Source organism: Salmo trutta, chromosome 6 (assembly GCF_901001165.1).
Source record: "Salmo trutta chromosome 6, fSalTru1.1, whole genome shotgun sequence".
NCBI lineage: Eukaryota > Metazoa > Chordata > Actinopteri > Salmoniformes > Salmonidae > Salmo > Salmo trutta.
Window position 1 is genome coordinate 14,252,011 of NC_042962.1, and position 71,265 is coordinate 14,323,275.

At 44.6% G+C, this 71,265-nt stretch overlaps 4 protein-coding genes and 1 long non-coding RNA gene across 8 annotated transcripts in view; all 5 read right to left on the bottom strand.

Annotated features, from left to right (window-relative positions):
- Positions 1–12,474: 12,474 nt before the first annotated feature.
- Positions 12,475–47,277, bottom strand: LOC115195493 (spermatogenesis-associated protein 13). 2 transcript variants are annotated; one of them, XM_029755387.1, is made up of 14 exons: positions 46,800–47,277; positions 26,453–28,048; positions 25,285–25,326; positions 24,407–24,880; positions 24,114–24,258; positions 21,365–21,495; positions 16,330–16,509; positions 15,508–15,699; positions 14,635–14,814; positions 14,118–14,350; positions 13,899–14,028; positions 13,394–13,772; positions 13,189–13,263; positions 12,475–13,076 (listed from the first exon to the last, which is right to left on the bottom strand). In XM_029755387.1, the coding sequence occupies exons 1-14, from the start codon at positions 46,806–46,808 to the stop codon at positions 12,898–12,900; spliced, it is 3,945 nt and encodes a 1,314-aa protein (XP_029611247.1). In that variant the 5' UTR covers positions 46,809–47,277; the 3' UTR covers positions 12,475–12,897. The 2 variants fall into 2 exon arrangements, with proteins under 2 accessions (XP_029611247.1, XP_029611248.1); XM_029755388.1 differs by lacking the exons at positions 21,365–21,495; positions 24,407–24,880; positions 25,285–25,326; positions 26,453–28,048; positions 46,800–47,277 and having other exon boundaries at positions 24,114–24,254.
- LOC115195494 (uncharacterized) lies at positions 22,150–22,576 on the bottom strand. Its single transcript, XR_003878704.1, has 2 exons — positions 22,499–22,576; positions 22,150–22,463 (listed from the first exon to the last, which is right to left on the bottom strand). It is a non-coding gene; the product is annotated as an uncharacterized LOC115195494 (long non-coding RNA).
- A 679-nt stretch (positions 47,278–47,956) lies between the features above and the next one.
- On the bottom strand, positions 47,957–53,916 carry c1qtnf9 (C1q and TNF related 9). 2 transcript variants are annotated; one of them, XM_029755390.1, is made up of 4 exons: positions 53,830–53,916; positions 49,541–49,666; positions 49,376–49,438; positions 47,957–49,273 (listed from the first exon to the last, which is right to left on the bottom strand). In XM_029755390.1, the coding sequence occupies exons 2-4, from the start codon at positions 49,590–49,592 to the stop codon at positions 48,501–48,503; spliced, it is 888 nt and encodes a 295-aa protein (XP_029611250.1). In that variant the 5' UTR covers positions 49,593–49,666; positions 53,830–53,916; the 3' UTR covers positions 47,957–48,500. The 2 variants fall into 2 exon arrangements, with proteins under 2 accessions (XP_029611250.1, XP_029611249.1); XM_029755389.1 differs by lacking the exon at positions 53,830–53,916 and having other exon boundaries at positions 49,541–49,920.
- Positions 52,403–56,939, bottom strand: LOC115195497 (transgelin-3-like). 2 transcript variants are annotated; one of them, XM_029755391.1, is made up of 5 exons: positions 56,727–56,939; positions 55,738–56,053; positions 55,314–55,488; positions 53,830–53,932; positions 52,403–53,753 (listed from the first exon to the last, which is right to left on the bottom strand). In XM_029755391.1, exons 2-5 carry the CDS (start codon positions 55,915–55,917, stop codon positions 53,612–53,614), a joined length of 600 nt encoding a protein of 199 aa, XP_029611251.1. In that variant the 5' UTR covers positions 55,918–56,053; positions 56,727–56,939; the 3' UTR covers positions 52,403–53,611. The 2 variants fall into 2 exon arrangements, with proteins under 2 accessions (XP_029611251.1, XP_029611252.1); XM_029755392.1 differs by lacking the exon at positions 56,727–56,939 and adding an exon at positions 56,234–56,705.
- A 9,666-nt stretch (positions 56,940–66,605) lies between these two features.
- Positions 66,606–71,265, bottom strand: part of LOC115195498 (mycophenolic acid acyl-glucuronide esterase, mitochondrial) — an 11,120-nt gene continuing 6,460 nt past the window's right edge. The window contains exons 2-5 of the mRNA XM_029755393.1: positions 70,381–70,564; positions 69,130–69,241; positions 67,684–67,821; positions 66,606–67,531 (exon numbers count right to left, since the gene is read on the bottom strand). Coding sequence (XP_029611253.1) covers positions 67,190–67,531; positions 67,684–67,821; positions 69,130–69,241; positions 70,381–70,564 — 776 coding nt within the window. The 3' untranslated portion in view covers positions 66,606–67,189. The remainder of the gene's footprint in view (positions 67,532–67,683; positions 67,822–69,129; positions 69,242–70,380; positions 70,565–71,265) is intronic.

The following is a 71,265-nucleotide window of genomic DNA, read 5'->3' on the forward strand; positions in this document are numbered from 1 at the left end:
TGAGATCTTGCATGGAGCCCCAGGCCGACAGTTAATAATGATATCAGTGACGGGGGACTGGTATGATGGGGTAACAGTTAATAATGATAGTTAATAATAATGATATGATATAATAATGATATCAGTGACGGGGTACTGGTATGATGGGGTAACAGTTAATAATAATATCAGTGACGGGGGACTGGTATGATGGGGTAACAATTAATAATGATATCAGTGACGGGGGACTGGTATGATGGGGGGGGGGGGTAACAGTTAATAACGATATCAGTGACGATGTCACGCCCTGACTTGACAGATCCGTTTCTCTCTGTTTGGTTAAGTCGGGGTGTGATGTGGGGTGGGCATTCTATGCTATCTATTTCTTTGTTTTGGCTGAGTATGGTTTCCAATCAGAGGCAGCTGTCTATCGTTGTCTCTGATTGGGAATCATACTTAGGCAGCCTTTTTCCCACCTGTGTTTGTGGGTAGTTGTCTTCTGTTCTGTATAGTGTACCTGACAGAACTGTTTGGCGTTTCATTTTGTTATTTTTTGTTTGAGTGTTTTTTGATAAATAAAATCATGAACATGTACCACGCTGCACTTTGGTCCCCTTCTTCCGAAGAAAGCCGTTACAGAACTACCCACCACCAACGGACCAAGCAGCGTGGTCAGGAGGACTTTGTCTGGGAGGAAATCCTGGATGGAGCAGGACCCTGGACAATGCCCGGGGAGTAACGCTGTTCGAAGGAGGAGTTGGAGGCAGCAAGAGCAGAGCGGCGATATTACGAGGCATTATACCAACCACGAGGCAAGCACGAGAGGCAGCCCCAAAAACATTTGGGGGGGAGGGCACACGGGTAGATTGGCGGAGTCAAGGTTGAGACCTGAGCCAACTCCCCGTGCTTACCGTAGGGAGCATGTGACCAGTCAGGCACCGAGTTATGCGGTGATGCGCACAATATCTCCAGTGCGCATTCATAGCCCGGTGCGCTCTGTGCCTGCGCCCCACATTTGCCATGCTAGAGTGGGCATTCAGCCAGGACGGATTGTGCCGGCTCAGTGCTCCTGGTCTCCAGTGCGTCTCCTCGGCCCAGGATACCCTGCGCCAGCTCTATGCACTGTGTCGCCAGTGCACCTTCACAGCCCAGTTCGTCCTGCACTTGCCGGGCTAAAATGGGCATCCAGCCAGGGCGGGTTGTGCCAGTCCTACGCTCCAGACCTCCAGTGCGTCTCCCCAGTCTGGTGAGACCTGTTCCGGCTCCACGTAAGAAGCCTCCAGTGACGATCCGCGGCCCGAAGCCTCCAGGGACGATCCGCGGCGCGGAGCCTCCAGCCTCTCTCTCAGTCTCTGTCTCTCTCTTTCTCTGCCTGTCTCTCTCTCTCGGTCTCTGTCTCTCTCTGTCTCAAGCAGTGAGACACAGAGCAGCTAATTGTGTGAAGGCCACACAGACAATGTTTCTTTCTCTCATTCCAGCTGCCTAGGCCCTACTGTACTCGCATACGCTGGGCTTCCTCCTCATCGCTGAAAAGGGGCCTAGGACCAACACACACAGACCTGTGATCCTGTTACACACCCGGGATCCTGTTCCACACCCGCTTTACATTCAACACAGACACAGAGAAGGAAGAAGTGGTTGTGGGGAGAGAAAGATGGGAGCGGAGAAGGGAAAGAGAAACCAGCAGCCTTCCTGAGTGGAATCAGTACCACTGCCAACAAAATTCTTTAAAATGCCAAATAGATGCATAGCATTCAGTATGCTCTAAAATGTTGTAATCTAGACTGACATTCTGAGCGAGTGAGAGAGGGAAGCATCCTCTGAGAGCATCACAGGATAGGACAGGACAAAGACAGGACAGAATAGGATAATGACAGGTTAGGATAGGACATGATGGGACAAGAAAGGATAGGACAGGGCAGGATAGGGCAGGACAAGGACAGGTTTTGGATTTATTGAACGTATGTGTCAAACTGTATGCGTAGACGGCTTGACATAAATGGTAGCAGAAGGTGAGTGTTGAACTTTTGTTGCACACATATCCAGATGATGCTACAAACTATTTTGCGCAATGATGTTGTCGGTTTGATCGAAGCGACAGGATAGGACAAGGTCAGGATAGGACAAGTACCTGCCAAGGCAAGGACAGGACAAACCAAAGGACAGGTTAGGAGAGGATAGGATAGGACAACGACAGGATAGGACAGGAGAGGACAAATCTAAGGACAGGTCGGTAGAGGATAGGACAAGGGCAGGATAGGACAAGGAAAGACAAGTACAGGACAAGGAAAGGACAGGACAAACCAAAGGACAGGACAAGGACAGGCTAGGACAAGGACAGGTTAGGATAGGACATGAATATGATAGGACAAGGGGAAAAGGACAGGTTAGGACAGGTTAGGAGAGGATAGGACACGGTCAGGATAGGATAGGACAAACCCAAGGACTAGTTAGGAGAGGATAGGATAGGACAAGGACAGGACAGGACAAGGTCAGGGAAAGGCTGGGACAGGACTAACCAAAGGACAGGATGGGATAGGACAAGGTCAGGATAGAACAGGATGGGACAGGACTAACCAAAAGGTCAGGATGGGATAGGACAAGGACAAGACGGGATAGGACAAGGACAGGATGGGACAGGTCAGGATAGGACAAGTTGAAGAACATATCAAGACTGCTTCAAGGACAGCTTTTTTCCATCTACGTAACATTGCAAAAATCAGAAACTTTCTGTCCAAAAATGACGCAGAAAAATTAATCCATGCTTTTGTTACTTCTAGGCTCGACTACTGCAATGCTCTACTTTCCGGCTACCCGGATAAAGCACTAAACAAACTTCAGTTAGTGCTAAATACGGCTGCTAGAATCCTGACTAGAACCAAAAAATTTGATCATATTACTCCAGTGCTAGCTTCCCTACACTGGCTTCCTGTTAAGGCAAGGGCTGATTTCAAGGTTTTACTGCTAACCTACAAAGCATTACATGGGCTTGCTCCTACCTATCTTTCCGATTTGGTCCTGCCGTACATACCTACACGTACGCTACGGTCACAAGACGCAGGCCTCCTAATTGTCCCTAGAATTTCTAAGCAAACGGCTGGAGGTAGGGCTTTCTCCTATAGAGCTCCATTTTTATGGAATGGTCTGCCTACCCATGTGAGAGACGCAGACTCAGTCTCAACCTTTAAGTCTTTACTGAAGACTTATCTCTTCAGTAGGTCCTATGATTAAGTATAGTCTGGCCCAGGAGTGTGAAGGTGAACGGAAAGGCTGGAGCAACGAACCGCCCTTGCTGTCTCTGCCTTGTCGGTTCCCCTCTTCCCACTGGGATTCTCTGCCTCTAACCCTTTTACAGGGGCTGAGTCACTGACTTACTGGTGTTCTTCCATGCCGTCCATGGGAGGGGTGCGTCACTTGAGTAGGTTGAGCCACTGACGTGGTCTTCCTGTCTGGGTTGGCGCCCCCCCTTGGGTTGTGCCGTGGCGGACATCTTTGTGGGCTATACTCGGCCTTGTCTTCGGACGGTAAGTTGGTGGTTGTAGATATCCCTCTAGTGGTGTGGGGGCTGTGCTTTGGCAAAGTGGGTGGGGTTATATCCTGCCTGTTTGGCCCTGTCCGGGGGTATCATCGGATGGGGCCACAGTGTCTTCTGATCCCTCCTGTCTCAGCCTCCAGTATTTATGCTGCAGTAGTTTATGTGTCGGGGGGCTAGGGTCAGTCTGTTACATCTGGAGTATTCTCTTGTCTTATCCGGTGTCCTGTGTGAATGTAAATATGCTCTCTCTAATTCTCTCTTTCTTTCTTTCTTTCTTTCTCTCGGAGGACCTGAGCCCTAGGACTACCTGGCATGATGACTCCTTGCTGTCCCCAGTCCACCTGGCCATGCTGCTGCTCCAGTTTCAACTGTTCTGCCTGCGGCTACGGAACCCTGACCTGTTCACCGGACGTGCTTGTTGCACCCTCGACAATTACTATGATTATTATTATTTGACCATGCTGGTCATTTACGAACATTTTAACATCTTGACCATGTTCTGTTATAATATCCACCCGGCACAGCCAGAAGAGGACTGGCCACCCCTCATAGCCTGGTTCCTCTCTAGGTTTCTTCCTAGGTTTTTGGCCTTTCTCAGGAGTTTTTCCTAGGGAGTTTTTCCCAGCCACCGTGCTTCTTTCACATGCATTGCTTGCTGTTTGGGGTTTTAGGCTGGGTTTCTGTACAGCACTTTGAGATTTCAGCTGATGTACGAAGGGCTATATAAATAAATTTGATTTGATTTGATTTGATAACATTAACATAATGGCTTAGAGCCTGAGCCTGGAGGCGGTACTATGGAGAGGCGGGGTTAGTCAGGTCCAATGAGAAGCTCATGTTGGCAAATCCCACGCTGCCACCAAGGTAGAACACTGAAGAGGTGGAGCTTGGAGCCAAACACATTATTGTTACCCTGTTTAAAATAAAAACATTAATTGAAGCATCGCTTATAAGACGATTTATAAAAAGGGAGGGTTTGAGCCACAGCCAAGGGACTGCACACACACACACACACACTTCCAAACAGGTGGCACTGCCTACTTACATATAAAGAAGAAATGGAGACTCTGTAATGGTGGCAGTGAAGGGCAAGATGGGTAGGACCTCCAGAGCCCACCTCCTCCATCTCCCACAGACACTCCTCTGGCTCCCCTGGCCTCCCTGGTATTCTGATCACTGAGAGCATTGGACTGGGGCGGGGCTGAGTGACTTGGTGGCCTCTGGAATAACCCCCTCTATCAGAGACAAACCTTGTTCACTTACTCACATCCAGGCAGGTCACCCGTGATACAAGTCAGTATTCGACGTCCATCCATGTCTGCGGATGTTGGAACATGACGTAGAAACCAGCCACTAGGGGCAACAGTGAGCGCTGTTACCTCAAGTAGCCTTTGGTTTTGCTAGGGCTGTCCCGCCTGCTCCTGCTCTTCCCCCCTGGTGCTGGAGGGCGCCAGGCTCCCCAGCATTACGCACTCCTGCCACCATCATTACACACACCTGCCTTCCCCCGTCACACGCATCATTTATTACTGGTCCTGTGTGGCTCAGTTGGTAGAGCATGGTGTTTGCAACGCCAGGGTTGTGGGTTCGATTCCCACGGGGGACCAGTACGGAAAAAATGTATGAAATGTATGCATTCACTACTGTAAGTCACTCTGGATAAGAGCATCTACTAAATGACTAAAATGTAAAATGACTCACCTGGACTCTATCACCTCTGTCATTACCTTCCCTACATGTCTAGTTCCCCGCTCTGTTCCCTGCTTCAGCATTGATTGTCGTATGTCCTTGTTTACCCGTGTGCCGACGCGGTGCCTGTCTGTTCACGACTAAATGTTGACTTCCTGTACCTGCTTCTCATCTCCGGCGTCGGTCCCTACAAGGGCGTTGTGACTGGGATGCAGGATGGGTGTAAGCATCTGCCTCTGGTATTTTTGTTTTAAGCCTATCCCAAACCTTAACCCTTACCTTAACTGTTCTGACATAATGCCTAACCTTTAGAATTCAGAGTTAATGCCTAAACTTAACCTTGGAACGATACAGAGAAGTAACCAAACACTTCGAAATTTGATATTTGGAACAACTTCGAAATGTGATGCTTGAGAAACATGGATAAACATATTCTGATGTGAGACTGTGAGAGCTTGTTGCAGCACATCACAACACACAATCCCCCTCTCTCTATGTCTGTATGGTGTCTCTCGTTATCTCTCTGTCTCTCTCTCAATCTCCCAGGGAGGAGATGAAAGGTTTAACCAGGCACCTAACAGTAGCTTACATTTTTCAAGTCATTTTTTTCAAGTTCAAATTCAAAAAGGTACTTTATCCTAAATGTAGACAACCCAGTACCCACCTTTCCATTCCACCATGTACTGTTTACTAAGTGCAGTAGGGTAAACAGACAACTAAATCACGTTACAGAGAGTGACAACAGTAGTGAACCGTCCTTTGTTACTGAAGAAATTGAAGTACCGGTAAAACATTTGGCGTCTTGGCAGGATTCCCCGAGGGAGCGCACAAAGTGTGGCTCGAGGGGTCTGCTTTCCCACGGCCTCGTGCAGCAGTGTCAGCACTCAATCAAGCGGCGCACTCTGAACAGACATTCATGAGGGCAAGAACCCGATACCCCTAGAGACCGATTTTACTATTAAGATAAACCACAAGTTCTAAGTGGGGAAACTTGGTCACCGACTCATATCCATTACCGGTGAACCAGCACATCCACTTATATAAGGAGAAAGGAGTTCTAACAGTTTAAAGCCTAACATGATGAAAAGTAAATTGATAAATCTATACCTACAAAGACCATTGCTTTGATTGTGCAGCCTGAACAGCATCCCGTTGTCTCCCCTTTCTGCTCGGGCAGGTTGAAAAGTGCAGTGAGTGCTGAAGCCATCTCTCTCACCTGTGCAGGTGAACCGACAGCAGAACAATGTCCGAGACGCTGTAAACCTCAAGTTCTGCTTTTAGGGAGAACCCTCATGGCACTGGCCCGTTTGTCTCCATGAAGGAGATATGTAACAATACCCTCATCATAGAAATGATGGCGCGAGGAGACCCTTTTTGCGAGCCTAAAGCTCCTTAGAAAAGGCACAGAAACCTGACCTGAGTGGGTTCATGTGCGGACGGATCATTTACTCTGCAAAACTGTGCAGGCAGGTGTCACATGGAGCCCCGGAATGCAGTGCGGCACAATGGCACCACTATGAACGGGTACAATCCACATAACCATCCGTGCAACAGAAATTGTGGCAAACTTGCTCCCCTGTGCACAGCTTGGCCAAATGTTTGAGGGCGGGAACCGAGATTTCCCGGGATTTAACGCACAAAAACCACTCCCTTTTCCTGGGATGAATAACTGCGAGAAAACTGTAAATTCTAATGAAGTATTTCTATGAACAGCATGGCTATTAAATGATAAATCTAAATCTGTCTTCTCTACAGCCTCTGCATGATGAATCAACGCTCAGGGTTGGGACAGACAGACCATCTCCGTATGGAGCGCAGTTCACAATGCATGTAGACCTATCATCTCATCATGGTAACTTTTTTCCTTGTGACAGATATACTGCAGCAAATGTAGGCCTAGTCTATGCTACAGTAATATAAAGACCGAATGCGCGTCTAATTTACACTTCTCCATCTGGCTTTCGGGGGTCACCTTGTTTTTTAATTGTAAAGATGATTATTTTTAAAATTGCAGTTGCAGTTTTAAAACAGCCTATCACTCGAATATTGCTTTAAATCAGTGCACGCACTAGCACTCTCACAGTCTTTCTCTCTCATCAACTCCAGTTAAATGGCATCCAAAATAGATCATCCTGTTATAGTTAAGCAATAAGGCCCGAGGAGGTGTGGTATATGGCCAATATACCACGGCTAAGGACTGTTCTTACACACGACGCTACGTAGAGTGCCTGGACACAGACCTTAGCCGTGGTATATTGACCATATATCACAAACCCCAGAGGTGCCTTATTGCTATTATAAACTGGAAATTAGAGCAATAAAAAGAAATATGTCAGCCAATCAGATTTCAGGGCTCGAACCACCAAGTTTATATATATATATATATATATATATATATATATATATATATATACACTGCTCAAAAAATAAAGGGAACACTTAAACAACACAATGTAACTCCAAGTCAATCACACTTCTGTGAAATCAAACTGTCCACTTAGGAAGCAACACTGATTGACAATACATTTCACATGCTGTTGTGCAAATGGAATAGACAATAGGTGGAAATTATAGGCAATTAGCAAGACACCCCCAATAAAGGAGTGGTTCTGCAGGTGGTGACCACAGACCACTTCTCAGTTCCTATGCTTCCTGGCTGATGGTTTGGTCACTTTTGAATGCTGGCGGTGCTTTCACTCTAGTGGTAGCATGAGACGGAGTCTACAACCCACACAAGTGGCTCAGGTAGTGCAGCTCATCCAGGATGGCACATCAATGCGAGCTGTGGCAAGAAGGTTTGCTGTGTCTGTCAGCGTAGTGTCCAGAGCATGGAGGCACTACCAGGAGACAGGCCAGTACATCAGGAGACGTGGAGGAGGCCGTAGGAGGGCAACAACCCAGCAGCAGGACCGCTACCTCCGCCTTTGTGCAAGGAGGAGCAGGAGGAGCACTGCCAGAGCCCTGCAAAATGACCCCCAGCAGGCCACAAATGTGCATGTGTCTGCTCAAACAGTCAGAAACAGACTCCATGAGGGTGGTATGAGGGCCCGATGTCCACAGGTGGGGGTTGTGCTTACAGCCCAACACCGTGCAGGACGTTTGGCATTTGCCAGAGAACACCAAGATTGGCAAATTCGCCACTGGCGCCCTGTGCTCTTCACAGATGAAAGCAGGTTCACACTGAGCACATGTGACAGACGTGACAGAGTCTGGAGACGCCGTGGAGAACGTTCTGCTGCCTGCAACATCCTCCAGCATGACCGGTTTGGCGGTGGGTCAGTCATGGTGTGGGGTGGCATTTCTTTGGGGGGCCGCACAGCCCTCCATGTGCTCGCCAGAGGTAGCCTGACTGCCATTAGGTACCGAGATGAGATCCTCAGACCCCTTGTGAGACCATATGCTCGTGCGGTTGGCCCTGGGTTCCTCCTAATGCAAGACAATGCTAGACCTCATGTGGCTGGAGTGTGTCAGCAGTTCCTGCAAGAGGAAAGCATTGATGCTATGGACTGGCCCGCCCGTTCCCCAGACCTGAATCCAATTGAGCACATCTGGGACATCATGTCTCGCTCCATCCACCAACGCCACGTTGCACCACAGATTGTCCAGGAGTTTGGCGGATGCTTTAGTCCAGGTCTGGGAGGAGATCCCTCAGGAGACCATCCGCCACCTCATCAGGAGCATGCCCAGGCGTTGTAGGGAGGTCATACAGGCACGTGGAGGCCACACACACTACTGAGCCTCATTTTGACTTGTTTTAAGGACATTACATCAAAGTTGGATCAGCCTGTAGTGTGGTTTTCCACTTTAATTTTGAGTGTGACTCCAAATCCAGACCTCCATGGGTTGATAAATTGGATTTCCATTGATTATCTTTGTGTGATTTTGTTGTCAGCACATTCAACTATGTGAAGAAAAAAGTATTTAATAAGATTATTTCATTCATTCAGATCTAGGATGTGTTATTTTAGTGTTCCCTTTATTTTTTTGAGCAGTGTGTATATATATATATATATATATATATATATATATATATAAAAGCACTTTTGTCCATTAAAATAACATCAAATTGATCAGAAATACAGTGCAGACATTGTAAATGACTATTGCAGCTGGAAATGGCAGATTTTTAATGGAATATCTACATAGGCGTACAGAGGCCCATTATCAGCAACCATCACTCCTGTGTTCCAATGGCCCGTTGTGTTAGCTAATTCAAGATTACCATTTTAAACGGCTAATTGATCATTAGAAAACCCTTTTGCAATTATGTTAGCACAACTGAAAATTGTTGTGCTAATTAAAGAAGCAATAAAACTGTCCTTCTTTAGACTAGTTGAGTATCTGCAGAATCAGCATTTGTGGGTTCAATTACAGGCTCAAAATGGCCAGAAACAAAGACCTTTCTTCTGAAACTGTCTATTCTTGTTCTGAGAAATGAAGGCTATTCCATGTGAGAAATTGCCAAGAAACTGAAGATCTTGTACAACGCTGTGTACTACTCCCTTCACAGAGTAGGGCAAACTGGCACTAACCAGAATAGAAAGAGTGGGAGGCCCCGGTGCACAACTGAGCAAGAGGATAAGTACATTAGTGTCTAGTTTGAGAAACAGATGCCTTACAAGTCCTCAACTGGCAGCTTCATTAAATAGTACCTGCAAAACACCAGTCTCAACGTCAACAGTGAAGAGGCGACTCCGGGATGCTGGCCTTCTAGGCAGAGTTCCTCTGTCCGGTGTCTGTGTTCTTTTCCCATCTTAATCTTTTAGTTTCATTGGCCAGTCTGAGATGGCTTTTTCTTTGCAATTCTGTCTCTGAGGACAGCTCCCACACACTCACCATTAATGAGTCTTTAGGCTGATGAGGACTAAGTCTCTGAGGACAGCTCCCACACACTCACCATTAATGAGTCTTTAGGCTGATGAGGACTAAGTCTCTGAGGACAGCTCCCACACACTCACCATTAATGAGTCTTTAGGCTGATGAGGACTAAGTCTCTGAGGATAACTCCCACACACACTCAACATTAATGAGTGTGGAGTCTTCAGGCTGGTGAGGACTATGTCTCTGAGGATATCTCCCACACACTCACCATTAATATGAAGTCTTCAGGCTTGTGAGTACTGAGTCTCTGAGGCCAGCTCCCACACACTCACCATTAGTATGGAGTCTTCAGTCGAATATTTAAAGCAGTAGGCTGGATCATATGGGGAAACTGTACAGGTTGCATCACGAGGTATGTGGTCAGTTCTCATGTCTCAAAGTAAAGCCATCGCTTGTAATCTCAAACCGCGCACAACACTTAACCTATCGTGTTAACGAGGGTACCGATTCTCTCCATGGCAATGAAAATGACTCCTTTATAGGAGTTAGTCACACACTGTAAATGCATGTATTCTTAGTGAATGGCCTAAAGCCTGTTTTCGATGTAAGTAGGCTACTTAAAGAACATTTTATGGAGACCACTCGGTTGATATGGCAGCACAATGACTTCTACTAGTCACTGAGGCCTAACCTAACTTGGTTAAATATTCAATTTATTCCCATTCATCTACACTAGGTAACGTTCCAAGAATATGCTATACTTACACTAGCACTGTCCCCTTGAGACGCATTGCCATAGCTGTAATCTCCATCTGTCTGCCCGCCATCCTCGCGCTCTTTCCCACGACACCGGCACAGCGACATTAATTACCTCGCGCCTCTCATATCGCGGGATCGTTTGCTTCAGAGTGCCATCTGTCATTTATACTCTTCCATTCTCTTAAAAGGTCAAATCTAGATTTTGAGAAGGCAGGCCTGTGTAGGCTACTGGCTAAACCGTGCTGCCGTGGGGGCCTCGCTATCTACCCTGAGCCGCCAGATGAACGTAACCAGATCCGACCGCACAGATGAGCCGCTGTGGGAACCAGTGACCACACAGAATGCAATGTGACCTGCGCCAGATACTGTTAGCTGGGGCTCATTCAGTGGGATCATCTGTGATATAATTCATCTGATTATAGCAGATATGTGCATGGTACATTTCCCCAGTAACCTAAGGGGTATACAACAAAGCAGGATCACACTTTTTCAGTCAGCATTGTGGAACAGCTCTTCCGCGCTCTACCGGCACAAGCACTGTTCATAACACTAACCGTTCACACCCTTTTTTGGCAGAGAAAATGTTGCAGGTTTTAAAGCTTATTTCCCACAATTCTACACATTTTGTCATGAGGTGCAGGTACATTTTTGCCGTTTTAAAGCTACTTTTATTGCAATGCTATACATTTTGCATTCATGTGATATTCGATTGACAAACAAAATCTATGGGCTGAAAAACGTAGCTAAATAACATTAGCTGACTCGGGCTAGTTGATATGGACAATTCTGATAAGCTATAAATTGCTCTAAGGTCTACAATGACTGATATGACAAGAGGATTCTACTTGTGCATTCCACTATTACAACTTCTAGATTACGTTGAAAGCAGGGCACGTGCGCACGATCTTGAAAATAAAGTCTGATTATTTGTCTGGCGGGATCAGTTATAATTCTATTCCACTTAGAGATCATTTTCACAACCAACATCACTTGCATTTGGTACTTTTTGTACAAGAGTTTATTTACAACAGTGATAACAGGGTTAGTGCGTGTGTAAACCTGTGTGTGTGTGTACACTGTCCTGTGGGTGGGTGTGTGCGGGTACACTGTCCTGTGGGTGGGTGTGTGCGGGTACACTGTCCTGTGGGTGGGTGCGGGTACACTGTCCTGTGGGTGGGTGCGGGTACACTGTCCTGTGGGTGGGTGCGGGTACACTGTCCTGTGTGTACACTGTCCTGTGGGTGGGTGCGGGTACACTGTCCTGTGGGTGGGTGCGGGTACACTGTCCTGTGGGTGGGTGCGGGTACACTGTCCTGTGGGTGGGTGGGTGCGTGTACACTGTCCTGTGGGTGGGTGGGTGCGTGTACACTGTCCTGTGGGTGTGTGTGTACACTGTCCTGTGGGTGTGTGTGTACACTGTCCTGTGGGTGGGTGTGTGTGTGTGGGTACACTGTCCTGTGGGTGGGGGTGTGTGGGTACACTGTCCTGTGGGTGTGTGTGTGGGTACACTGTCCTGTGGGTGGGGGTGTGGGTACACTGTCCTGTGGGTACACTGTCCTGTGGGTACACTGTCCTGTGGGTACACTGTCCTGTGGGTACACTGTCCTGTGGGTGTGTTGTGGTTTCACTCGCAGTCCAACTCCAACAGGGTCCAGCCTCAGAGAAATAAACTAAAACCAAGGTAGCAGGTAAATATTCGACAGGTAATTTAAAAGCTGAACGTGTAGTACATCATTGCCATAATTACTATAATACAGGTTTCTGCTAGGCGGTTGGGTGTAAAGGAATCTCAGACTACAAAAGCAGCATCTTCACCACACCAGCAACATGGAGGGGTGTCCGTTTGTATGTATATTAACAAGTCCAGGCACTGATTTAACTAGACAAATAAAAACAGACATAAAATAATGCACAAACAATACAGAAACAAAACACACAGATATATTGACACTAAGAGGCAACACAAACACAGTGATAAAACACCCATTACACAAAGGAGTACGCCCACAGATACTGCCCTGTGGGTCCATAACTGTACGTTTTTCTTTGAGTTATCAGGACGATTCTAGGCGTGGTCAGACCATTTAGAGTCAAGACCAGGCGAGGGGGGATCCTCACTTCCTGAAGAAGGTGTGTCGGGTGAAGGTGTACCACAGGTGGGCGGGCTTTCGCTTGGGCTCGGCCAATGTGAACACCTGCTGCTGAGGCACGCTGGTTGGCACGGTAACGTGGCGCTGGTGAATTGGATGCAGGGGCTGGTGGTGGGGCGGGACAGTGCCAGAGTAGCCAATGGCTGTGGAGGAAATAGAAAACATTTTTTAAAACATTATTTGCAATAGTGATGAATCCAAAACCACATGCACAGCAATCGTAAGAACACAAAAGCATGATTTATTAACGCTTACTCTTCATTTTCCCTTGTCGGGATTTCCTCGCATTGAAGATTGCTTGTTTTCGCTGCGTTTCACTGATCTTCATTCCTGTCATGAAAGAATAAAAAAATACCAGACAATCAAATGTCATTGAACACGCACAGACACATTCTCCTCTTCCCAACAACCCCTCCTCTCCTCCCCTTTCCTTTCCCTCCTCCATCCCAGCCCTCCTCACCCATCTCTTGGTCCTCCTGTACCCTCCGTCTCTCCCTGGCGAAGGCCTGCAGCCAGCGCTGTCTGTCCTGGGGCTTTCTGCAGCAGAGGTAACACAGGGTCTCCAGGGTTGAGCTGTTCCGGAGCCGCAGGGCGTTCTTCAGCGACATGCCCAGCTCAGGGTCCCTGCCGTCGGGCATCTCCAGCAGCTCCGTGTGGTCCATGTCCAGGCGGCCGCGGTAGTACAGCAGGTCGCGGCGCAGCACGTCCTTCTTACAGAACACCAGCTGGTGGTCGAACAGGAAGAAGCTGCGCTGCTGTGTCTTGTTGCCCTGGCAGACGATCCGGGTCAGCTCTCCAGAGTGGATCAGCTCCGAGCTGCGCTCCAACACGTCTGCTCCCTGAAAGGAACAGTGACAGAGAGACAGACATTCATTAGGTTGAGTTACATTCGTTGTTAGATCACACAGTGACGACAGGGATAACATCTGCCTGCTACAGTAATAATACACCTGGAAGATTCTCACCTCCCAGCGTAGGATGGCCACTTGCCAGTGAGCGATGGCGTCAACACTCTCCAGCCGCCTCTTCCCCTCATTGATGAGGCTCGCCACGTTCTTCATCGCCTCGTACGCGTCACTCACTCCACCGTAGTCACTACAGCACACAACAACAGCATTGGAGAGTGTGAAAAGGTTTGTGTGTGGGTGTTGTGAAGTTTGTAAAGTGTGTGTGTTGTGGCTTACCTGTGGTCTTTGGGGGTGTATTTGAGCAGCTCTCCCAGCTGCAGGGGGTACTTGCAGATCTTCTGGACGGGCGTGAGCAGGAAGCCAGCGATGGAGATGTCAATCATCTGCTGCAGCAGCCGACAGGCCTCAAAGAAGTGCTTGTACCTGCCCAGCTTCATGAGGCGCTGCAGCTCTCCACACGCTGCAGGGTGGGTGTTACAGTACTCAGAGTAGATGGAAAAACCCTCCCCCTGAGAGGGGGACAAAGGGGAGGGAGAGAGGAAAGAGAGAGAGGGAAGAGGAAAGAGGGGAGGGAGAGAGGAGAAAGAGAGAGGGAAGAGGAAAGAGGGGAGGGAGAGAGGAGAAAGAGAAGAGAAAGAGAGGGGAGCGAGTTAAATAAAACCTTACCAAATAGGGATGTGACTGCTTTGAAATGTATACAGTGAAATGTTTTTGAAAAATGCTGTATTTAGTAATACAATCTGTGTATGTGTGTGACTGTGTGTAGAAAGGTAGAACCAACGGTAGAACGGACCTGTAAGAGGAAACAGGCTCCTATCTCACTGAGGTGAGGCTGGTCTGTGTTGTACTTCCTCTCCAGGTCTTTGAGGAACTGTCTCTGGAACTTGTAGATGTCCTCGATGTTACTGAAGATGGTCTTCAGCTGCAGCTCAGTGAACATGCCTGGGTTTTTACCACATTGACGGATATAACCCTGGGAAAAGCATTAGATATTGTCAGATGTTTTAGTTGTAACAAGGAATAACCGTTACTATGGAGCTGCGGTCAACGCAAGGTTTGTCCAGCAGGGGGAGGGCCAATGAAGCTGGTGAAAATCCAGAGCCTTAGGGAGATTGTCATTTAGGTAAGTCAGTCCTCTTCTCTCCTTGACTCCTCTGTCCTCCTCTCCTCCGTGACCCGGAAACTGGTAAGTGGTCGAGAAGAGTGTAAAATCGAACACAATGGACTCTACTCCCCTCCATTTCCTACTTCGACAGATGATGCACAAGCGTGTCCTTGCGGCACATAGCAGGGAAGTGCTATGCCCCCTTTGAATCAGGTGTTCTCAAAGGAGTAAAGCATACATACATATAGGAATATGTTACTTCTCCTTTATCTATAAAATGTGCTGCACAACTAGCTAGATTTGTTTTATCACTTTACATTTATTCTGGAATTCCACCATGACGCGGGAGTGGAAAAGGAGTTTCATTTCATACAAATGCATTCGTTTCCACATTTCCTCTCCTCAATTACCTTTGACCATTTTTCCAAAAAGAGGCAAGGAGAAGAGATGAGAACAGGAGAGAAAAACGAATGTAAATTCTACCCTAGCGGTAATGTCAGTGACGATGGAGGAGAGACATGGGTTAGGGTTGGTTAGTGTTTCTGGTCGAGCGTCACCCACCTCACAGATGTCCCGGAGGTGTTTGATGTAGATACGTTCTGTGTTCATGATCTCTTTTACCACGTTGGTCCTCATCTGGTGGCGGTGCTCAGCGCTGTGTGTGTCCCGGGGGGCAGTGTGTGGGTTCTCCTGGTCCAGAGCACAACGCTCTACACTCTCCGCTCCAGAGTCCTCCTCCTGGTTCACACGCACCTGTCAAATCACACACACGTTACCAGGCGAACCAGAGTCACGCATCTGTAAATTAAACCCTGTTAACACAACCTATATCCCTATGGTAATATTACAAACACCATGTATGGTTAACAAGCCCCTGTGTCGCCAACAATCCCCAACAGGGGCAATTACCAAGCGGTCACCCCCCCGTCAATTAACTGGCCTCACCATGGTTACCATAGCTTGCCTAATTAAGATGCAACTGTAAATCAATACAAGTCACCAGGGAAACCCCCGAAACCTCTGAACCCACACTACCCTTTTCCCGTGAACACACACTAGTAAGGGGCTGGGTTGCAGCCAAGACAGCTGGCAGGGTCTAGCGTAAACATCAATTACACAGAGGGCAGAATGTCTACTTAAGACAAAACATGGACACTTCTTGTATTTTCTTGCTTTCTGATCCAAGCCGATCATGTCAATGGCTTGTTCAGAAAGTTGTTTTGTTTTTGACCTCTTTTTGCTTCATGCCCTGACCTGTTTGTATCTTGTTGTTGTGAAAAAAGATCAATAAAAACAAAGAACTGTTAAATAATTGACTGACAGATTTTTCTTTTCAATGCAACAGGGCTAGTGCACAAATGTGTTGACTCCGTGTTGTCTTACCCTGACGAAGCTGGAGGGGAACCAGGCCTCCCTGTCTGGCCCCATGCCCCACCACCAGTCCTTGTGAGGGGCCTCCAGCACCCGGATCACATCCCCCGCCTTGAACGCCAGCTCCTGCTCCTCCATCGTCACATGGTCCCACAGGGCCTCTGCATACACAGCTTGACCCTGGCTGATCCACTGAGAGAGAAAGGGGGAAGAGAGGTGGAGGGTTACCGAGTCAGGGTTACCGAGCTTATGTAATGACAGACACGCACAAATAAATACAGAATTACATGCACAGCATACTCATGTCTGACACACAGATTACGCTTGGACTTGGGACATCAGAGCTGCGTCCAAACTCAGACCAAAACAGATCACACACACACATCAGGGATTGCAGAAAGGGCATATTGTCTTGGAGAGACATTTATCCAATGTTCCCACTAAGCATGCGCAGTAGCCCCCAGACCGCCGCGCAGAAATATCAGCCCACAGAGATAAGTACGAGATTGAACTTCATTCAACGACTGGTTGATCTCCAAGGCATTCCTAGTCGATCCCCAAAAATGTCTGTAAAAAAAAAATCAACAATTTGTATTTATTATGGAGTGGAGGTTAACACTATCAAGGTTTCTCTTTACTGTGGCAATCGTGATCGAATCAACCCAATATTATCCACGTTCAACGCAACATACTGAAACAAAAACAAACTATGCAACAGCTTTTGTTGTAGGCAGAACGCATCGGAGTAGGATTCTATTGCATTGACAGCACTACTCAGCCTGTACTCTACACAGACCGGTGCAGCGTAAACAAATCAGAGCTGCAGTAGGACTACATGCAAATAGACCATTGCCATATATGGATCTGTACCATTTACTTTGAACTGGACTGTGTTTACAGCATGAACGGTCGTGAGTAGGGCTGTGGCGGTCACAAAATGTTGGTCAGCCGGTGATTGCCAAGCGAATAACGGTAATTGACCGTGAGACTGACATTAAGCATCTCCTGGTTTCCACATTTTAAAAAGTGTAATAAATCATATAATATAGCCTACACCTTCACAATAAATCCATTATTTATTTTAGACAGGTATAAAGCAGCATGATATGAAGAAAATGTAGTCTATTTCAGAAGAACAGAATAGCATACTCTGAGTTGTCCTTATGTTAGGTCCTAATCTGGCTATGCCATATGGCTGTGGGCTACACTGGTTCATTTAGCAGACACGATTTGCTTAGAATTCTGTGGCATTACTTTATAGTATGATGAATACAACTGAATAAAGCTGAATAAAATAGATTTTCTCCAAATGATGGAGCGAGCACATTTGGCTATTCCGTGTTAAGCAGTTAAAGAAACAGGTATTCATATAAGCTTAATTTAAAGTTATTAAATGTAACTTTAGTTGTTCTAGAAACGTTGGACTATAAGTTTTGATTTTTAATATATTGTAAGGCTGCATGATGAGACTAATGATAATTTGAAAAAAATAGCTTGAAAGGCATGAGATCTGTATTGTTTATGGCGCAGGCTGTACACTTCAATAGTCAATCAATCACAATTTGACAAGCACTTGATAATGCCTCGAATTTCACGGCGGAATCCCCTTTGTGGCAGTAATGCACCCTAAAAAATCAATTCCTTTTGCGGCCCGAAGTGCTGTGTTGTGCTCTTCTCTTTGAGTGTGCCGTGCAAGAAGTCTCTCACTCACACAACTCTCCATCAGTTGATCGGGTCTTTCTCACAGGATACAAATTAAGACAGACACGTCGGGGACGCAACTTCGCATGTCCTTATCCAACTCCGATGTCCATATCGAAGATATTGGAAGAACTGTTTAAATTTACTTTGAACAGCAAAAGCACGAGACTATGTTAATCTACTATCCCCCATAGTACAAAAGTATACCCATTCTATAAGGTGGGATAAATAAAGGTTAAAAAAATGTTTTGTCTGGGACAGTTGCGATAGAGCCCAAATTAATACAACCACTAGCATCAAAAAACCTTTAGATCAGAACGTTTAGCTTAAAATGTTGTTAATAAACCATTAGCCTATTTCTTCATATTATAAGCGCAGCAATGCGCACACGGTAGTAGGCAATACGCGTGAATGTTCCATTAGCGGAAAACACCATTATCAAAAGTGACCACTAATACAATTATGCATGTAATGCTTTTACTATAAAAGGCGCATTTGTAATGGTGGAAATTATCTTCCGCAAACTCACATATGCCAGTTAGGCTCTACACCCTTTGTAAAGCAGATTAATGTGCATCATTTTAAGAAGTTATTTGGCCACTTCAATTGTGATACAAACCTTATTAAAACATATTGGCCTATGGGCTAGGCTACATAGTTGCACACCTATGAAAAAGTCACAAAAAAATGCATGGTTTGTTGTGCCTAGCATCATTCACAAGTTATAATATATTCGCTCCCATTGAAAAGTTTGGGGTCACTTAGAAAATATCCTAGTTTTTGAAAGAAAAGCACATTTTTTGTCCATTAAAATAACATCAAATTGATCAGAAATACAGTGCAGACATTGTTAAATGTTGTAAATGACTATTGTAGCTGGAAACGGCTGATTTTTAATGGAATATCTACATAGGCAAACAGAGGCCCATTATCAGCAACCATCACTCCTGTGTTCCAATGGCACACAGGCAGAGTTGCAAAGAAAAATCCATATCTCAGACTGGCCAATAAAAAGATGGGCAAAAAGAACAGAGACAACGGACATAGGAACTCTGCCTAGAAGGCCAGCATCCCGGACTCGCCTCTTCACTGTTGACATTGAGACTGGTGTTTTGTGGGTACTATTTAATAAGGCTGCCAGTTGAGGACGTGAGGCGTCTGTTTCTCAAACTAGACACTATTGTAGTTGTCCTCTTGCTCAGTTGTGCACCGGGGCCTCCCACTCCCTTTTCTATTCTGGTTTTTGACAGTTTGCGCTCTTCTGTGAAGGGAGTAGTACACAGCGTTGTACGAGATCTTCAGTTTCTTGGAAATTTCTCACATGGAATAGCCTTAATTTCTCAGAATAAGAATAGACTGACGAGTTTCAGAAGAAAGGTCTTTGTTTCTGGCCATTTTGAGCATGTAATCGAACCAACAAATGCTAATGCTCCAGATACCCAGTTGTATTGCTTCTTTAAACCAGGACAAGTTTTCAGCTGTGCTAACATAATTGCAAAAGGGTTTTCTAATGATCAATTAGCCTTTAGAAATGATAAACTTGGATTAGCTAACACAACGTGTCATTGGAACACACGTGTGATGGTTGCTGATAATGGGCCTCTGTACACCCATGTACATATTCCATTAAAAATCAACAATGTCTACACTGTATTTCTGATCAATTTGATGTTATTTTAATGGACAATTTTCTTTTGATTTTCTTTCAAAAACAAGGTGACCCCAAACTTTTGAACGGTAGTGTAATTCACAAGTGATAGGCAAAAATTGTCACCCATCAGATTATTCTTGATTTAATCTTGTCTTCACATATACTAATTAATGTGTGTGTGAGACATTAGTTTTGATTTAGAATGGACCATTATCATTCACCTGTATCGAAACAGGGTCAGCGGGAAAACAATACATTATCTATGCACTTAAATAGTGAATGAAGGACACTTTACCTGTAGTTCATTTTCATGCCAGCCAGGTAGGCTATACTCCTGTTGTAAATATAAGCAATGTGCTTAATATTAGGAAAGTTTAGAAATAAATATCGTAGGCCTAGCCTACAGAAAGCTGATGGGATCCTCCTCTTTTTAATAGAGGCCATCACTCTGTTCTCTTATGCAATTGCATTGCCTATTGAAATATTGCGTAACATGAGCTCTCATGAAGTGTTTGATTAGATTTTCGAATATATTTGCATTGATGTCAAAGTGGTTAGAGGGACAATAGAGTGCTGAGTACCAGGCAGTTAGCAAGTTCAGTAGGCTACTAATGACCAGCAGCATCAGAGCTTGGAGAAGCCTAAACACCGTGACTAAACGGTCAGGTGGAATTTGACTGCCTTCATGACTCGTGACCGCCGGTGTGGCGGTAATACGGTCACCGTAACAGCCCTAGTTGTGAGTAGATGCGCTTGTTTTGAGATCAAAGCAAGAGCTGCATGTAGCCAATTGTGCACATTTAGTTAATATCCATTGCTAGTTAGTGAGTTATTAGCCCAGTTATAGATACTTTGTAGTCAGCAATAGGGGAGTGATTACTTCCTACAAGAGCACAAAACGTGTACATTTCTAGACCTCTATGAAAAATGAGTCAGGTACATAGCTTTGTTTTGTCTTAAAGGAGCAGTGTTGTATTTTGAGACAGGCTTCAATAAGCTAAGTAGCCAATAGGCAGAGGGTAGCAAAATTGTCAGATTCTCTGTAATAATGGTATGGAAATAATAATGCATTTTATTTTGTAGTGGTTTCTTGCATCAAACAACAACTCTTTCAGTCACCTCCTTGTCTGAAGGACAAGTAAATAAAACAGGTTAATGTCAAGCCCTGCATGTTTTTTCCAAAAGTCTCATGGAATGTAGGCCTACATTGAACACCACATGTTGGCTGCTACTGTAGGCTGAATGATAGAACAGCTATTTCCATGTTAAGATGTCATCCATTTTCTCCATTGCTTTTGATGGTAGGCCACTCTGGTAGCCCTACATTATGATCAAATAGCCACAGTAGCCTACTTGACCACTGTTAAATCTAACTAAAAACGGGTACAGCCTCAGTGTTCAGAGTAAACGTGCTTCTACACCTGCATTGCTTGCTGTTTGGAGTTTTAGGCTGGGTTTCTGTACAGCACTTTGTGACATCAGCTGATGTAAGAAGGGCTATATAAATACATTTGAAATTTGATTGATAAACTTGCACTGGAAGTTGCACAGAATTTTCCCAACATTCAAGTTTGCACTCAGCAGACCTGAAATTTGCTCATTGCTGAATTTGTTTTGAGGGAACATTGGTTACATCTGATGCTGAATGCATCCTGCAATTTAACACACAGGCAGGCAGGTAGATAAGCAGCACACCTGGCTGAGAGCAGACAGCCCCACCCCAGGCTGCAGGTACGTTGTGACATCACTGAGCTCATCGAAGCTCCCCTCCTCCTCACTCACACTGTCACCATCCACCGCTGCACAACACTCTGAGCCTCCATCTGCTGTGGGGAGGAGAGAGTTAGTACAGTTACACACATCAGACATGCTCTCTCACACACACAAACAGCACTCACTACACCAGGGATCAACTATATTCAGCCACGGGCCGATTTGTTCTTGAGTGGATGGTCGGGGGGCTGCGACAATTACAAATCATTTGTATAAGGCAAATTGACCACAAGAAGCCCAAACAGATATGTTTAACTAAAACATAATCATTTCAAACCTTGTTTACAATCACATTTCACTATTATGAGTGGGGGAAAAAATCCTACATTAAAATCAGTTGGAGCTGGTTTCCTGGTGTTTTTAGTCTACGTCGGAGAAAAAAAAATGTATAACTGGTTTTTGCTTAGAAAACTTGGGGGGACAAAAAAAATATTAAAAAACCCTCGGGCCAGTTGGGGAACCCTGCTCTACACATTACACACTCTGGAAAGATGGTAAACACACTTTCATTTTACACACTAACTTTCAAAGCTCTCCCAGACCTGCCAACCATGTCCAACTGTTTAGAGTGCAAGACGGGCAGAAAATTGGAGATTTATGTGCTTATACAAACATTATGCATCACACCTGGTTCAGTCCGCTAAAAAGGTATTTACAAAACATAAAAGATTCATACTGATAAGTACTGAACATAAAATATAAATATATGTTTTGTGGAATTAGAACAGATTGTCTGTATGTTTATTCCATTACATGTACAGTGTAGAATGGAGATAATTATTTATAATGTTTTTCTTAGCACATGCCCCCAAGTTTAGTCTCTATAGCAGAGGAATGCTAGTCACCTCTCAAACAGGGCCAATCACTAGGGCCAGCTCACAAGTATTGGCTTTTTAGACACGGTTCCTAATCAACACTAAAAGCAAAATTCACTTTGAAAACAAAAACAAATGATCACGTCGACACAGACTGCAAACTGGCTACACAAAGCTTAAGTAGGCTACCGCAAAGGGAATCTGACCTCTGTTCAGTAGACTACCTAAAAGGGAATCTGACCTCTGTTCAGTAGGCTACCGCAAAGGGAATCTGACCTCTGTTCAGTAGGCTACCGCAAAGGGAATCTGACCTCTGTTCAGTAGGCTACCGCAAAGGGAATCTGACCTCTGTTCAGTAGGCTACCGCAAAGGGAATCTGAACGCTGTTCAGTAGGCTACCGCAAAGGGAATCTGACCTCTGTTCAGTAGGCTACCGCAAAGGGAATCTGACCTCTGTTCAGTAGGCTACCGCAAAGGGAATCTGACCTCTGTTCAGTAGGCTACCGCAAAGGGAATCTGACCTCTGTTCAGTAGGCTACCGCAAAGGGAATCTGAACGCTGTTCAGTAGGCTACCGCAAAGGGAATCTGAACGCTGTTCAGTAGGCTACCGCAAAGGGAATCTGAACGCTGTTCAGTAGGATAATGCAAAGGGAATCTGACCTCTGTTCAGTAGGCTACCGCAAAGGGAATCTGAACGCTGTTCAGTAGGCTACCGCAAAGGGAATCTGAACGCTGTTCAGTAGGATAATGCAAAGGGAATCTGACCTCTGTTCAGTAGGATAATGCAAAGGGAATCTGACCTCTGTTCAGTAGGATAATGCAAAGGGAATCTGACCTCTGTTCAGTAGGATAATGCAAAGGGAATCTGAACGCTGTTCGCTAGAAGAGTCCGCTGTTTCAGCCTATGTAAAGGTGTCCATTGTATTTCTTTGCAGCACATATATCGTTTCAGATTTTCGAAATTGATCAAATCTAAAATATAGTACAAAGGCATTTTAGAAGCATTGCCTCTATAATTAATACCGGACACTCATCCATTCTTCATCGCGCAGTCTCCTAAACTCGACTCCATTTAATTCCAAGATGTTTATATTTATTTGTGATTATACTTTTGTAATGCTTTTTGTGACGTGGATCATAATTACTGTTACAGTCTATCATGATGCGTGATCCTTGTAATAATACGTGGAAAATACAACTAATGGAACGCAGAATTAAATGTTTTTCACATGTGCACAAATGCGAACAGTTATTTTTCATATTTGTATTTAATTTCTTTCAGTAGCAAATGCGAGTGAACTGCTGTCACTTTAGAGCCCACTGACTGTCCATCTTATGTTCGCTAACGTTAGCGTGAACCAATGTGTTTACCTTTCCACAACACAGAGTGGAAAAGGGATTTGTCCATGTGTTAATTTACAGCTGACAGTCAGCAAACTCAGCATCACAACCACCAGGAGGAGGGACAAACACGATGTAGCTACGTCTAATTATAATGTATTCATCTCCATGTCCGTTCACACAAACTCCCTTCACTCCATTCATTCATGTCTGTGTTTTGCAGCTCGAGAATCGGGATGTTAGATTTACTCAGCAGATTTAAAAAAAATTTAAATGTAAAAAAAATAATCAAAAAATCAGGCCCTATTCATTTCTGTGTACTTTTAACTCGGATCTCGTACTTTCATACATGGACAGAGAATTGCGTAGATGGTACACAACATGCGTCCATGTTGGCCGGTCTGCTCTCCTCTGCTCTTCTTTTACAGATATTCTACCCCACTCTGCCTCTCATTCTCATACACAGACACTCTCCATCTTTATTCCTCCCTTTCACACACACTCCCTCCCTCACCACTGAGGACTCTGTGTAGTTTGCGTTGTCCAAGGCGGTCCAGTCCAATAGGGGTGCTCTGGGAGAAGGTGGAGGGGCGGAACCTGGCCGACACAGCCCTGTAGGAGGGCACCTGGTGGGACGGGACAGGTGGGCGTGACAGGGGCTAGAGCGACATGGAGAGGACAGTGTTAGGGGCCTTTGGGAACATCCAAGGGTTTTGCACCTCAATCACAAACAGGGCAGTATTTGACATGCTGTGTTACACAAATCTCTCAGTATATCTAGCCATTGTTAAACAGTGAGGTGCTTACAGACGGCAGACGGTCCTCCCTCTCCTCAGCGCCAGGTGAAGAGTACAGATCCACTCCTCCAATCACAGACATAGGCCGTCTCCTCCGGCACTGGAGATCTCCATTCATATTGCAGTTCTCTGGGCTGTCACTGTCCTGCGAGCCTCCATTACATTTAAAGTCCTGACAGGGAGTTCCATTTGTAGTCCTCTCCTCAGGATGTAGCTCCGCCTCCTCCTCGGGGATGGCGTACTTCCTGGCAACCAGCTGAGCGTAGTCAGAGATTGGCCGAGGCCTCGATCGCCCAGCCCTCCGTCTAGGGGTGACGGACGTGGACGTTTCCGTTGCGCCTGTTGCCGTGGGTGATGTGGTTAACATGGGTGAGGTGGGAGAATCTAGGGAACATGTTGGGGTGAGATGGGTACCGGTGGCTGAAGGAGAGGGCGCCTCTTCACCCCCTAATAGTGCCTCTCTGCCCTGTTCGTCTGACGTGTCCTGCAGGTAAGAGCAAAGGTGAAAGGTCAAATTTGATGTCCCACAATGCCTGCTCCTAATTAAACACATCCTCAGGAAAGAATGTCTGTTAATCAGAAACAGAGCATGCTGTTTAGCTGACGTGTCAAATGGGGAAAGTCCGTACTAATGTCAGTGATATGGAATATTTATTTTTGCACATTCTTCTCCCATATCCCATACCCTCAATTCATGTTAAAAGTCTTATCAAATTGTATGTGTACACACAAGGAGGAGCGACAGAAGAGAATACATTTCCTCCTATTTAGGTTACTGCCCAAGAGAAAAAAATGTGCAATGGTTAGCTGACCAGGGAGCTTAGTAGTATACTGTACTGGTTTAGTTTGTTTCATTTGTTTGTCATTGGTAGAGAGATGTTCCCTTACCTCCAGCTCCTCCTGATCTTGGTCTGGTCTGGTCCATATGCACTGGAAAGGTACACAGTAGATCAGCACCATGGTCAAACACCAACACACTCACAGGCCTCTGTCCCGAGGTCTGGGTCTGCTTCTCCTTTAGTCCTCTACTGCACAGTTCCCCTGCCTGCTTCTCTCTCTTCAACCAATGAAAATCTTAACTAAAATCTGCCATCATGGTTCTCAATCAAATAAACCAGTCTTCTGATTGAATATTCAGTCCTCTAACAACCCAGACAGTGTATTATTCCTGGTTGTGTCGGTAGTGTTTTCCTAGATCTCTCTGTAAACTCTCCCAGGCCCAGCGTGACTAGTGGACTTTGTCCCTGTGGCCTGCCTGCCTGCCTGTTGTTGAGGGCAGAGCGGGGAAGGGAGGGGAGGGGACAGCATTGCTCATACTGATAACCAGCCAGCCACAGCACACTGGAACGGGAGCCCCGCTTGCTTATGCAACCAATCCCACCACCAATCATAAACAATACCTAATAATTAACTGTGCCTGTTCTGCTCCTTCAGATTGGCCGGCCTCTACAGCCGTCCTACACGTGACCCTGCTAGGGCTGTGGCTGCTGGGAGTCACGCAATCACAGTGGTGGCAAATACACCAGACCCACGCTTATGAGACACAGATAAAGTGACAGTAGATGTGACACAGGGCTAGGGCCAATCAGCTGGGCTGTAAAGCCTGATTGACAACTGACTTGACATATCATGTTGGACAGGAACTTTGGACTAGGCATGGGCACGTAAGCGTTGGATTATTTGGTTAGCTAGAGACGCGCGCTTCCACTCACTTATCTAAATGACTTTAAGAGACCTGACATAATCAAAGATCACTTCATAAACCACCAGATATCTCCACTACTAAGTTCCATTTCACAAGGGTCACTGCCAGAAGATCAAATTATTAGGATAAAGGCCTTACAACGGATCATTCTGCTCCAATTGATAAGGATGAGACCGTCTGCCTTCACCCCCATGACGAATTTTCACTATGCTTCCCTTTGAGCCCGCTGAATAAATAGGAATGAGATGTCATCACCAGCACATCGCTTTCACCTGATGATGTCTTTCAGACCAGACATTCCAGTAGGACTGAGCCAGTGTACCAGATTAGAGCATCAAAGTATTATCTTACCAGCTTAGGTTCCGTCTTGACCTCTGCGTTGACCTCTGGCTGGTGTTTGCTGTGGCTCTCACATGGCTCCCCCTGGGGGAGTGGAGGGGAGTCACACTGAGCTCTCCACCCGTCTCCCCGTCCCTCCTGAGGCCTGCCCCTCTCACACAGGCTGCTCCTCAGGGGAGATGAGGTTGTAGCGAGAGGTTCACTATAGGTTGGGAAACTGAAGACATGGTCTGGTCTTCCCTGGGGGTGGGGGTGGATGGTTGGCATGTGTTCCGGTGATACCAGAGTGACGTTCCTTGTTCTGGCGGGCGAGGGCCGCCGTTGACGGTCGCTGGCGGGAAGGCAGGGCGTACGGCGGGAGTAGTCGTCGTGGAGACGGCTGAGGGGGGACAGGGGAGTCACAGGGGAGCCCAGGGAGGTGACGGGGGACGGGTTAGGCCTGCGTCTCACGGTCAGGTCAGTCATGCTGCCCACTAGCTTCAACATGTGGCCCCTGGCCCCTAGGGGACTCCTAAGGCGACCAGGGCTCTGGCTGCGGTCCCTAAGGTCCACGGACGAGGCACTGGCTGATCTCTGTATGCTGGGGCCCACATTGGCCGCTTCAGAGCCAATGGTACCTGGTGAGTCATTTGGAGAGGGAGAAGGGGCTTTGCGCCTGAAAGGGGCCTTAAGGTGTAGGTTGTCTGCGCTCTTGCTTAGTCTGCTCAGCACGTTGACGCTCTCTTCCGAATGGAGGTTCACCTCTGACCCTGAACTGGAGCCTAAACCTGGCCTCTGATTGGATGAAACCCCCTGTCCTGGACCCTCCCTGCGTTCCCCGTTCTGCCCGGTGTCCAGCAGTAAGATGCGCCCCGCCCCATATGCTCTCCGGATACTCCTTGAAAAGCGTGTGTTTCTCTGCAGTCCATCTTCCTTATCTACTACTTCCTCCTCTTCTTCATTGTCAGAACCATAAGGGCTCATCCCAGCCATCTGCTGACCAATAGACACCCTACTGGACACTCTATAGCCCTCCCCACACCTCAGTCTTAAGCTCTGATTGGTTATGACCATTCCATTATCTTCACCCTGGTTGGCTGTTGAGATGTACTCCTCATCCGGATTAGCTGTCCCTCGGTTCTGGATGCCTTGGAGCACTGAGGAGCGCAGCTTCTTAAAGGAGCCCATGACGGCAAGCCCTGACAGGACTGGCCAAGCCTGCGGGCCCCCGGCACTGGATGGAGGGCCCTGGAAGGAGAGGGGCCTGGTAGGGCCCGGACTGTCCCCAGGAACGGTGCACTTCCTCTGGGTAGAGAAGAGCCTCATGATCCTGGAGGGGTAGGGCTTCATCTCAGGGTGGCCTATCACAGGGCTGGACCAGGTGTCCGTGTTGAGCCCGTTCAGTCTACTCTCCTCACTGTGGGGGTCAGAGGTCACAAGCTGTACCTGGGCACCACACCCAGACAGCAGGGACGGTGGCGGCGCCCTCTCCAAGTGACCCTGGGTAGGGTAAAGATCACCGAGGGGTCGAGGCCAGACTCGAGGTTGAAGGTCAGGGTCGGTGGAGGAGCCATCGCGACAGGAGAGGGAGTCATCGCTGGTAGACGGGGCTGCGTCGCTCTGCCCCGCCTAAAGAGACAAGACATGTTATGTAACATTTATTTTATTTAACCAGGTAGGCCAGTTGAGAACAAATTCTCATTTACAACTGCGACCTGGCCAAGATAAAGCAAAGCAGTGCGAAAAAAAACAGTTACACATTGGATAAACAAACGTACAGTCAATAACACAATAGAAAAGTCTATATACAGTGTGTACAAATGTAGTAAGATTAGGGAGGTAAGGCAATAAATTGGCAATAGTGGAAAAATAATTACAATTTAGTAATTAAAACACTGGAGTGATAGATGTGCAGAAGATGAATGTGCAAGTAGAGATACTGGGGTGCAAAGGAGCAAAAATTAACAGTATGGGGATGAGGTAGTTGGGTGGGCTATTTACAGATGGGCTGTGTACAGGTACCCTGATCGGTAAGCTGCTCTGATAGCTGATGCTTAAAGTTAGTGAGGGAGATAAGTCTCCAGCTTCAGTAATTTTTGCAATTCGTTCCAGTCATTGGCAGCAGAGAACTGGAAGGAAAGGCGGCCAAAGGACGAATTGGCTTTGGGGATGACCAGTGAACTATACCTGCTGGAGCGCGTGCTACGGGTGGGTGCTGCTATGGTGACCAGTGAGCTGAGATAAGGCGGGGCTATACCTAGCAAAGACTTATAGATGACCTGGAGCCAGTGGGTTTGGCGACGAATATGAAGCAAGGGCCAGCCAACGAGAGCATACAGGTCGCAGTGGTGGGTAGTATATGGGGCTTTGGGGACAAAACGGATGGCACTGTGATAGACTGCATCCAATTTGCTGAGTAGAGTGTTGGAGGCTATTTTGTAAATGACATTGCCGAAGTCAAGGATCGGTAGGATAGTCAGTTTTACGAGGGTATGTTTGGCAGCATGAGTGAAGGAGGCTTTGTTGCGAAATAGGAAGCCGATTCTAGATTTAATTTTGGAGTGGAGATGCTTAATGTGAGTCTGGAAGGAGAGTTTTGTTTTATAACATATAACACTTTATATTACTCTTCTTACTACAGTGTCCTTGGTCGTTTAAAAAGGCCCTTTGATTTCAATGTTTTATTACCATTAACATTATAAAAACACAGGGAACTTGTGCAAGTGAAAATAAGAGCGGTTTATTTAGCCTATCCAGCAGTATATTTAGCCTATCCAGCAGTATATTTAGCCTATCCAGCAGTATATTTAGCCCATCCTATTTAGCCTATCCAGCAGTATATTTAGCCTATCCTATTTAGCCTATCCAGCAGTATATTTAGCCTATCCTATTTAGCCCATCCAGCAGTATATTTAGCCTATCCAGCAGTATATTTAGCCTATCCAGCAGTATATTTAGCCCATCCTATTTAGCCTATCCAGCAGTATATTTAGCCTATCCAGCAGTATATTTAGCCTATCCTATTTAGCCTATCCAGCAGTATATTTAGCCTATCCTATTTAGCCTATCCAGCAGTATATTTAGCCTATCCTATTTAGCCTATCCAGCAGTTTATTTAGCCTAATAGGCTAAATAGGATAGCCTATCCAGTGGTTTATTTAGTCTATCCTATTTAGCCTAACCAGTGGTTTATTTAGCATTTCTTTAAAGCACACTAGTACAAAATAGCCAGAGTTGCCTTTATCTTTAACACTAGACTGCCTGCTACCATACACACAGCCCTGAAGGTGGCACACAAGGGAGGGGTACACTGTCGACTTGAAAAAGGCCTTTCAGGAAGTGATTTACACCAGAATCAGCTAGAGAAACATAAAAAACACACTTCGAATTCAGAATGTAATTCAAGGAAACACTACGAGTAATGCAGATAAGTAAAGTAGGCCTAATTATTTGTTTACTACAAATGAATGGGTGCCACTGCCAGTATAATGTTTAGCCAATAACACTATGCATTTATGAGTCTGCAAATGCATATGTTGCTGTAAAGTATGAATAAAATATATCTTGAGTGGAGTACAGTATTATTGCTGACTAAGTATAGTAACATAAATCTTTGTGTATATGTGAGTGCAAGAAAAAGATAGCTCTTTTGTTAGCAGCATGTGTTTCTGAGCTTTGAGTGTGTGAGTGAAAGAGAGCGAGAAAGAGGGTCTGGCAGTCTCCCTCTCTGTGACAGCTATCCTATCTACACTGAACAAAAATATAAATGCAACATGTAAAGTGTTGGTCCCATGTTTCATGAGCTGAAACAAAAGATCCCAGAAATGTCCCATACGCACAAAGAGCTTATTTCTCTAAAATGTTGTGCACAAATGTGTTTACATCCCTGTTAGTGAGCATTTCTCCTTTGCCAAGATAATCCATCCACCTGAGGTGGCATATCAAGAAGCTGATTAACCTCTTACATGTAGACGTTCCGCTAGCGGAACACCACTCCAATATCCAGTGATTGGGCGTGGCGCGAAATACAAACTCCTCGAAAATCCGAAAACTTCCATTTCTCAAACATATGACTATTTTACACCATTTTAAAGACAAGACTCTCCTTTATCTAACCACACTGTCCGATTTCAAAAAGGCTTTACAACGAAAGCAAAACATTAGATTATGTCAGCAGAGTACCCAGCTAGAAATAATCAGACACCCATTTTTCAAGCTAGCATATAATGTCACAAAAACCAAAACCACAGCTAAATGCAGCACTAACCTTTGATGATCTTCATCAGATGACACTCCTAGGACATTATGTTATACAATACATGCATGTTTTGTTCAATCAAGTACATATTTATATCAAAAACCAGTTTTACATTAGCATGTGACGTTCAGAACTAGCATTCCCACCGAACACTTCCGGTGAATTTACTAAATTACTCACGATAAACGTTCACAAAAAAAATTATTTTAAGAATTATAGATACAGAACTCCTTTATGCAATCGCGGTGTCCGATTTTAAAATAGCTTTTCGGTGAAAGCACATTTTGCAATATTCTGAGTAGATCGCTCGCCATCACGGGCTAGCTATTTTGACACCCACCAAGTTTGGTACTCACCAAACTCAGATTTACTATAAGAAAAATTGGATTACCTTTGTTGTTCTTCGTCAAAATGCACTCCCAGGACTTCTACAACAAATGTTGGTTTGGTTCCAAATAATCCATAGTTATATCCAAATAGCGGCGTTTTGTTCGTGCGTTCAAGACACTATCCGAAGGGTAACGAAGGGTGACGCGCCCGGCGCGTATCGTGACAAAAAAATTCAAAATATTCCATTACCGTACTTCGAAGCATGTCAAACGCTGTTTAAAAAATCATTTATGTGATTTTCCTCGTAAAATAGCGATAATATTCAGACCGGGAAACCCTGTTTTCGTTCAAGGACTCAAAGTTGAAAATGGAGTCGTCTCGTGCACGCCCGTCTCATTGTTCTCAGATCGACCACTATCCAAATGCGCTACTGTTTTTCAGCCTGGGACAGCAGAGTCATCATTCAACGTTCTGGCGGCTTCTGAGATCCTATGGGAGCCTTAGAAAGTGTCACGTTACAGCAGAGATCCTCAGTTTTGGATAGAGATGACAAAGGCGGCCAAGAAATGGTCAGACAGGGTACTTCCTGTACAGAATCTTCTCAGGTTTTGGCCTGCCATTTGAGTTCTGTTATACTCACAGACACCATTCAAACAGTTTTAGAAACTTTGGAGTGTTTTCTATCCAAAGCTACTAATTATATGCATATTCTAGTTTCTGGGCAGGAGTAATAACCAGATTAAATCGGGTACGTTTTTTATCCGGCCGTGAAAAATACTGCCCCCTATCCATAACAAGTTAAACAGCATGATCATTACACAGATGCACCTTGTGCTGGGGACAATAAAAGGCCACTAAAATGTGCAGTGGTCACACAACGCCACAGATGTCTCAAGTTGAGGGAGCGTGCAATTGGCATGCCGACTACAGGAATGTCCACCAGAGCTGTTGCCAGAGAATTCAATGTTCATTTATCTACTGTAAGCCGCTTCCAACATTGTTTTAGAGAATTTGGCAGTACGTCCAAACGGACTCACAACCACAGACCATGTGTAACCACGCCAGCCCTGGACCTCCACATCCAGCTTCTTCACTTGCGGGATTGTCTGAGACCAGCCACCTGGACAGCTGGTGAAACTGTGGGTTTGCTCAACCAAATCATTTCTGCAAACTGTCTGAGACTGTCTCAGGGAAGCTCATCATCCTCACCAGGGTTTTGACCTGACTGCAGTTTGGCATCGTAACCCACTTCAGTGGGCAAATGCTCACCTTCGATAGCCACTGGCACGCTGGAGAAGCTCTTCATGGATGAATCCCGGTTTCAACTGTACCGAGCAGATGGCAGACAGCGTGTATGGCATCGTGTGGGTGAGCGGTTTGCTGATGTCAACATTGTGAACAGAGTGCCCCATGGTGGCGTCGGGGTTATGGTATGGGCAGGCATAAGCTACGGACAATGAACACAAGTGATGAGATCCTGGAGGCCCATTGTCGTGCCATTCATCCGCCGCCATCCCGTTTCAGCATGATAATGCCCCATGTCGCAAGGATCTGTACACAATTCCTGGAAGCTGAACATTTCCCAGTTCATAGCCTGCATACTCAGATATGTCACCAATTAAGCTCGTTTGAGATGCTCTGGATCTGCATGTACAACAGCGTGTTCCAGTTCCCGCCAATATCCAGCAACTTCGCACATACACATGGTTAGCAGATGTTATTGGTCACATACACATGGTTAGCAGATGTTATTGGTCACATACACATGGTTAGCAGATGTTATTGGTCACATACACATGGTTAACAGATGTTATTGCGAGTGTAGTGAACTGCTTATGCTTCTTAGATCCGACAGTGCAGCAGTTTCAACAGGTAGTATCTAACAGGAAGTATCTAACAATTCCTCACCAAAACCTAACACACACAACTTAGTAAAGGAATGGGATGAGAATATATGAAATATATGGATGAGCAGTGACAAAGATGCAATAGATAGCAAAGAACAGATAGTGAAGGATACAGTATATATAGTTGAAGTCGGAAGTTTACATACACTTAGTTTGGAGTCATTAAAACTCATTTTTCAACCACTCCACAAATTTCTTGTTAACAAACTATAGTTTTGGCAAGTCGGTTAGGACATCTACTTTGTGCATGACACAAGTCATTTTTCAAACAATTGTTTACAGTTAATTATAAGTGGAATAATATGTCTGTATCACAATTCCAGTGGGTCAGAAGTTTACACACTAAATTGACTGTGCCTTTAAACAGCTTGGAAAATTCCAGAAAATCATGGCTTTAGAAGCTTCTGATAGGCTAATTAACGTCATTTGAGTCAACTGGACGTGTACATGTAAATGTATTTCAAGGCCTACCTTCAAACTCATTGCCTCATTGGGAAAATCAAAAGAAATGAGCCAAGACCTCAGGAAAAAAAAATTGTAGACCTCCACAAGTCTGGTTCATCCTTGGGAGCAATTTCCAAAACATCTGAACGTACCACGTTCATCTGTACAAACAATAGTACGCAAGTATAAACACCATGGGACCACACAGCCGTCATAGCGCTCAGGAAGGAGACGCATTCTGTCTCCTAGAGAGACGAACATACTTTGGTGCGAAAAGTGTAAATCAATCCCAGAACAGCACAGTAAAACGACCTTGTGAAGATGCTGGAGAAAACAGGTACAAAAGTACTTATATCCATAGTAAAACGAGTCCTATATCGACATAACCTGAAAAGCCGCTCAGCAAGGAAGAAGCCACTGATCCAAAACCGGCATAAAAAAAAACCCAGACTAAGGTTTGCAACTGCACATGGGGAGAAAGATGGTACTTTTTGGAGAAATGTCCTCTGGTCTGATGAAACAAAAATAGAATTTTTGCCATAATGACCATCGTTATGTTTGGATGAAAAACGAGGAGGCTTGAAAGCTGAAGAACACCATCCCAACTGTGAAGCACGGGGGTGGTAGCATCATGTTGTGGGGGTGCTTTGCTGCAGGAGGGACTGGTGCACTTCACAAAATAGATGGCATCATGACGGAGGAAAATTATGAGGATATATTGAAGCAACATCTCAAGACATCAGTCAGGAAGTTAAAGCTTGGTCGCAAATGGGTCTTCCAAATGGACAATGACCCCAAGCATAAGTTGTAGCAAAATGGCTTAAGGACAACAAAGTCAAGGTATTGGAGTGGCCATCACAAAGCCCTGACCTCAATCCCATAGAAAATTTGAGGGCAGAACTGAAAAAGCGTGTGCGAGCAAGGAGGCCTACAAACCTGACTCAGTTACACCAGCTCTGTCAGGAGGAATGGGCCAAAATTCACCCAACTTATTGTGGGAAGCCTGTGGAAGGCTACTGGAAACATTTGACCCAAGTTAAACTATTTAAAGGCAATGCTACCAAATACACTCAATTAGTATGTTAACTTCTGACCCACTGGGAATGTGATGGAAGAAATAAAAGCTGAAATAAATCTCTACTATTATTCTGACATTTCAAAAAGAAAGTGGTGATCCTAACTGACCTAAGACGGGGAATTTTTACCAGGATTAAATGTCAGGAATTGTGAAAAACTGAGTTTAAATGTATGTCATCTTCCAACTTCAACTGTACATATGAGATGAGTAATGCGAGATATGTAATCATTCTTAAAGTGGCATTATTACAGTAACTAGTGTTCCATTTATTAAAGTGGCCAATGATATCAAGTCAGTAGGTAGACAGCCACCTCGCTGTGCTAGTGGTGGCTGTTTAACAATCTGATGGCCTTGAGATAGAAGCTGTTTTTCAATCTTTATGTCCCAGCTTTGATGCACCTGTACCGACCTCGCCTTCTGGATGATAGCGGGGTGAACAGGCAGTAGCTCAGGTGGTTGTTGTCCTTGATGATCATTTTGGCCTTCCTGTGACATCGGGTGGTGTAGGTTCCTGGAGGGCAGGTAGATTGCCCCCGGTGATGTGTTGTGCAGACCACACCACCCTCTGGAGAGCCCTGTGGTTGTGGGCGGTGCAGTTGCCATACCAGGAGGTGATACAGCCCAACAGGATGTTCTCAATTGTGCACCTGTAAAAGTTAGTGAGGGTTTTCAGGTGACAAGCCACATTTTTTCAGCCTCCTGAGGTTGAAGAGGCACTGTTGCGCCTTCTTCACCACAGTGTCTGTGTGCGTGGACCATTTCAGTTTGTCGGTGATATGTACATCGAGGATCTTAAAACTTTCCACCTTCTCCACTGCTGTCCAGTCGATGTGGATAGGGGGCTGCTCCCTCTGCTGTTTCCTGAAGTCCACGATCTCTTTTCTTTTGCTGACATTGAGTGAGGTTATTTTCCTGATAGCCTACAGGGAGGAGGTGAGGTGTCTCATCATTGTTGGTAATCAAGCCTACCACTGTAGTGTCGTCTGATGATTGAGTTGGAGGCGTGCATGGCCACACAGTCGTGGGTGAACAGGGAGTACAGGAAAGGGCTGAGAAAGCACCCTTGTGGGGCCCCAGTGTTGAGGATCAGCGGAGTGGAGATGTTTCCCATCTTCAACACCTAGGGGCGGCCCGTCAGGAAGTCCAGGACCCAGTTGCACAGGGCGGGGTCAAGACCCAGGGTCTTAAGCTTAATAATGAGTTTGGAGGGTACTATGGTGTTGAATGCTGAGCTGTAGTCAATTAACATCATTATACATAGATATTCCTCTTGTCCAGATGGGAGAGGGCAGTGTGCAGGCGATTGCATCATCTGTGGACCTATTGGAGCGGTAAGCAAATTGGAGTGGGTCTAGGGTAACAGGTAGGGTGGAAGTGATATGATCCTTGACTGGTCTCTCAAAGCACTTCATGATCACAGAAGTGAGTGTTACGGGGGATAGTAATTTAGTTCAGTTACTGTAGCTTTCTTGGGAACAGGAACAATGGTGGCCATCTTGAAGCATGTGGGGACAGCCGTCAACCCTCGCAAGGCTGCCGGCCCAAACATGTTTAACTGTTTTACTCACGTCGGCCACAGAGAAGGAGAGCCCATAGTCTTTGGTAGCGGGCCATGTCGGTGGCACAGTATTGTTCTCAAAGTGCGCAAAGAAGTTGTTTCTTTGCGATGTCTGCGACGGGGATCGTTTTCTCCACAGGCCACAATCAACAGCCTGATCTAGAGGAAGGAGATATGTCATGCTGCATGAGGCAAATGGTGGTCACACCAGATACTGACTGGTTTTCTGATCCAAGCCCCTACTTTAAAAAAAGTACATGTATCTGTGACCAACAGATGCATATCTGTATTCCCAGTCATTTGAAATCCATAGATGAGGGCTTAAATGTATTTATTTAAATTGACTGATTTCCTTATATGAACTGTAACTCAGTAAAATCTTAGAAACTGTTGCATGTCGCGTTTATATTTTAGTTCAGTGTACATTTCTCCTTGACGGTGTATATTTTCTATGGCCAAGGAGCAGTGGGCCTCAGTGTAAGCGTGTGTGTGTGTGTAGGGCAGCGATTAATGCAGGCCAGTCTTTGATGAGGGGCTTTGTGAGCATGACTAAGCAATGAGAATCACTAATCCATTGTGATTAATGCAACAAATTGCCCATTTTCTCCAGATTTGGCAGACAGAGAGGGGTGAGAGGGAGTGATCTCTGCTTCTCTATCTCCATCCTGAGATCTGAGTAGTTTCACACAGACCCAATTGATCACACAGTGGCTCTGCTATAGACCTTTTAATCAAATACAGACTTAATGGCGAAAGTTCATACTACATGGAGGACCTAACTTGCCTATCATAGTTTAGACTGCCTCGGTCTGGCTTTTCCACTCCATCTCTAGCTCCAGTGAGTGAGAGTATGATTACGTGCTGTTAGCATTCTCTTCCACCATATGGATTATCTCAATGCTACACCTTCTCTGTTGACAGTTTACCAACCTCGCTCCCCTCTCTGACCACTTCTGTAAACAGAAGAAAAGCCCTATCACCATTCCTTCTCTACTCATACTAGCCTTGCATACCACCATTGGAAGGCTTCTAGGTACTCCAGTAAGACACAAGGTTGGTGAATGAAAGAGACTACTCTAGCACAGAACAGGCACACTAAGGCTGTACTCTAGTCAATGTATTATCTCAAACTCATCTCATCTTCCTACCCAACCAACCCTATCTTGCACAATGCCCCTATTCCTGGCGCCAACATTCACAACCCAGTTGGGACCTGCTACACTTGGCAGGATACAGCACAGGTTTCTGTTGCAAAAGAGTTGGAGTTACTGCCTATATAGTATTTCAAATCTAGGGCTCAACAAAATGACTGTAGTTTTACCCTGGCCAGAACAATAAGCTGCGTAAGACAGTGGAACCTCCTACTGCACTAGCCACCCTCTTACGTCAATCAGACTACAGCACTATGTAGGTCTACATAAAAAGGTAAAGTTCACCCATTTTGAATCTTATATTGTCTTTGTGCATCTCTGAGTTATGTTCCATCGATTCCCTGGGTCATTTCATGTTTTCATGTGTACCGGCGTTCAAGCAGGCAGAAATCCGGCAGGTATTACATAACACTGTGATAAAGTCGCCATCACTACACTGGAAGTTAATGGGACTACAACATTTAGATAGCGAAAACGTCTATCATAAATGTCAGATTTCAATACTGGCCGATGTCATAACTCAGGAGGATGTCTTCTCTCGAATGAGCCATTAATCATATTTTTGCGATAAATCCTACCTTGAGAAATGTGTAATTTAACAGGAGGGTATTTTTCCTATTTGTCTGCCTCTTTAGTGCAAGGTGCATTGCATGGTGCAGTTGCCAGATATATTATTGAAAGGAGATAGGAATCCAATGAATGAAGGAACATATGACATTAACCAATCACGTTGTGTCACGTGATCCCTTCTCACAGTCAAGAAACGTGCTTATTTTCCTTGAAAGTACGCAATGTCACGATTCCAAAGCTATACGATCCTACAGATAGCAAGTTAATTATCTCACATCTCGGAAAAGATTTGCAGTGTTGTACTTCTCGTTGAAAACAATGTGCTAATGTTGGGTTTTTGAGCTAGCGCCTTGAAGGAGAGCGATCCTTGACCCAGAATCGTTCAGAATGCACCGCGCGGCCAATTGATGTAGCATGGGCAACGTTTCCCATCTCCTCAAAAGTACAGTGCATTCGGAAACTAATCAGACCCCTTCCCTTTTTGTTACATTACAGCCTTATTCTAAAAGATATACATTTAAAATGTTCCTCATTAACTTCTATGGGCTAGGTGGGACGTTAGCGTCCCACTCTATTCAACAGCCAGTGGAATCGCGTGGCGCGAAATACAAATACCTCAAAAATGCAATAATTTCAATATTTCAAATATACAACTATTTACACCATTTGAAAGATAAGACTCTCGTTAATCTAACCACATTGTCCGATTTCAAAAAGGCTTTACAGCGAAAGCAAAACAGATTGTTAGGAGAGTACAGACACAAATAACCACAGCCATTTTCAAAGCAAGCATATATGTCACAAAAACCCAAAACACAGCTAAATGCAGCACTAACCTTTGATGATCTTCATCAGATGACACTCCTAGGACATTATGTTATACAATGCATGCATGTTTTGTTCAATCAAGTTCATATTTATATCAAAAAACAGCTTTTTACATTGGCGTGTGATGTTCAGAAATTGTATTCCCACCGAAAACTTCCGGTGAATTTACTAAATTACTCATGATAAACGTTGACAAAATACATAATTATTTTAAGAATTATAGATACAGAACTCCTTTATGCAATCGCTATGTCAGATTTTAAAATAGCTTTTCGGCGAAAGCACATTTTGCAATATTCTGAGTAGATAGCTCGCCATCACGGCTAGCTAATTTGACACTCGCCAAGTTCGGGGCAACCTAAACTCAGAATTACTATTAGAAAAATTGGATTACCTTTGCTGTTCTTCATCAGAATGCACTCCCAGGACTGCTACTTCCACAACAAATGTTGTTTTTGTTCCAAATAATCCATAGTTATGTGCAAACATCTCCGTTTTGTTCGTGCGTTCAGGTCACTATCCAAAGGGTAACGCGCGAGCGCATTTCGAGACAAAAAAAATCTAAATGTTCCATTACCGTACTTAGAAGCATGTCAAACGCTGTTTAAAATCAATTTTTAATGGTATTTTTCTCGTAAAATAGCGCTAATATTCCAACCGGACAATGCTGTATTCATTCAAAAAGGGAGAGAAAAAAATGGCGAGGTCTCGTGAATGCGCATTTCCAATCTCTTAGCCACCAGGCAGTCCACTGACAAACTGTGCTCCTGTACTCTGCCCGGAGACGGGTCAATCCGCTTTCTGAACGCTTTAGAGAGCCAATGGAAGCCTTAGAAAGTGCTGCACTGTAGTTTCGATAGAGAAGCAAAGGGAGAACTACAAATTCGCAAACAGGCCACTTCCTGCATGGAATTTTCTCAGGTTTTTGCCTGCCATATGAGTTCTGTTATACTCACAGACACCATTCCAACAGTTTTAGAAACTGCAGTGTTTTCTATCCAAATCTACTAATAATATGCATATTCTCGTTTCTGGGAAAGAGTAGTAACCAGTTTAAATCAGGTACGTTTTTTTATCCGGCCGTGAAAATACTGCCCCCTAGCCCAGACCGGTTAAATCTACACACACACACACACACACACACACACACACACACACACACACACACACAACCCCATAATGAGAAAGCGAAAACAGGTTTAGACATTCTTGCAAATTTGTTAAAAATAAAAAACAGAAATACCTTATTTACACAAGTATTCAGACCCTTTGCTACGAGACTCGAAATTGGGCTCAGGTGCATCCTGTTTCCATTGATCATCCTTGAGATGTTTCTACAACTTCATTGGAGTCCACCTGTGGTAAATCTAATTGATTTCAAAATCATGTGCAAGGCACACACCTGTCTATATAAAAAGGTCCCAAAGTTGACAGTGCATGTCAGAGCAAAAACCAAGACATGAGGTCGAACAAATTGTCTGTACAGCTCCGAGACAGGATTGTGTCGAGGCACATATCTGGGGAAGGATACCAAAAAATGTATTCAGCATTGAAGGTCCAAGAACACAGTGGCGTCCATCATTCTTAAATTAAGAAGTTTGGAACCACCAAGACTCTTCTATAGAAGCTGGCCACTCGGCCAAACGGGGGAAAAGGGCCTTGGGTCAGGGAGGTGACCAAGAACCCGATATTATTTAAATTGTTTATTTCACCTTTATTTAACCAGGTAGGCTTGTTGAGAACAAGTTCTCATTTGCAACTGCGACCTGGCCAAGATAAAGCATAGCAATTCGACACATACAAGAGTTACACATGGAATAAACAAAACATACAGTCAATAATACAGTAGAACAAAATTTTTAAAAAAAGTCTATATACAGTGAGTGCAAATGAGGTAAGTTAAGGCAATAAATAGGCCATGGTGGCGAAGTAATTACAATATAGCAATTAAACACTGGAATGGTAGATGTGCAGAAGATGAATGTGCAAGTAGAGATACTGGGGTGCAAAGGAGCAAGATAAATAAAATAAATACAGTATGGGGATGAGGTAGGTAGATAGATAGCCCGTCTGTAAACAGCCCATGTACAGGTGCAGTGATCTGTGAGCTGCTCTGACATATGATTGGAGCTCTGTCAGTGTGACAGAGGTCCTCTGTGGAGATTTTGCCAAAAGGCACCTAAAGGACTCTCAGAACATGAGAAACAAGATTCTCTGGTCTGATGAAAACAAGATTGAACTCTTTGGCCTGAATGCCTAGCGTCACATCTGGAGGAAAGCTGGCATCATCCCTACGGTGAAGCATGGTGGTGGCAGCATCATGCTGTGGGGATGTCTTTCAGCGACAGGGACTGGGAGACTAGTCAGGATCGAGGGAAAGATGAACGGAGCAAAGTTGAGAGATCCTTGATGTAAACCTGGCCCAGAGCGCTCAGACTGGGGTGAAGGTTCACCTTCCAACAGGACAATGACCCTAAGCACAAAGCCAAGACAATGCAGGAGTGGCTTCAGGACAAGTCTCTGAATGTCCTTGAGTGGCCCAGCCAGAGCCCGTACTTGATTCCGATCGAACATCTCTGGAGAGACCTGAAAATAGCTGTGTATCGATGCTCCCCATCCAACTTGACAAAGCTTGAGGGGATCTGCAAAGAATGGTGAGAAACTCCAAATACAGATGTGCCAAGCTTGTAGCGTCATACCCAAGAATACTCGAGGCTGTAAAAGCTGCCAAAGGTGTTTCAACAAAGTACTGAGTAAAAGGTCTGAATACTTATGTAAATGTCATAGTTTTTCATTTGCAAACATTTTTTTTATTTGCAAACATTTTTTTTAAACTGTTTTTGCTTGACCATTATGGGGTTTTGTGTGTAGATTGATGAGTGGAAAAAACGATTTAATCAATTTTAAAATAAGGCTGTAACATAACACAATGTGGAAAAAGTCAAGGGGTCTGAATAGTTTCCGAATGCACTGTATATCTGCCGTTGTTAGCCAGCCAGCCCATAGAGAGCATTGCATTGTGGATGATGTAGTTGAATTGAGCTGCAGATTTCCACAACAATTTCCCATGTTACCAACCTTATTATAACTACAAAAAGAAACATTTGTTCACCAAAAATATTGTTCTCACAGTGTTATTTAACACCGTACATTGAAGGAATAAATGGTTTTGGGTGGATTTTTACTATAAGTTAAGCTTCAACAATATGGAAGGTCAATAAGCAGGTCAGGTCAGTGTTCCCGCATGGTTGCATGTGAAGTCTGGGAGCAAATGGTGCTCTGGCTCTCAGGCCCAGAGTTAATTAAGAGCTCAGAGAGAGGAGAGCAGAGGAGCCCCCCCACACGGCTGCCAGCTGGAGCCAGCCTTTGATTAGACTCCCAGAGAGAGGGGGGCTGGGGCTACACTCACACACAGATATACTAAGGCGGTCCACAATATATTGAAAAACATACACACATACTGTAGAAGACACAGATACTGTGTAGATCTATACACACACACACACACACACCCCCAGCACTACAAAGGGGGAAACCCTGCCGTATAGGGGACAGGAATGGAGGCGCACATCTCTTGGTCATCAACTTTCTTCTCTTCGGGTTGGTAAAGTCACAGTCTTATGTAAGGAGTCATAAACCTGTAATCATTAGTGAACTCTAGCCCCCAATTCACCTACACAGAGCAGAGTTATGTCTTGCCCCGGGCCAGGCTAAGGCTAATTGGGCAGAAATATAAACGGAGAGTTAAAACTAAATAGACGGCTAGACAGAGAATATGAAGGGAAAGGCACTTCTCTAGGAGTTCTCTAAATTGGTAGCTAAGCCATGGAACAGACAGAACCTCCCCAAAAGCACTAACACTTCCATGATTCTATGGTAAGCTGCTCAGCCTGCTTGTTTACAGGTTATCTGTTGTTATTGAAGTGATCGAATCTAGATAGCACTCTTAAGCCTGGCTATCCTGACCAGAGAGAAACACGTTCAGGGTAAATAACTTAACACACTACAACTTATTGAAGTTGTGAAAGAATGAGAGAATAGTTTATCCCTTCCATGTCAGTCACGCTGATACGCATGTAGAAGACCTTCCATGTTAGTCACGCATGTAGGAGACCTTCCATGTTAGTCACGCTGAAACGCATGTAGAAGACCTTCCATGTTAGTCACGCATGTAGAAGACCTTCCATGTTAGTCACGCTGATACGCATGTAGAAAACCTTCCATGTTAGTCACGCTGATACGCATGTAGGAGACCTTCCATGTTAGTCACGCATGTAGAAGACCTTCCATGTCAGTCACGCATGTAAGAGACCTTCCATGTCAGTCACGCTGATACGCATGTAGAAGACCTTCCATGTTAGTCACGCATGTAGAAGACCTTCCATGTTAGTCACACATGTAGAAGGCCTTCCATGTTAGTCACACATGTAGAAGGCCTTCCATGTTAGTCACGCTGATACGCATGTAGAAGACCTTCCATGTTAGTCACGCATGTAGAAGACCTTCCATGTTAGTCACGCATGTAGAAGACCTTCCATGTCAGTCACACATGTAGAAGACCTTCCATGTCAGTCACACATGTAGAAGACCTTCCATGTTAGTCACACATGTAGAAGACCTTCCATGTTAGTCACGCATGTAGAAGACCTTCCATGTTAGTCACGCATGTAGAAGACCTTCCATGTTAGTCACGCATGTAGAAGACCTTCCATGTTAGTCACGCATGTAGAAGACCTTCCATGTTAGTCACGCATGTAGAAGACCTTCCATGTTAGTCACACATGTAGAAGACCTTCCATGTCAGTCACACATGTAGAAGACCTTCCATGTCAGTCACACATGTAGAAGACCTTCCATGTTAGTCACACATGTAGAAGACCTTCCATGTTAGTCACGCATGTAGAAGACCTTCCATGTCAGTCACGCATGTAGAAGACCTTCCATGTTAGTCACACATGTAGAAGACCTTCCATGTTAGTCACACATGTAGAAGACCTTCCATGTTAGTCACACATGTAGAAGACCTTCCATGTCAGTCACACATGTAGAAGACCTTCCATGTTAGTCACGCATGTAGAAGACCTTCCATGTCAGTCACGCATGTAGAAGACCTTCCATGTCAGTCACGCATGTAGAAGACCTTCCATGTTAGTCACACATGTAGAAGACCTTCCATGTTAGTCACACATGTAGAAGACCTTCTGGCATGAGACTGCACAGAGGGCGCTTCTTGTCTGTGTAAAACTCACCAGTCTGTGGTCCAAAGAGAAGCTGAGTTTCTCTGAGGAAATGCTGAAGGAAACACGCATGGCTCCCATCACCAAGCCCCGTCCGGCATGCATCTGTGTGTGTGTGTTCCTCCCCCAGGAATAATCTGATTAAGCAGGCTATACCAGTCTGTGCAGCACTGGTTTCATCTACAGTGCAGCCACTAAGACTACTAGTCAGCAACATAGACTATGAGTTAGTCATTCATTATAGTACTCTTAAAATCAGGGAAGCCTTACGACCACTCTACAGCTGCTGAAAACCCACTCTATAGACTCTATAGAGTCCAGATTACTGGAATGGATGTGATTATTCCATCATATCGGTGGATCCATGTAAAATCCTGTGTTACTAGGCTATATAAAGCTGAATACTAACTATTATCGCTGGATGCCATCTATACAAGGAATCTGATGGAATCTCTAGCTCACACAGAGAGAGCCTGCTCAGTGTCAATAGTAGATTGATCTACTATTGGGGAGGGAAAGAGGAAGACAGAAGAATGCACTTTCATCCCATCAGATAGTCTAGTCTTTTTAACCGTTACACCGTCTTACTCCCCTAGCCTATGCAACGGAACCAAACCCCATGTGCATTCTGAGAAAGTGATTTCCAGAGATTGGGACCGGGCAGCCATGTCTGTGTGCTTGTTCACCAGAATCCTTCTAAACCTAGTGCTGTTCAGATTCACTAATCTCTGTAGACACGCCAGGTTCTCCTATTGCCCAGTTGTTTGGCATTTCTGGTGACTAGTCTGACGAGCACCAAGTCCTGTGTGCTAACAAGCAGTGGCCTACTCCTTGACATTCAGGATGTTGCAGATAAAAGTGTCCTGTATAGAGCAGCTGACACGATAGCCTATTCTCTGAAGCAAAGTAGAATTTCTATTTTATCTACACATTATAGCCTAGTTCTGTCTGAATGTTCTGTAACATTGCACCCTCCTAACTAGGCACCTGTTGCCAGCTTGTTGAAGTCTAATATCTCACAATGGCCCAGTTCCTCTTCTTTTTGTCCAATGACAGAGGGCATACTGAGAGAGACCGCGCCCCCCTTTGATCGTGGGAAGCCAGGTATTGGGTAGAGAGTGTCACCCACTTTCTCCGTCTCATTCACTCACCTGATATAGTCTGTCAGAAAGCCCTAAATGGGAAACCCAACCCCAGCCACAGCTAACAGAGGACAAAACCCTACTATGAACATTAGGACTTGTAGGAATGCTACACACACAAATATCTGACCTAACAAGACACTAACATTCTACATACAAATAGCCTACAGTAAAACGGGTCTGGGACACTGCACATATAGTTAGTGTGGGGTGAAGTTACTAACCCTTGAGAGGCCCAGGAAACCTCTTTCCAGGATGACACAGAACCAGTTATAGGAGGGTATCAAATCAATCCCACTGATAGACCTTTGACATAAGCTTCTCTGAGAACAAGGACATTTATATGAGGCAAAGTTCAAACATAAGAACTCCATGTAACTGCCACTCCTGTGACGAGCGGATATACTGTGTGAAACAGAAACAGTCTCCTACACCAGTGTAAATACACTGAACAAAAATATAAACGCAACATGTAAAATGCTGGTCCCATGTTTCATGTGCTAAAATACAAGATCCCAGAAAATGCCCATATGCACAAAAAGCTTACTTCTCTCAAATTGTGTGCACAAATGTGTTTACATCCCTGTTAGTGAGCATTTCTCCTTTGCCAAGATAATCCATCCACCTGACAGGTGTGGCATATCAAGAAGCTGATTAAACCGCATGATCATTACACAGGTGCACATTGTGCTGGGGACAATACAAGGCCACTCTAAAATGTGCAGTTTTGTCACACAACGCCAGAAGTCTCAAGTTGAGGGAGCGTGCAATTAGCATGCTGACTGCAGGAATGTTCACCAGAGCAGTAGCCAGATAGTTTCCTGTTGATTTCTGCACCATAAGCCACATCCGAAGTTGTTTTAGAGAATTTGGCAGTACGTCCAACCCGCCTCACAACCGCAGACCACGTGCAACCACACAGGACCTCCACATCCGGCTTCTTCACCTGCGGGATCGTCAGGCAGGTGCTGAGGAGTATTTCTGTCTGTAATAAAGCTTTTTGTAGGGGAAAAAAAAACTAATTCTGATTGGCTGGGCCTGGCTCCTCAGCTGGTGGGCCTATGCCCTCCCAGGTCCACCCATGGCTGTGCCCCTGCCCAGTCATGTGAAATCCATAGATTAGGACCTCATTTAAATTGACTGATTTCCTTATATGAACTGAAATTGTTGCATGTATATTTTTGTTCAGTATATCTGAATACTGGAATGAAATAGCAAAGTTTCTGTGATATGTTCAGATATACTACTGAACAACACAACAACATCTAGCTGACATGAAGCGTTTCCCCTGAAACAGTATAGAACTCTTGCCCGAATGTGCACCTGCGCCTGGCATTCCATCCATAGAGAAAACTGTTCTGGTATTCCACCTCCCTGGTGTATGGGCGCGTACCTCTGGAAAACAATCTACTACACCTACAAATCCATACTGAAAATGAAGTAACAGGGAATGTTGAAAATTGAAAAAGACCTGGAGAATTAGACGGTAAAGGCGATTATGTTCCTGTTCTTTCGCGTAAGCCAGCAAAACACCCGATGAAAAAGTGCTTATTTATGTGTATTTAATTAACTTAGTTTCAGCATAAACCTCTTACTTTGTAGTTGACCAGACCCCCACAGCACCCAAAGAATGGCATGTCCCACATCACTATAACAACCAGGGGAGTAATGCCCTACAATAACCCCCCTCTTTGAGTTAACGTTAAAGGAACAAATCAATACTACAACCCAAACGGATTTGATCAATATCGACTGTGAATGACACATTTATATTCACAAAAAAAGTTGACCAGTTTCATATTAGCCATACATTTGTTTATGATGCAACAAATTGATATTACATTCATCTGCAAGTTGGTTCCGTTTGCTTAACTTACCCTTCTCATAGTCGTTGATGGTGTCCTGTGCCACCGGTATTTCTCATCAACAGAGCAGTAGCTGTTTTTGTTGATTAGATAGCCATAATCGATAAACACTTTACTAAAAGGCTTAGCAAGCTACTTGAAGGTCCAAATGTCTTTTGGGTCCTGCAATCGATGATTACACACGAAAACATGTCGGAAGTAGCAGGCCACTGTTTGATAAACTGGCTTGCAACATCTCGTGACAAATGACTAATTGCAACATCAGGCTAGTTAGCTGGCTAGCTAACCGATAAATTCTAAAAGATTTAACGTTACAAAACTGAAAGGTTGCGGGCGAGAAAACATCCGGCGTTGGTTATGCAAATGAATAAATGGGAAAAGAGGGAGTCAATAACTTAAAAAGTTGTTCAAGCAAACTCAGAATCCGTTGGTACTCGTACTGAAGTGTGTGAGGCTGGTGGATTATTGGCAGCTCGAGCTGTCGTTCCGGTGAGCAGCATCGGTACACTTGTTGCGGTGATTGCTTGGGGGCGGAGTTTGCGTTCGACCTTCACGGTTTTACACTAGTTACCACAGCCACAAAGTCAAAATTGGCTCTATCGTAAAAATTCATTAAATCTAAAATTAGCTTATTGGTCTTAATTTAAGGTTAGGCATAAGGTTAGCAGTGTGATTAGGGTTAAAGTTAGGTTTAAAATTACACAGACCAGAAATTGTAAAAATAGTCGGGGTTTATGACATTGTGGATGTAGTAACTAGTGACGACCCCAAATTCACTCAAACTACGTTTTTCTCAATTTTTGTTGTGGTCTGACCGCAAAAGAACCAAACGTCCTAAAGCCAATCACAGTTAAACAAAACATGACCACGGCAGTAAACACGCCCATGGTAGGTTGCGCTCCATTGTAAAAAAAAACAGCCGTGGAATAATAAATGCGAGCGTCTTCTTCGGACGTCATTTCTGGCACTGACATTTGGCATGCCTTTGAAAAGTACAGGACCTTCCAGTTGTTTGAAGTATTGCAAAGCTCAGCCTGTTTCCTCATGCCTAAGTGTTTTTTATTCATGCCCGCACCCAGAAATGTATATCACATTACACCAGCTGATATATTCTTCACAAATGTGTACCCTACTACTTTGTACATAGGAGTAAATTAAAAGACAGTGAATTGTTTACAGTGTATGACATTTTATTGAAATCAAACAAGATACAAGAACACATGTCACAGGAAATCTGTCATAGTTTGCTGAGTTATCAGAGAGATGATCTTAAATGATAGGCAAAATCAGTTGCAGCATCAAAATATTAGACACAATTGTTGTTTCGTTTATGTTCGTATTTGATAAAAAAGCATTTAAACAATGCTTTTGTCATTGCCTAAAATTACTGTACACGATAGGCTATTAACGTCATGTGAACGACATATTAAAGTCATCTTAACATCATATTGGGGCTAGTGGTTAGAGTGTTGGACTAGTAACTGAAAGGTTGCAAGTTCAAATCCCCGAGCTGACAAGGTACAAATCTGTCATTCTGCCCCTGAACAGGCAGTTAACCCACTGTTCCTAAGCCGTCATAATAAGAATTTGCTCTTAACTGACTTGCCTAGTTAAATAAAGGTAAAAATAAGATATTAATGTCATATGTAACAGGTGGTAATACAGTATTGTAACGTTCCTGTGTTATTTCACTGAGCCATGTGGACCTAACCCCTATTCTGCACCAAAGAGAAGGAACCCAGAGAAGGTTGTATCATCATCTTCATCAGCAAACAGCCCGTTGAAGAGCTCTCCTCCAGCCACCTGCAGCCACACCTTGTCCCCTTTCTCCAGGTGCAGCACAGCTCCGCCTGCCGCCTGGTCCTCACTGCTCTGGTAGTTATCCGTGGTGTGGATCACCTTCACCCCGTTTCTCACTAATGCTACTTTTACATTACGGGAGAACACAGTGATGTGGTAGGTAAAGTAGTAGGCCCCAGCCACCACGCAGGTGAACCGTCCGGTCTGTGGGTCATAATGGTCCTGCCGGTTGTAAATCACCTTGTCAAACCTGATCGGTGCATTAGCCGGTGGGAGTTTGGTATATTCGGTTAGACCCACTGAGAATGCGCTTTTTTGGATTAAGAATGTGTCCCCCTTCTCTCCCTTCTCCCCTGTCTCGCCAAGATTTCCTCGCTCTCCGCGGTAACCAATGTTGCCTTTGAACCCTGGGGGCCCAAGGTTTCCCTTTGGTCCTGGTCGGCCTGGAGTTCCCAAGGGCCCCTGGATGCCTCGGTCCCCCTGGAGCCCGATCTCCCCCTTCTGCCCTTCAGGTCCCAGAGGCCCCAAATCCCCTTTCGGTCCCTGGGTTCCTGGTAACCCGAGCTCCCCCTTCTGGCCCTTTAGGCCCATGGGCCCTGAGACTCCTTGGGGCCCCATCTTCCCCGGTGGCCCCTTCTCTCCATTCTCACCCCGTCTGCCCTTAATTCCTGCCAGACCAGCTGTACCTGCAAATGCAAGGATAAAGGAATTATGTTTATGTTGCCTATCAGAGAAAGCCAGCATTGATAACTGTACAAAGTATTTTTGATTATAAAATACAGTATTACCCAGCTCCCCTTTGTCTCCTTTGGGGCCACTCTGTCCAGTTGGTCCAGTGATGCCGATTTCACCTTTAATGAATAAAGAACTTTCAAAAACTTATTAGCATGGGACCAGAAATGCTGGTTTCTATTGAGACCTATCTAACTGAGGAGGTTGTGCCTTTGTCTTACCTTGATCACCTTTGTCACCTCTGAACCCATCTCGTCCATCTCGGCCTGGCATTCCATTGTGGCCTGGGTCTCCTGGTATTCCTGGATGTCCACAAACACATTCATTCTTCTTGGGTTCTTCCAGTGCTACACATCTCACAGCCAGCAGAAGGAGCAAGAGAGAGACTCTGAGTTTGACCCACACCATTGTCCCTCAAGAGCCAATGCTTCACAGCAGCCCAGTTGAGTATTCTCAGCACTAGATGCACAATACAGAAGAGGCTAATCCAGCTCAACACATGAAGTTCAATACACACTCACACACATATACATTCACAGACACATGCATACAAACTGAGCGCAGGAGAATGAACACAGCTGAGCCAAGACACCGAAGAAGGCCACACAAACCTTACCAAGGACTTGAAAGGTGGTGACATCACCATGCCAACTGCCAAGCCAGGCATCCCATTGGTTCAACAAGGATAACGGCTATTTTAGGTTACTTATTCTGTGTCCAGCCCTCTCCCCGTTCCACATCACCTGTCCCCTTCTAGAATATTCCCCATTCTCTGGCAGGGTAATGATCAGCTTGGACTGTGCTGAACATACAGTATCTGTTACCATAGGGATGGTAGCAAGGCAATAAAATGGTGGTGTTCTGTGTTTGCTTCCCTGTAGCAGTACATGCAGGATTGATTTCATTTTAAATTGTTTAATTACATTTGTTATTTTACCCCCCTTTTTCGTCATATCCAATTGTCTCATCGCTGCAACTCCCCAACCGGCTCGGGAGAAGCGAAGATGGAGTCATGCGTCCTCCAAAACACCCGCCAAACCGCGCTCCTTAACACCTGCCCGCTTAACCCGGAAGCCAGCCACACCAATGTGTTCGGAGGAAACACCATTCAACTGGCAACCAAAGTCAGCCTGCAGGCACCCGGCCCGCCACAAGGAGTCGCTAGAGCACGATGAGCCAAGTAAAGCCCCTGAGGCCATAACGCTCCCCTAATCCGTACGAGACTAGGCCAATTGTGCGCCGCCCTATGGGACTCCCAACGACGGACGGTTGTGACACCGCCTGGGATTGAACCTTGGTCTGTAGTGATGCCTCAAGCACTGCGATGCAGTGCCTTAGACCGCTGCGCCACTCGAGAGGCAATACATGCAGGATTTCAATGCTGGCCTGTATGGTGGCTGTCTAGCTCCTCCCGAATGAGGTCTTAAAACTAAAAGGTTAAGGGGGTATCAGGGATAAAGAGTAAGATGGTTATCAGATGCCACATTTTTTTTCAATGATTTCATTTTGAATGTCAATGTATGATAAAATGTCCCTTAGTTAGCGACTGAAATCATTAGCAACAAAAAACAAGACAAGGGACACTCGGGATGGGGAGATGTTAACGTATGTGTGTTTGTCTTCTGCATCTGAAAGATCAACATCAGCAATATTGTTAAATGCTTGACCCCATAAATTACACTATCAACTCTGACCTTTCCGGTTAGTGTTCTAGAACCTACACACCCATCCCTAACCCCAATGGAATGCCTAGGAGTGTTTGTTTTAAGCAACATTATCTTCACAGATAGCATTCCTTAGAAGTCTGGTACTTCTCTGATGATGGAAATCCATTGGAAAAGATATTAGACAACCAAATATAAAGACGTCTAAGAGCGATGACTTTAGTATATTTCACAGATCAGAAAAATAAAAGATTTTTCCAGAATCAGTTTTCATTCATGTATTTGTCATATCCTCTACACACAAGATTTCAGATATAAACATATTTCTTAATGTAAACATGACAAATTAAATTTAAAAATATATAATCAAGCATTATCAGGCCAGGAACAGAATGATCCTTGTGTCACTTTCATACAAGGTGGCTCTTTAACAGTGGTGTAAAGTACTTAAGTAAAAATACTTCAATGTACTACTTAATTCGTTTTTTGGGGTATCTGTACATTACTATTGATATTTTGGACAACTTTTACTTCACTACATTCCTAAAGAAAATAATGTACCCAAAAGTAATCGTCACATTTTGAATACTTAGCAGGAAAGGAAAATGGTCCAATTCACGTACTTATCAAGAGAACATCCCTGGTCATCCCTACTGCCTCTGATCTGGCAGACTCACTAAACAGAGAACATCCCTGGTCGTCCCTACTGCCTCTGATCTGGCAGACTCACTAAACAGAGAACATCCCTGGTCGTCCCTACTGCCTCTGATCTGGCAGACTCACTAAACAGAGAACATCCCTGGTCATCCCTACTGCCTCTGATCTGGCAGACTCACTAAACAGAGAACATCCCTGGTCATCCCTACTGCCTCTGATCTGGCAGACTCACTAAACAGAGAACATCCCTGGTCATCTCTACTGCCTCTGATCTGGCAGACTCACTAAACAGAGAACATCCCTGGTCATCCCTACTGCCTCTGATCTGGCAGACTCACTAAACAGAGAACATCCCTGGTCATCCCTACTGCCTCTGATCTGGCAGACTCACTAAACAGAGAACATCCCTGGTCATCCCTACTGCCTCTGATCTGGCAGACTCACTAAACAGAGAACATCCCTGGTCATCCCTACTGCCTCTGATCTGGCGGACTCATTAAACACACATGCTTTGTTTGGAAATTATGTCTGAGTGTTGGGGTGTGCCCCTGTCTATCCGTAAATGTAAAAAAACAAACAGAAAATGGTGCTGTCTGGTTTCTTTAATATAAGGAATTTGAAATGATTTATACTTTTACTTTTGATACTTAAGGATATTTTAGCAATTACATTTTCTTTTGATACTTAAGTATACTTAAAACCAAATACTTTTACTCAAGTAGTATTTCACTGGGTGAATTCACTCTTACTTGAGTCATTTTAAATTAAGGTATCTTTACTTTTACTCAAGTATGACAATGAAGTACTTTTTCCACCACTGCTCTTCAACAATCATGGGATTGGCTGAAACACACATGGACACATACAGTACATACATTATAATTACACATATGTTATAAATGCACAGCACAGAATGTTAGTCAAAAAACAGAACTGAATACATGCCTTTGAATTCCTCTGCATTATGGTGGGTGACATTTCTTATATAAGGCATAGTTTAATGTCTGTTTGCTGTATTAACCAAGCACAACGTGCTGGTCATTTGGTTACAGCAGTTACTGCAAAGTCTTCACAGAATTAACACAAGACAGCAGAGGCATCATCACTCATCGAGTTCCATTCAGTTATACATGAAACATCTCCTGAGGTATAGCAAACCCTCCATGACTATACAATGACTCAGACACACTTACTGTACATACAAACAAACAAATAAATAGTTAAATAATTTAAATATGTAACATACTATAACATGGTCTTGCTGTTATATTTGGTAGTAGTGTAAAACACTATTAGCTTGTTTTGTAGAGGGACGACTCCAATCTTGGGTTCTCTGTATCGACTGAATTACTAAGACTTCATCCACTGAAGGGAATGGCTAGCAGGACTATATGGATGGAGAGAGCAGGACTATATGGATGGAGAGAGCAGGACCATATGGATGGAGAGAGCAGGACCATATGGATGGAGAGAGCAGGACCATATGGATGGAGAGAGCAGGACCATATGGATGGAGAGAGCAGGACCATATGGATGGAGAGAGCAGGACCATATGGATGGAGAGAGCAGGACCATATGGATGGAGAGAGCAGGACCATATGGATGGAGAGAGCAGGACCATATGGATGGAGAGAGCAGGACCAAGGAGGACTGGAGAGAGCAGGACCAAGGAGGACTGGAGAGTGGGTGTGGGGTAAGCAGAATCTACTGAGGTCTGTAGGAATCATGGTGTGGTTGGGGTATATGGAGCACTTTGTTTGGGTGTTGGGGACGAACAATAGAAATGTGTGTATGTGTGTGTATGTACGTATGTATGAATGGCTGGTGTTGCTGGGGAAGGGGGAAAAGGGGTTGGGTCATTTCATGAGGTTCAGGGAGTGTGGTGGAGCTCTCTCTGGAGGTCCAGTAACTGGAGTACACCGCCAGGCTAAGGGAGTGGCAGGCAGCTGGCTGAGCAGCTGGCTGGTCTCTCTACATGATCTGGCGGTGCGATCCGTAGCCCGTCATGCCGGACTGCGAGGCCCCACGGTTGCTGCCCATCTGTAGACCAATCAGACTCTGGCCCTGACGAAGCTGGTCCTCAGAGAACTCCCGCCGGTAACCCTGAGCTTTCCTACACAGACCAGGACAAACAGGAGAGTTGAGATGTAGAACACTCACACAACAAGGGGGTCGTGGCCAGTCCTTACCTGTGGAACCAGTCTCGGTCGCCACGGTAATGTCCGTCGTCCTTGGTGAGGGCAACACTTCCTAGGGCCATCAAGGTTCTCTGCACCGCGGCCATGTCCTGCCCTGTAACCATAACAGAACAGAACCTCACAAGCACTGGACCCCATCCAGACAGCAAAGAACAGGCGGGGCATCAAATAGGCAAACAGGTTCCAAATAAAACCAACTGCAAACCCCTAAAAATTACCACAAAAAAAAGAAAATGTATCTTTCACCTCTCAAAATGTTCCTTCAATTCGCAAAAGGCTGAAAGCATCAGAGTGAAACAGCGCCCCTCTGTCTCTGTATGTGTAGACCATCTATCTGATGCTGTCTGGCCAAAAAGAGTATGATATTGTTGCCACCCGTAGCATTGAATAAAAGGGAAGCCAGCGAGCATTTGGCCTTCCCTTGATAAAAAAGTATACTATATTAGTCAATCAGCATTGAGCTAGACTGAGTGAGTCCAACTGTGAATGGTCCTGGTGCCCCCATCTGTATCTAGATGTAGTATACTAATGTTAACTAGCTGCCTAATCTCTGACCATGAAAGGAAGTTAGGCTAGAGAACGAGCATTTTAGTCAGGTAGCCTAGGACAACAAAAACTAAAAGCATGTACTGTATGACAGAGTCATAGACCGTTTCTCAACATGAAAGAGAGGAGGATGGCATTTCTCTACAAGTAAGGTGGGTCAACATGTTTTGTTCTACTTACACACACACACACACACACACACACACACACACACACACACACACACACACACACACACACACACACACACACACACACACACACACGATATTTAGCTTATGTTGATTGGACTAAATTGTTTTTGGTATCCTTTAGTTGCCACTGAATTAGACTAAGCATTGATGCTGTTGAAATGTTGAAGTAGAAATGGTGTTGGAAAAGTGGAGGCAGCTCCTGTTTTCTTTGTGACTTACTGTAACTCTGGTGTTTTAAATCAATAGTTGTTCAGTGGTCCTAAAATGTTAGAAACATTAACTTGATTGACCATGCTGTAGTTCATGTAACTGTTTGTTACATTCAATATGCTTTGTGGACTTCACCAGACAGAGGTTACTCTCCTGTTTTGTGATGAAACAGAGGTGTTGTTGAGTTTATTCTGCCACTGTGTCTTCTTATTGTCTCAGCATTTAGGCCTGTATATCACAGTGTCAAGGCATATGAACTAACCGGTTACAGAGTAAACAACGCAATTATCACAACACATAGGCTATAATATGCTTTTGTTTTTTGACTTGGCTTCCCCAGTGATTTTACCCACGTACCGCTGCTGGACTATAAAGACTTGTAAATTGAATGTGAGTATTGATGGTCATGTACAGGCAGACAGAGCTCAGCAGAGACAAGTGTGAGAGTCTGCGTCATTGGAGAAACATATCAATGTCGCCCGGATATGTGGAGACTTTATATGTGCCCGTGAACGTGCAGCCCACCTTCCCACAGGTCCACGGTCTGGAAGATGTCTGTGGTGATGACTCCGTAGGTCTCGGCAGCCTGCAGGAACTGGGAGATCTTCTCCATCTGCTTAAAGGCCATCTGGGTCTCCAGAATCTTCTTGATGGGCTCATTACCACGCGGGTACAGGCTATTGATGAGCCTACACAGAATCTACAGGGAGGAGGAGAGAACGGGGGAGTAAGGAGAATACAGATACATGGATAAAGAAGAGAAGAAGTAGAGGGAGAAAGGAAGAGATTGATCAATGAAAAGAGGGCGAGAGAGAGAAACAAAGAAAAAGTCAGAGAGCACAAATTGGTGTCATTGTTAGCTTATATAAGCGGTCAATTATACATCACTGACCGCTGTCCAGTCAATCAGTGAGTCTTATTGAGCTTGTTCATTCTCATGCATACTCACTGTTCCATCCATCAGCCAGGACTGGAAGTTCTGTCTGCCTGGCTGTGGTCTCTCCAGGTTCCCCCCACACTGAGCTATGATCCAGTCCACCAGCCGGGCCTCCAGGTCCAGATCATATTTCAGCTCTATCTTCTCCTGCACCTCCTTGCTCAGACCGTAGCTGGGTCCCCTGTTAGCCATGGCTTCTCCTGTCCTACTCACCCAAACAGACAGACAGACAGAGACAGACAGGCCAGACAGACACCCACTGACCAGTGATCTGCAGCTCCACTGACCAACACCCTGGAGCAGTCACAGCACTGGCAGCCTGCACCTGCTACACAAAGGCAATACATCATGTAGAAAATGGAACGTTGTCAAGCACTGTTAAAGCAATGCTACTATATTAACATCCAATTCCTGACTTCAGAACAATAACTAATCAAAGTAGTCACATTCTTCAAGGTGCATTATAAGGGACAACATTTCTTTTGATTTTGATCATTAGCTACATCACCTGTTGTTTACGTGATTCACTTTTCTTTCCTCTGCTTTCTCCCTAATGGCCCTTGTGTCCCTTACAGCAGACACTAAGCACATCCCCCCAGAGACCCAGATCGCTAGCCTAAATGGGTCTGGTCCTTGGCACCCGTCCCACGCAGATTCTAATGAGGGAGCCTATGGTAGCCTAGACTGTGGGCGTGCTGAGCATAACGTCGAAAGCAATCGCATTGCATTGATTGTGTAGCCTACCATGAATGCGAAAAAATCGTAACTTTTTTCACCCCCCAAAACAACGTATAAATTAGGAAGTCAGATTATGAATTTCAATCACGTACTTTGTAAGAAAAGTATAAGATTTGTAAAAAAAAAACCTAACGCAAGTTTTCCGAATATCTCCTAAATAATTTATTAAACTAGCAATTTCGTTTAATTATTAATGCACACAAAAAAAATCATGCGCTGCTTAAAAAATAATTTAGACGAATAAAAACTCCGGGCACACTTACTAGAAAAAAAGAGGAGAGACGGTTCGTCTGGTAGCTGCTGTGTGGTTAATTCCGCTGCGCTGCTCAGCGCAGAGACCGCTGAACCCGCGGCGCATGCGTGGGTGAGGCTCTGGACTCAGTGTCCGGGAGTGGCACGCCACCGGTTTTATATGTGCGGCGCCAAGAGGAGGATCCCTCTAGATCTCTGATACAGAATGAGACAGGCCAGCGGGAAGAGGAGATGGCAAAGGAAGGCAAGGCGAGCCTACGATCAGCTTAAAGGATATGTGGGCTGACCATCATTATCATAAAGTCCAGGGGCAAAGTCACCCAATTTGTTTTAGATTCATGCCAGCAAAGCTAACACAACACAACACCAAACAATTCATTAATTGCACGATAACGGTGACAAAAGGTGCCCACAAACTGTTAGGGTCTACATAAAGCTGTCCCAACAGCAGAATCCCAACAGCAGTCCCAACACCTTACCACTGCTACACCTGGCTGTCAGCAGAGCATTGTTGGCCAGCAAAGCAGTTCATTCAGCCTCATTTACTGCCTTAGAAAACATAGCTGATATGGCTGACTTGCTTAAATAAAATGTGATTTCTATTGACAATTGAGATGTACAAACTATGGCATAAGAGGATGACGAGTGGATAAGAGGCATTCCGTAATTTCGTTTAAGATATTAATGAGCGAACTAGGACGGACAGGACGGACATAGTTAATATACAGTTGAAGTCGGAAGTTTACATACACTTAGGTTGGAGTCATTAAAACTCGTTTTTCAACCACTCCACAAATTTCTTGTTAACAAACTATAGTTTTGGCAAGTCGGTTAGGACATCTTCTTTGTGCATGACACAAGTCATTTTTCCAACAATTGTTTACAGACAGATTATTTCACTTATAATTCACTAAATGGACACTAAATTGACTCTGCCTTTAAACAGCTTGGAAAATTCCAGAAAATGATGTCATGGCTTTAGAAGCTTCTGATAGGCTAATTGACATAATTTGAGTCAATTGGAGGTATACCTGTGGATGTATTTCAAGGCCTACCTTCAAACTCAGTGCCTCTTTGCTTGATATCATGGGAAAATCAAAAGAAATCAGCCAAGACCGCGGAAAAAAAATTGGACACATCCACAAGTCTGGTTCATCCTTGGGAGCAATTTCCAAATGCCTGAAGGTACCACGTTCATCTGTACAGACAATAATACGCAAGTATAAACACCATAGGACCACGCAGCCGTCATACCGCGCAGGAAGGAGATGGGTTCTGTCTCCTAGAGGTGAACGCACTTTTGTGTGAAAAGTCTAAATCAATCCCAGAACAACAAGAAAAGGACATGGTGAAGATTCTGGAGGAAACAGAACAATTATCTATATCCACAGTAAAACGAGTCCTATAATCAACATAACCTGAAAGGCCGCTCAGCAAGGAAGAAGCCACTGCTCCAAAATCGGCATAAAAAAGCCAGATTACGGTTTGCAACTGCACATGGGGACAAAGATTGTACTTTTTGGAGAAATGTCCTCTGGTCTGATGAAACAAAAATAAAACTGTTTGGCCATAATGACCATTGTTATGTTTGGTGGAAAAAGGGGGAGGCTTACAAGCCGAAGAACACAATCCCAACCGTGAAGCACGGGGGAGTCAGCATCATGTTGTGGGGATGCTTTGCTGCAGGAGGGACTGGTGCACTTCACAAACTAGATGCAGGAAAATTATGTGGATAAATTGAAGCAACATCTCAAGACATCAGTCAGGAAGTTAAAGCTTGGTCGCAAATGGGTCTTCCAAATGGACAATGACCCCAAGTATACTTCCAAAGTTGTGGCAAAATGGCTTAAGGACAACAAAGTCAAGGTATTGGAGTGGCCATCACAAAGCCCTGACCTCAATCCTATAGAAAATCTGAGGGCAGAACTGAAAAAGCATGTGCGAGCAAGGAGGCCTAAAAAACAGACTCAGTTGCACTAACTCTGTCAGGGGGAAAGGGCCAAAATTCCCCCAACTTATTGTGGGAAGCTTGTGGAAGGCTACCTGAAATGTTTGACCCAAGTTAAACAATTTAAAGGCAATGCTACCAAATACTAATTGAGTGTATGTAAACTTCCGACTTCAACTTTAACTATTTGTTCAGCACTTTCTAAATGTAGAGCCATAATTCAGAACATGGGTGTTCTTACAGTATTCTCCCTGTACACCAAGCCAGAACCGTAGGATAAATAAAGGGGGCACATAAGCAGACAATGAAAGCTCTTGCAATATTTGATAATGACATTTCTCTTAAACAGGCTGTAGGCTGTGCACGGCTAAGTCAGAACAGTAGGCAGAATTACGAGGGGGAAAAGGGACCAAATTATTAGGGTAAGGCACATGGGCTACTAACAGCTTACCAAGCAACATACACTTAGTATTACTTTCTTAGCTACAGTATACATATTTCCCTGGCATATTACATAATTTATGCAGCAGCATGCAATACATTTTTGGACTGACCTTGTTGTGCTGTGCTCACATGAACAGGAAGGTGGCGCGGTGGTCCTTCTTGGGCAAATTTTGTCATCAAACTTTGTCTTCAAAGTCTGGCATTATGGTGCTTTCAAGACAACTGGGAACTCGAGGAAAAAACAAGGTTGAATCATTATGTTAGTGATCTTCAGGTCGGAGTTCTAGAAAGAGGCCAGAGTTCCGACTTGGAATTCCGAGTTGGATGACCGTTCAAAATGTATTTTCCCAGTCAGAGCTCCCTTTTTCCCCCTGAGTTCCCAGTTGTCTTGAACTCACTGAAGTCAGACTGGATTGACAGCATGGCTAATAATGTTGAATGTTTATCCTTTTAATCTTGGAAAAGAGACCCTTAAACCCAGACTTGGACCACACATCCACTCCACTGAATAGCAGGATAGTGATTGCTTATGTAACAGTTTAGCTTCCATCCCTCTCCTCACCCCTACCTGGGCTCGAACCAGGGACCCTCTGCACACATCAACTACAGCCACCATCGAAGCCTCGTTACCCATCGCTCCTCAAAAGCCGCGGCCCTTGCAGAGTAAGGGGAACAACTACTTTAAGGTCTCAGAGCGAGTGACCTCACCGATTGAAACGCTATTAGCGCGCACCACCGCTAACTAGCTAGCCATTTCACATCGGTTACACTTAGTAATGCTTGCAGTTAGCCACTGATTCCTTCCAAACCCCTCATATGTTTATGTCCAATGGCCAATGAGCACTGACGTGTTTTATCTATAATTTATCTTCATTTGACAAGGATTGAAAAGGATTTGCAAGTAGATTGTCGACTTCATTCCCGATGATGACTACTAGCTTGCTAAGATTTTGAAAGTATGTTGTCCAATCAAAGCTACTGTAGATATAACATGATTTGATGTCATTTTATCTGTGGCCAATGACCTTGAGCATTCTTGGTTGGGCACTTCTAATGTAACTCTATGAATTTGAGCTCTCCCTTAAATTTTGCAGTGACGTAATGTCCCCATGAGTAACAGAACACTGAGCCAATCACGGTGCAACTAGAGAACATTACCAACCACTACGCTCTGTATTTTCCGCTGGCTGCCCCTCCACCACAGAAAGCACTGAGCTAGGCTGAAACACCTGTAATCAACTCAATGGGTTTTGTCCAACATGTCTCTGGACAAGCTCACTGCCACAGTCATACTCTGGACCTAGTTTTGTCCCGTGGAATAAATATTGTGGATCTTAATGTTTTTCCTCATAATTCTGGACTATCGGACCACCATTTTATTACGTTTGCAATCGCTTCAAATAATCTGCTCAGACCCCAACCAAGGAGCATCAAAAGTCGTGCTATAAATTCTCAGACAACCCAAAGATTCCTTGATGCCCTTCCAGACTCACTCTGCCTACCCAAGGACATCAGAGGACAAAAATCAGTTAACCACCTAACTGAGGAACTCAATTTAACTTTGCGCAATACCCTAGATGCAGTTGCACCCCTAAAAACTAAAAACATTTGTCATAAGAAACTAGCTCCCTGGTATACAGAAAATACACGAGCTCTGAAGCAAGCTTCCAGAAAATTGGAACGGAAATGGCGCCACACCAAACTGGAAGTCTTCCGACTAGCTTGGAAAGACAGTACCGTGCAGTATCGAAGAGCCCTCACTGCTGCTCGATCATCCTATTTTTCCAACTTAATTGAGGAAAATAAGAACAATCCCCCAAAAAATGTTGCTACTGTCGCAAAGCTAACTAAAAAGCAGCATTCCCCAAGAGAGGATGGCTTTCACTTCAGCAGTAATAAATTCATGAACTTATTTGAGGAAAAGATCATGATCATTAGAAAGCAAATTACGGACTCCTCTTTAAATCTGCGTATTCCTCCAAAGCTCCGTTGTCCTGAGTCTGCACAACTCTGCCAGGTCCTAGGATCAAGGGAGACACTAAAGTGTTTTAGTACTATATCTCTTGACACAATGATGAAAATAATCATGGCCTCTAAACCTTAAAGCTGCATACTGGACCCTATTCCAACTAAACTACTGAAAGAGCTGCTTCCTGTGCTTGGCCCTCCTATGTTGAACATAATAAACGGCTCTCTATCCACCGGATGTGTATCAAACTCACTAAAAGTGGCAGTAATAAAGCCTCTCTTGAAAAAGCCAAACCTTGACCCAGAAAATATAAAAAACTAATCGGCCTATATCGAATCTTCCATTCCTCTAAAATCTTTTAGAAAAAGCTGTTGCGCAGCAACTCACTGCCTTCCTGAAGACAAACAATGTATGCGAAACGCTTCAGTCTGGTTTTAGACCCCATCATAGCACTGGGACTGCACTTGTGAAGGTGGTAAATTACCTTTTAATGATGTCAGACCGAGGCTCTGCATCTGTCCTCGTGCTCCTAGATCTTAGTGCTGCTTTGATACCATCGATCACCACATTCTTTTGGAGAGATTGGAAACCCAAATTGGTCTACACGGACAAGTTCTGGCCTGGTTTAGATCTTATCTGTCGGAAAGATATCAGTTTGTCTCTGTGAATGGTTTGTCCTCTGACAAATCAACTGCAAATTTCGGTGTTCCTCAAGGTTCCGTTTTAGGACCACTATTGTTTTCACTATATATTTTACCTCTTGGGGATATCATATGAAAACATAATGTTAAATTTCACTGCTATGCGGATGACACACAGCTGTACATTTCATTGAAACATGGTGAAGCCCCAAAATTGCCCTCGCTAGAAGCCTGTGTTTCAGACATAAGGAAGTGGAAGGCTGCAAACTTTCTACTTTTAAACTCGGACAAAACAGAGATGATTGTTCTAGGTCCCAAGAAACAAAGAGATCTTCTGTTAAATCTGACAATTAATCTTGATGGTTGTACAGTCGTCTCAAATAAAACTGTGAAGGACCTCGGCGTTACTCTGGACCCTGATCTCTCTTTTGAAGAACATATCAAGACTGTTTCAAGGGCAGCTTTTTTCCATCTACGTAACATTGCAAAAATCAGAAACTTTCTGTCCACAAATGATGCAGAAAAATTAATCCATGCTTTTGTTACTTCTAGGTTGGACTACTGCAATGCTCTACTTTCCGGCTACCCGGATAAAGCACTAAATAAACTTCAGTTAGTGCTAAATATGGCTGCTAGAATCCTGACTAGAACCAAAAAATGTGATATTACTCCAGTGCTAGCCTCCCTACACTGGCTTCCTGTTAAGGAAAGGGCTGATTTCAAGGTTTTACTGCTAACCTACAAAGCATTACATGGGCTTGCTCCTACCTATCTTTCCGATTTGGTCCTGCCGTACATACCTACACGTACGCTACGGTCACAAGACGCAGGCCTCCTAATTGTCCCTAGAATTTCTAAGCAAACAGCTGGAGGCAGGGCTTTCTCCTATAGAGCTCCATTTTTATGGAATGGTCTGCCTACCCATGTGAGAGATGCAGACTCGGTCTCAAGCTTTAAGTCTTTACTGAAGACTCATCTCTTCAGTGGGTCCTATGATTGAGTGTAGTCTGGCCCAGGAGTGTGAAGGTGAACGGAAAGGCTCTGGAGCAACGAACCGCCCTTGCTGTCTCTGCCTGGCCGGTTCCCCTCTCCCCACTGGGATTCTCTGCCTCTAACCCTATTACAGGGGCTGAGTCACTGGCTTATTGGTGTTCTTCCATGCCGTCCCTGGGAGGGGTGCGTCACTTGAGTGGGTTGAGTCACTGACATGGTCTTCCTGTCTGGGTTGGCGCCCCCCCTTGGGTTGTGCCGTGGCGGAGATCTTTGTGGGCTATACTCGGCCTTGTCTCAGGATGGTAAGTTGGTGGTTGAAGTTATCCTTCTAGTGGTGTGGGGGCTGTGCTTTGGCAAAGTGGGTGGGGTTATATCCTTCCTGTTTGGCCCTGTCCAGGGGTATCGTCGGATGGGGCCACAGTGTCTCCTGACCCCTCCTGTCTCAGCCTCCAGTATTTATGCTGCAGTAGTTTGTGTGTCGGGGGGCTAGGGTCAGTCTGTTATATCTGGAGTATCTCTCCAGTCTTATCCTGTGTCCGGTGTGAATTTAAGTATGCTCTCTCTAATTCTCTCTATTTTTCTTTCTCTCTCTCGGAGGCTGAGCCCTAGGACCATGCCTCAGGATTACCTGACATGATGACTCCTTGCTGTCCTCAGTCCACCTGGCCGTGCTGCTGCTCCAGTTTCAACTGCTCTGCCTGCGGCTATGGAACCCTGACCTGTTCACCGGACGTGCTACCTGTCCCAGACCTGCTGTTTTCAACTCTCAAGAGACAGCAGGAGCAGTAGAGATACTCTCAATGATCGGCTATGAAAAGCCAACTGACATTTACTCCTGAGGTGCTGACCTGTTGTACCCTCGACAACTGTGATTATTATTATTTGACCATGCTGGTCATTTATGAACATTTGAACATCTTGGCCATGTTCTGTTATAATCTCCACCTGGCACAGCCAGAAGAGGACTGGCCACCCCTCATAGCCTGGTTCCTTTCTAGGTTTCTTCCTAGGTTTTGGCCTTCCTAGGGAGTTTTTCCTAGCTACCGTGCTTCTACACCGGCATTGCTTGCTGTTTGGGGTTTTAGGCTGGGTTTCTGTACAGCACTTTGAGATATCAGCTGATGTAAGAAGGGCTATATAAATAAATTTGATTTTGATTTATTTTGGAGCTGCCTTACTCAGGAAAGCAAAAAAGAGGCCATGTTTGTATGCGGTTTTATTAACTTTTTTTTTACATTGTTTGCAAACTGATATGTGACATGTAATAATGCTAAAATAACATGCAAAACAGGCAACAACAAAAAAGTATTTTTTTTAGCTAAACAGGTGGGGCTCCACCTGCCATGAATGACAGGTCAGCACTGATCATGCCCATGGACAATATCTAAAAGGCACATGACAAAAGTGTTTACTACTCTGACACTGGATTGGAGCCCAGACTCACAATTTATAGAACCAGATAAATAAAACCATGTTTTTCACCTACCTTAAATGTATCTGCAGATTTGGAAGGCACAGTACAACCCATTAGTGTCTGACTTGCAGCTTGTCTCTCAATTTTGATAATGAGAGCCATTGCTCTGCTTTAATTGGTTTAGAGTTATAGAGGTGGATGACAGATCTGGAGAGAGGGTCTGAGTGCGGTGAAGGCTACAGTACTGAAATGACATCATGCATGAAATACGGGAAATAGAGATGATTTTCCAGAATGTCCGTTAAGCTTTTGAATCCTAACATCATTGCAATACTGTACCATTTGACTGTCAAGCTAAAATAAATTCAGGAGTATTCTCACCATCCCTGTATCTGAGTGTATGCACTTCTAGCCCTTGTCATTAGGGTACATGGTCTAGCACTACATATTAGTAAATTCCTCACCAGTAATGTACATACAGTGCATTCAGAAAGTATTCAGACCCCTTGACTTTTTCTACATTTTGTTACGTTTCAGCCTTATTCTAAAATGGATTATATATATTTTTTGCTCAATCTACAAACAATACCCCATAATGACAAAGCAAAAACAGGTTTTTAGAAATTTTGCTAAATTATACAAAAATAAAAACAGTAAATTTTACATTTACATAAGTATTCAGACCCTTTAATCAGTACTTTGTTGAAGCACCGTTGGCAGCGATTACAGCATCGAGTCTTCTTGGGTAGGATGCTTGTTACACCTGTATTTGGGGAGTTTCTCCCATTCTTCTCTGCAGATCCTCTCAAGCTGTCAGGTTGGATGGGGAGCGTTGCTGCACAGCTATTTTCAGGTCTCTCCAGAGATGTTGGGCCACTCAAGGACATTCATGGCTGGGCCACTCAAGGACATTCAGAGACTTGTCCCGAAGCCACTCCTGCGTTGTCTTGGCTGTGTGCTTAGGGTCATTGTCCTATTGTAAGGTGAACCTTCGCCCCAGTCTGAGGTCCTGAGCGCTCTGGAGCAGGTTGTCATCAAGGATCTCTGTACTTTGCTCCGTTCATCTTTGCCTCGATCCTGACTAGTCTCCCAGTCCCTGCCTCTGAAAAACATCCTCACAGCATGATGTTGCCACCACCATGCTTCATCGTAGGGATGGGGACAGATTTCCTCCAGAAGTGACGCTTGGCATTCAGGCCAAAGTTCAATCTTGGTTACATCAGAACAGAGAATCTTGTCTGAGAGTCTTTAGGGTACTTTTGGCAAACTCCAAGCGGGCTGTCATGTGCCTTTTACTGAGAAGTAGCTTCCGTCTGGCCACTCAACCAGTCTGGCCACCTGATTGGTAAAGTGCTGCAGAGATAGTTGTCCTTCTGGAAGTTTCTCCCATCTCCACAGAGGAACTCCAGAGCTCTGTCAGAGTGACCATCGGAATCTTGGTCACCTCCTTGACCAAGGCCCTTCTACCCCGATTGCTCAGTTTGGCTGGGCGGCCAGCTCTAGGAAAAGTCTTTAGTGGTTCCAAACTTCTTCAATTTTAGAATGATGGAGTCTTCTGTGTTCTTGGGGACCTTCAATGCTGCAGACATGTTTTGGTACCATTTCCCAGATCTGTGCCTCAACACAATCCTGTCTCGGAGCCTACAGACAATTTGTTCGACCTCATGTCTTGGTTTATGTCTTGGTTCCCCGTGGGAATCGAACCCACAACCCTGGCGTTGCACACACCATGCTGGCGTTGCAAACACCATGCTCTACCAACTGAGCCACAGGGAAGACAGGGAAGACATGCACTGTCAACTGTGGGACCTTATATAGACAGGTGTGTCCCTTTCCAAATAATGTCCAATCAATTGGATTTACCACAGACTCCAATCAAGGCGTAGAAACATCTCAAGGATGATCAATGGAAACAGGATGCACCTGAGCTCAATTTCGAGTCTCATAGCAAAGGGTCTGAATGCTTATGTAAATAAGGTATGTTTTTTATTTTGAATACATTTGCAAAAATGTCTAAAAAACTGTTATGCTTTGTCATTATGGGGTATTGTGTGTAGATTGCTGAGGAAAAAAACATTTGATCCATTTTAGAATAAGGCTGTAACGTAATAAAATGTGGAAAAAGTCAAGGGGTCTGAACACTTTCCGAAGGCACTGTACAGTACTTCCATAACTCAGGCGTTTTGTTTTACACCCCGATGCGTGCTCATGTTTAAGTGTTGTCATCCGGTTGGTGTTGTGATGCGTAGGTGACTGATTGCAAACATTCTGCCGAAGAGTGAAAGGTCAGAGCAGCAGTTAGGGGATGAGAGCGAGTTACTGCGTCTGCTGCAGCAGGACTGGCTTTCTGCCCCATTGAACACAGTCCAATAACCAACGACATGTTAATCAACAGCCCAGTGGCTCAGACTGGCCCATGGGAATGTGGGTGGATGTACAGTAGATTATGAAAATAAATTCCTCTTGACTTTTCTTCAGCTATTTTGTGATAGTGTAGTCTTTTTGGTATCGACACAGTGTGAAAATACAGCTTGGACCGATCACCACACTTCTGCGTAGGAGGCAGTGTGATGGAGCTTGTTGTCTGTGTATTCTATCTGTACCTCATATAATATCTGCGTGCACAGTTAGACGAGACCTGCGCTCCACTCTGCTGTGCAGGGGCTTTATTGACCCAACGGGTATGAGATGTGGTAAAAAAGGCACAGTAGAACTGTTGGGGTCTGGCAAAGGGATCAGGATCTGGCAAACAAACAGTGGCAGCATTAGCAGTGGCAGCATTAGCAGTGGCAGCATTGCCCGTAGAAAGGTTTACCTAAAAAACACTGCACAGAGTAAACTGGTAAGGCCCAAGGGAGGCATTAGGGACCTGGCTGAGGTTTCTGACAGACGACATCCTCGTTCCGTCACAGTTTGTACTTTCAATAATCCTCGTCTCTCTCTCTTGCTTTGTAACAGCATACTGAGGACAAACTGTAGGATGGCAGGAAGGGGAAGGGGAGAGCGGGATCATATATGGCTGCTCCTGCCTCTCCAATGGGGTGCATTTCTAACACCCTCCCAACTCAAACCAGGGTGGTCAGCTTGTCTATGAGGTCGTCGATGGTGTAGACCATGAGCCTGATGTCATCCTTCTCAGCCATGCGGTGCTGGCCGTGGCGGCGTAGGATGACGTCCACGTCGGGGCTGAGGACGCGCTCGGCCACTTGCATGGAGATGTGCCAGGGCACGTCGTCGTCCTTCAGGCCGTGGATGAGCCTCACAGGGCAGGTGATGGGGATGGGGCTCTGGAGGACACAGTGGTTCTCCGCCTCGTTCAGGAAGCCAATAGTGAACGTGTAGGTTCCCTCCTCGCTGTGCTTGGTGGGCACAGTCAGCACGCCCTTCTCTTCAATCTCCTTACGCACCTGTGGTGAAATGGGATCAATTCCATTTGAAATAAAACAATGAATTGACATTCACATAGAGCATTTTATTTCACTTCACCACTCCCTGAATAGAAATGGAATTAGCACAAAGACCCTGGTCATAACCACACATTTATGATGTCCTCGCTCACCTCTAAAGACATTGACTTGAAGGCTGTGACGATGTGGTCTGCTGCCGTGGATATGCCCACCAGAGCCGCAGTCTTCTCCGGCCTGGCGATAGCTGCCAACAGCATGAGCCAGCCGCCCATACTAGACCCTACCATGATCTAAACAGAGAGACCATGGGGAAAGACATGATTACGTTAAAGATGCCTTGATCTAGGATAGGGAGCAATGGTACATAGAAATACCAACAGTTTGATATGGATTGCTTCGCTTGTCTCCTCCCCTTGTCTCCTCATCTTCTTTCTTCCATTTGAACCGACTCTTCTGCAGAGAAGCACCATGGTCATCTAGCTATCGCTACAATGGACAGAAGTAGTTTCTAAAAACAGATGTGATTCTAACCAGGGGAATTTATTTTCCAATCGTTCCATTCCGAGCACAACCCCTCTGTATTTCGCTCAGTTGGAGTGTTCCAACCAGAATAATAAAGAACTGGTTTGATCCAGAAAAAGTAATGGTTCATATAGTTCCTTCTCATACATTTCCCTGTGAACTCAACATACTGGAGCTTTTACATTTATGCCATTCATTTACTCCGCCAATTAGTGTGGATGGAGAAGCTTGCTATGGAACGGTAAGCTAGTTGTTTACATGACATGAATTGTAATGTGTTTAGGCTATTACTAGTATTATAACGTCACTAAATTACAGAATTACATACCAGATATGAAGAATATTTTGGGAACAATTTTTAAAAATGATTAACCAGTTCTCAAGATTTGAAAATAACGGTACTGTTCCGGAACACTAAAAGATCACTTTCAGTTTTTCCGTTCCTGGAAAAATATTATTTTTTCGGTTTTTGGTTCTGTTCCCTGAATCAGTTCCAAATCATCATCATCATCATCACAAGGACATTGGGAGTAATATGACTCTGGCCCTGCTAATGGTCTCATTCACTAGCTGTGTGTCTGATGAATGTCAAGCAGAACCCTGAAGCCTGGCATGGCAGGCTATGCTACTCTGGTAATGATTGAACGTGTGTGACGTGAACTTTACAATGGTGGTGTGAGATGCTGTTTAATTTGTGTGACAGTGCCCACTTGTGGAAACATGTGACACTAACACCACCAACGTTTGAATTCAACAACACTAATACAGAACCACAGTTTTGTTTTTATACAGATTCCAACTGAAATCTTACACAACAAATAGAGTAAATATTATGGAGGGCAAAATTATCACAGCATATTTTGAAATATCAATGTCATGTAAGAGACGGTCTATAACTGGGTTATAAAGTCAAACCAGTCTTTGAGCGCTTAAACGCAGATCTGAAAATACAAAACACTTTAATAATGAACAAAATGAAATACCAATTTGAATCCCACCAAATACATACATAAATACGAGAGTTATCTAAAGGCTAGTTTAGATAGGATTCTAGATCCAGTGGAGAGTTATTTTACCTGTGGACCCTCTGTTAGTTCATCCAACACGAAGAGGACGTCTTTCTTCCAGGTGCCGATGGTCCCGTCAGTGAACACCCCCTCTGATAACCCATGGCCTGTGTAGTCAAACCTGGGGAAACACAAACACAACATGAGCCTGGAGGACCAGTCAGACATACAATAAAACATGGGAAATAATCTGGCTACTAAGCTAGCGTAAAAACTCAGAGAGCAGTGTATTTGGGTAACATGAGTTAGAGGGTGGTCTATTTGCGTAACATACAGGCTATCAATCAATCAAATGTATTAATAAAAGTTTTTTACATCAGCAAATGTCACAAAGTGCTACACAGAAACCCAGCCTAAAACCCCAAACAGCAAGCAATGCAGAGATAGAAGCATGGAAAAACTCCCTAGAAAGGCAGGAACCTAGGAAGAAACCTAGAAAGGAACAAGGCTCTGAGGGGTGGCCAGTCCTCTTCTGGCTGTGCAAGATGGAGATTATAAGAGGACATGGCCATTGAAGCCAGATCGTTCTTCAAGATGTTCAAACATTCATAGATGACCAGCAGGGTCAAATAATAATCAGTGTTTGTAGAGGGTGCAACAGGTCAGCACCTCAGGAGTAAATGGGTTCGAAAGCTAGGGGGTCTATTCAGGCAATGAACATCAGGATAGAGGTTTGGCTAAGGTACGCCTACCTCAGATATTCAGATTCAGGGGGTATATTTGGGTAATGTGCCACGGTCTAAAGGACGATATCAACATGGTATTTCTATAACATGGTTTATTAGGCCATACAATTTATATTAAAATGTTCACTCAATTTCCTTTTCTTAAAAGTGAGGTGAGCAAGAGCGAATAAAATACTATAGCAACCTTTGTTCAACACCTATAACCTAATCAAAAGATTTTAGCAACTTGGGAAGGCTACAAGAGGCAAAGTTCAGCCATAATTTGAAAGTTAGTTGTGTACCAGTATGTCTTTACTGGAAGCTTGAGGTAATGACTTATGCCATAATCATGCAATTTTATTTATTTGTATTTATATTTGTGAAAAACATTTAATTACATTTTAGTCATTTAGCAGACGCTCTTATCTAGAGTGATTAGGGTTAAGTGCCTTGCCCTGGGGCCCACACAGATTTTTCACCTAATCAGCTCGGGGATACGAACCAGCGGCCTTTCAGTTCCTGGCCCAACGCTCTTAACCACTAGGTTACCTGCCGCTGTGTATTGCGTTACACAGCGGCAGGTAGAGTACAGTACCTAAGGTATGAGTGTCCTAGCGACCTGCAGAACTCCTCCAGGGCCTCTGCTTTCTGGCCGTTCATGTTGGATCCATACCCAGGCAGGAAGACCACGCCTGGACTCTTCCCCTTTACCCTGCGGTAGGCCAGCTTGGGGAGCTCTGGCCTCGTTGCATACTGTACAGAGGACTTCTGTCTCACACCTGTAGGACAAACACACACAATATGTGCCAATTGACTATGATAGAATTAGAATAAGTGATTTAATGCAATAGTTGAGAATGGAGTGCGTCTTTAAGAACGGCGTGTAAAATGTAGGTTGTATTTGGGTGATTTGTGAAATCCCCTTGAAAGATCAAATCAGGGTGAAGTCAAGGCAAGGAATGATCAGCTGAGGCATTCTTATGTAACATTTAGAAAACTGAATTGGGCCAGTGCTGTGGGACAAGACCTCGTTGACGTCACCAGAGTGAAAGCTACCGAACAGACCCTGATACAGCAGACTATGACGTGATGCAATTCAGGTGAAAATGTGTTACTTATCACAATGTAAAAACAATTCAAAACAGAATAACATTACAAGCCTAGAAAATTGTAACGCAAAATGTTATACTTAATTTAATTAACAGCATTTGCATTGATGTCTAAAAAGTAGGCTACCCTAGGTGCTTTTAGCAATGCTAGAACTGGCATAACACAGTTTCTCTGGACCCCTGCAAGGTCGTAGTTCGCCCCCCTGAAAAAATAAACAATCGAATGAGTCTGCCAGACAGCCATTCACAAAGTATAGATTACAGATCGCTGTCCATTGTGTTGAAACTGCGACATGTGTATGCGGCTGCCTATCGAATTGATGATAGGCTTTCTGTGGTGCCAGGGCATGTAGCCTATAGCTTTGCCTTAG

Bases quoted from the DNA above. Each gene is read 5' to 3' on its own strand.
- LOC115195493 (XM_029755387.1), bottom strand. The intron at 14,815-15,507 runs GTGGGTGACGCT...TGCTTTTCCCAG, and splicing joins ACCTCCGGGACATCTGTGAG to GGTTATATCCGTCAATGTGG. The intron at 13,264-13,393 runs GTGAGGAGGGCT...CTTTCATGACAG, and splicing joins ACAGGAGGACCAAGAGATGG to GAATGAAGATCAGTGAAACG.
- c1qtnf9 (XM_029755389.1), bottom strand. From the start codon at position 49,727: ATGGTGTGGGTCAAACTCAGAGTCTCTCTCTTGCTCCTTCTGCTGGCT. The intron at 49,439-49,540 runs GTAAGACAAAGG...TATTCATTAAAG, and splicing joins AGGTGACAAAGGTGATCAAG to GTGAAATCGGCATCACTGGA. The intron at 49,274-49,375 runs GTAATACTGTAT...TTGCATTTGCAG, and splicing joins AGGAGACAAAGGGGAGCTGG to GTACAGCTGGTCTGGCAGGA.
- LOC115195497 (XM_029755391.1), bottom strand. From the start codon at position 55,917: ATGGCTAACAGGGGACCCAGCTACGGTCTGAGCAAGGAGGTGCAGGAG. The intron at 55,489-55,737 runs GTGAGTATGCAT...TCCTCCCTGTAG, and splicing joins CCTGGCTGATGGATGGAACA to ATTCTGTGTAGGCTCATCAA. The intron at 53,754-53,829 runs GTAAGGACTGGC...TGGTCTGTGTAG, and splicing joins GACCGAGACTGGTTCCACAG to GAAAGCTCAGGGTTACCGGC.